We start from the raw sequence: 72089 nt of genomic DNA, 5'->3' as shown, positions 1-72089 counted from the left end.
AAATCACCCTTGCTATTTTATTCTTATGCATCCATGCATCATGATGACCCCTCTAGGGAATCCTCATCCCTAGGCCTATTATTATCATCATTGCTCTTGTGATTTTCTTGATCGCCTTGGAATTGTTATACTTGTGTTTTATTTACATTCTTGCATGTATTAGAGTAGTATACCATGCTTAAGTTGTAAGGTTAGAAAGTGAGTGATGGAGGAGTAATAGGAGCTCCTTAGCCCTGTGGAATATGATCCTTGGGCTTTTGCACAAGGTATTACTTGGCGACCCCGTACACTTGCAGGTGATCAATCATTTATGTTTATGCACATCTCTGCTTCTTCCTCGCTATCGACATGGATAATCAATTATAGTCAGTTACCGGACATTATCACAGTTCCCAGTCTGCGGTTGATTCCAATGTCAAAGCAGGATCAGATTTCACAAAGTTCAAGGGTTTATGAAAGATAACTTCTGCAAGGAAATCAAATACTATCATTTATCACAGACTATCCATCAAGATTCATTTCCCCGTGTTTCGGTATGGACGATGTTGACTTTAAACATGTTGCAAACACCCCTGTTTCCAAAGCTGTTTGTCGGAGTTCATCCAATCTTCAAACATATGATCGTTTATTGCTATTACCAGGTGAATCTTGCTATTATGGTGATCACCATTCTCAAACTTATGGTTTACAAAGTGTTTTTTTAAGCAAATATCTTAACAAGTGTTTATCAAACACTTAACTCTCCAAATTATGACTTTTTTTTGTAATTTCAAACATATATGATCAATCATAATTATTTCTATTCAATTTTTATTGTAGTATAAGTTGTTAAATGAGAATCAGCCATGTTATTTGGATTTAATTTAATGTAAAAACTTCAGGTTGATAAGATGAGAAATCTCAGAAAGACCTAATGATATTGTATCATATAAGATAAACATACTGATGCAAGCCTTTACTATATGAATTATTATCATAGCTAGTAGCAAAAGATAAATCAAAATTGTGTTTTTTTAGATAAAATGGTATATTATAAGTAATCATTTTGAAAATCAGTTTGAGAATAAAAAAAATTAACATGATCAAATTTTAATTTAATTTTGTCTTAAGTTTTAATTAAAAAAATGAAATACTTTTTCTTGTTATATTAGTGATTTATTTTATAAATAAAATTTTTGACATGTATCACCGTCAGTGGAGGTCAAGAGTTTGCCTATCTTGTAATGCGTGATTTCTAACAATAAAAGAGTGTATGGGGTGGTTTGGCAAGATTACCATATATATATATATATATATATAATTAGAAATTTGATGTTTATCCAAATGAATACATACAAAACAAAAATAATATCCACAAATCAATAAATTTAATTTAATTTGAGTTTTCTTGTTGGTATATGGGTGCAGTCTGTGGTTTCTGCACTCCAGCTTGGATGAATCCAAAAAGTTCTTTGATAAAGGTTTTTTTCTTAAGAGGATAAACTACACAACTCTCTCTCTCTCTCTCTCTCTCTCTCTCTCTCTCTCTCTTGTTTGGTAGGCACTTTCTTCAATGACCATCATTATCAACATACTTAATTTTCAATACCATTCTTGTCAACATTTCATCCCCAATCTTTAAAATCTACTCCTCTGTATTTTTCTCGTTTCTTTTTTGGTAATTTTTCATAATTATCATGAAAATATTTACATATTGACATATATATATATATACATATATGTAATTTATATTTTACTATAAGATCCAATCTTTCTCAAATACTCAAAGTACATTCTACAATTGCGATTTTTATAATAATTCGGCCACTCTATAAAGAGACAAGTATAACTTTACTCTTTCCAGATAAACACTTAGGTTTAAAAAGCATTAAAATCATCTATTCGATAGTATTACAGTTTCTTTACTTATATATTTTATGAATATCGAAAGGTCACACATATGGTAACAGATTAAAATTATTTTGAAAATTTTTTTTAATGATCTCCTGATGTCCTCTCTAGACTAATTAAGATATTTTATTATTTATGTATCAGAGCTGCCTATTTCCTTTGGATTGAAAATATCAAAAACAACACCCCCTAAATTCACCACGCATTTGAGCTGGGCACATACTCACATACTAACATTTACTCTTTTAATCCAAAGAGAGAAACATGGAGAAGAAGATGTGCAATTTGGCTTAAGGATGATGAGGAATAACCCTTACTAGATGTGAAGAACATGATGAAAACAGCATGGTCCTATGCCAAAGTTTGCCTTACAAGCAATAAGGACCCTCGTTTAAGGACACCAAGGTCATACACCTTCATTGTCAATGGTCCCTTTAGAGGAATGAATGCACTTGCAGGAGTTAGATGGCTTTGTATGGATTCTGATCACATGGTTTGTGAAGCTATTAGCCACCCAATAAGGTCATTTTCATCTTTAGAGACTGAACTCGTGGCTCTCTTTGTAGTTTTAAAAGATTTAAATAGTTATAATGCAGGAGGTCCTATTAGAATGTTGAGGGGTTGTGAACTTGATGTAAGCATACTTAAGGGAGTAACAAGACCACCCACAGAGTTTGTTCATATGGTTGGAAAAATAAGGTATAACTTTGTTGTAGTTCAGGTTGAGGTTGTGCATGTTTGTGAGAAGTTCACATCTGTTGTACATAGGCTTGCTAGTTTGGCTACTTTCATTAGGAATCTCAATAATGGAAGGATGCATTTCTTGATGGTCTTATTGACTCTATTGCTAACTATTTTTATTGATCATAAAACTTTTCCTCTACCTATCTAGTTGTGTATATGTAGTATTTGTGGAACTTTGGTTTTTAAAGTTTTTAAGACATAAATGTAAGTTTTTGATTTCTTATTTGGAAGTAGTCGGGCCCGGTAGAGATTTAGTGCTTATGAGCCAAAAGACAATTAACAAAATAATTATTTTTTAAAAAAATATTTATGAAAATTTATTGTTTGATACATTGATATTTTACTAATTGATTTGTGTACTTTTTAAATTTATTATATGGTTTCTTAATTTTTTATAAATTAAATATATAAAATATTTTCATCCATATCCGACATCTATCTATATATAATTCTTTCCAATAAATATTAGAAACAAATTGTAGCTCAAGTGGTTGGGTTTTTGCTATCCAAAATCAAGATCATGGGTTCAAATCCCATAACCAACAAGTACTTAGTATTAATAAAAAAAACAAACAAAAACATTAAACCGGGCTTGACCCGGCCCGCCGGGCCCAATCGGGTTTTGACCCGCCGGGTCACGGGTTGGGAAAACCCCAACCCGTAACCGGCCCGTCTACAGTACGGGCCGGTTACGGGTCAATGAACCGGCCCGCCGGGTCATTGAACCGGCGGGCCGGTTCCGGGCCGGGCCGGTTTTCCGGACGGCCCGTGCCCACCTCTATGTGTGTGTGTACAAACACCTATAAAAAAGCTCTGAAATATTTTCATCCTACTAAAATATTAAATATACCTAAAGATATTATTTTAATTTTAGAACTTCTATACAGAGTAGCAATTATTTTAATTTTAAATTGAAAAATAATTTCTTTCAGGATCTTGATAATTTTTCTTTTTGGCTTTTTTATTTTTCCAAATAAAAATATGTAAATTTTTATTTCCAAACTATTTCCAAACAACAAATTTGTTGATTTCACACATTGTCTTCATTGTAAGATTACATGGTATATGTTTGTATATAACTTTTGAGAAATAGTAATTAGATGGATAAATTCTGATAATATATTATTAATATAAATACCAAACAAATAAAGTAAATTTTATGCAACAAGAACATAATCATATATTTAATTAATTAATTAATTATTCATATATCTAGTTATTTGTTCTATGATTAATAAAAACTTATAAAGCATTTTGTAATTAATAAACTTATTGGTCACTCAAGGTAAGGGCAACCTCGCCCTAGGTACTTATGTCTTTTAAATAATATATCATGCCAAATAATGTTGCAAAAATCCATATTTACAAATCCAACTAATTAAACACAAAGTTCTATAATCCAACATTCCACATACATCCAACCAAGTACTAGATTTGACTTTCCTATATTTTCAAAAGCAGGATTAACAAATACACTTTAATTAGAAATTACTACATATTCACTTACATTTAACCAAACGCCACCTTTAGAAATATAATAATACATGATTCTACTTTGTACTGATTCTGTTAAATTCAAAGTATTATTAGTCTTGTGAATTCCATTGCTTTAGAAAATTCTGAGTTCTATATATATATATATATATATATATATATATATATATATATATATAGACATACTTGTTTCAGAAATTTATAATCTTACTTCAGCAATATATATGTTTCGTTATTCATGTATTTATTCACAAATATTTCTATATACTTCTATATATTTTTCAAGAATACTTGGATAATTACCTTATCATATGTATATCTATGTATTCAACCATTTACGTGAAGGTATTTAATTTGGATATTATCATGAAAATTCTGCATAATTTGTTCTAAAAGTTTAAATTATTAGATTGACATAATATTTTGTTAGAATGTATGTATCCTTGTAATTTTGGAATATTGCTATTATAATAGCTATCATCAACATAAGGAATTTTAGTTTTTATGCTCGAAGTATTCAGTAAAAATATTTTTTTATGAGAATTCCGCAAAGTGTGACTTGATCCTATTTGTAGTTGGGGAAGAATGGAATGTTGTTTGATTATTCTTATTTCTTGAAATTCTGAAAAAAAAAATTATTGAATGTATTTGTTTAATTGTTAGATATTAATTATTATATTTATTTTCTATAAAATGTTGTTTTGGCCTTCGTATATGTGAGTATTCTAATGTTTTACCAATGGAGAAGAACATTGGTTGTGTTAACACATATCTATCATTTTGACATAATTGCATATCTGGTTTTGTCCTATAGAATTTGTGATGGAAACTATGGGGTCCAATACCACCATCTCCACCCTAAACCATGGGATATTGAGATGCTAGAAACATTGGCCTCTGGCTTTAGGCACTAGTTAAAGATTAATGAGCACACCCTTAACTCCAACTGCAAAATTTGATCATTTGTATGTCTAGATTGATCTCACAAAACCTCTAAAATTGGTCTTTGGATGTTGTGAAAAGTGCATCAAGTCATATTTTCTTTCCTTGTGGTGTTGTCAAAATGGGCACATTGTAAACAACTACGATCATCATCTAACCATCTTGACTGTCACGATGGAAGGTGATGACCTTCTTTCTATTAACCGGGATTCTTGCTTGCAAGAAATTCCGGTGCAGCAAGAAGAAAAAGATGGGGACTCGAGTGTTGAACATGTGGAAGATAATTTAATGGAAGCTGGTTTGGTGACAACACCAAATGACAACTTTCGGTTTGGCCCGTCATCAATGTTCCGCCTTCACCTAGCTGTAGACATGGACGAGGATTACATCTTACTCCCTAGTGCTCCATTGATGCAGCTCTAGGCAACACATGACAACCTCTGGCCTAGAACTCCATTTATACTCTCGTGTGGAAAGTCAAGAATGCTCTTAACCCCCAACAATCCTTATGTTAAAGATATGAATGAAGATGATGGAAGTGGTTCAGACGAACCTAATGATGCTAATGATGAAAAACCTCTGGGTGAATACCAGAAGTAATTTCCTTTAATTCTATCTTTTTAGTTCACTAATAAAACTAACATATTATGCTAGAATTGCGAAGAGGTTTCTAAATCCATAGCTATGAACAAGATTTGAAACATGACAGTGGGGCTAAGCCATGTTATCTTCTATCTTGTAGAAATATAATGATTAAAGAGCTACTCATTTTTGTAGTAAATTTACTAAATACTGCGAGTGGGTTGCTATGAATACTACTAAATCATCTGGTGGTTTAATTATGCTTTAGACATTGGCATATTTCTAAAATAACTCTTCTTACTTCCACTAAATTTAGTTTGAATTTAATTATCTCCTCATACAAACCTAAGGAATAGATTTTATCTATGGTTTATAATCCTCAAAATATTTCTGCTCAAAAAGGTTTTTGGCATGATTTATCATGTTTAATTGCTTTAAATCTTTCTTGATTGCTACTTAGGGATTTTAATCCAAGGTAGTCCGACTCGGCCTGGGCGTTAACCCGGCCAAGCTTAGGGCTAGGGGTCGATGGGTTCAACTAGGTTGAACAGGGGGTTGAACCAATAATAAAATACTAAAAAATATTTTATAATAATTAATAATGATAAAAAATAATATAAATTACATTTTAACAATTAATAAACACAATTAATTAAATGTGATATTTAAAATTTTAATTTTATATTTTCTCTAATTTTTTAAAATATTTAAAATTGTACTTTTACATACTGTCATTAATTTTTTAAAAATATTAAATATTAAAAAAACTCAATAATTAAATTCTCTTCAATCCTCTCCTAACTCGGAACTCACAAAAGAAAAAAAAAACATATCACTTGCACCACACCATCTCTCTCTCTCTCTCTCTCTCTCTCTCTCTCTCTCTCTCGCTTCTATATTTTCCCTCACTTCTTTAGATCTTCTCATCTCGGTTGGTCATCTCTCTGGAGCTTCTCCAGCACTTCTTATCGCCACCGCTTGCAATCGCTTTCTTCTGGTTTTCCCTCACTTTCTTTGCCACTGGTTTTTTATTTTTTTTGAAAAAATTAATCTATTTAACCCCTTAGATCTAGCCAGGTCACCTAGTTTCTGGGTAACCTGCTGGGTCACCTGGTTTTCTACAGTGTTTTTTCAAAGCCAGGTCATGGGGTGTAGCCAGACCGGCCTCATAGCTGGTTCCTGATTTTTTTGATCAAATCGGCCGAGCGGGTATGTGTTTGATAACATTGTTTTAATCTATTCTTAATCATTGTGAGCATCGTGGTAGGAATTTCAATCATTATGCTGCTAAATCTATATGTTTTCAGGATTTTAACTCTACAATACATTTATGGTTTGTCAAGTGTACCTTCACTTGGTGTAATGGTCAAGATGATCTTGCTAGGAGATGGGATCAGTTTATACAAGTTTCTAGCTAATTGTTCCTGGATCTTTAACTTTGATGCTTACAATAACCATCATGTCCCTAGAACAGCATCTTATCATTCTCTTGTTTTGTTATCAGTTATCTCCCATGTTTATCATAAGAGTAATTTTTTTAAATTCAACAATTATTGGTCTAAGTATCAAGGATGCCATAATTTCGTTAATAAAGCATGGAATTTCAATCCTAATGCCTCTCCCATGGATGTGTTTTTTATATTTAATTGGTCATAGCAAAGACCATCTTGTTGAGTTGAGACTTTTAAGAATGAATTTTGTTGAGACTGATATCCAAAATATTTAAAGGATTTCAATATCCTAGAAGCTATTAAAGCTTCTAATCACTTTAATTCCTTTGGTAGTCTAACTCTAAGATCCCTCTATGATCGGCACTCTACTCTTCTAAGACAAAATGTCCCCAAATGGACCCAAAGGACCAAGCTTATGTTACTTAAAAATGGTGATTGCAACACTAGATACATTTCTAATAGAATCTCTACCTTGATAGATGATTTTGGTAACACTCATTATGATTTTAATAGTACTTGTAAATGCTTTAGTGAATATTTGGACTGCTTCACCTGATATTTATGTTAATGGCCTTAATGAGCTTCCATATGATTTGAACACCCTTAGTAAAGGAAAACCAGAAATATTTAATTAGGCCAATGAGTTTAGATGAGGTTTTTCTTACCCTAGAGGGAAAAAATGTTGGTCTTGATGGCTTGAACATTGAGTTTTATCTATTTTACTTGGCAATAATCATGGACCCTTTTCTCTTTAACACTATTACTTTTTTTTCCAAACTATATCTTTACCTAAATCATGGGGTAAAACCTATGTGGTGCTTATTCCTAAAAAGGATGGTCCGAAAAAGTAACTAATTTCATAACTATCTTATTATGCTACATTTGCTAGAAGATAATTTCTAAAACCCACTCAAATAGGCTAAAAATGTTATGCATAAATTGATGGGTACAAAATAGAATGGTTTCATAGATAGTAGATCTAGTCATGATAACATTATAACTGTCCAAAAAATTGTGCATTCCCTAGACTATGATACCAAGAATCTCCCTTGGATTCTTCTTAAGGTTGATATTGAGAAATCGTGTAATGCTTTAGAACATATGCCATTCTTGCTTCCCTAGCTCTTATGAAATTTCTCTCAACTTGGATTATCTCAATCAAATCATGCATCTCCTTTTCTATTTCTCCCTTCTCATCAATGGCCAACCTTCAACTTAGATTATTAGTCATAGGGGGCAGATAGGGAGACCCTATATCCGCTTTCTTGTTTTTATTAGTCACGCAAAACTTTCAACTAGAATTAATCATCATCTAAGGTTAAACTTGATTCTGGGTCTACATATTAGGTTATTTACTAATTTTAACCATTTAATATTCACTGATGACCTTGCAATTATTACTAGGCTTCTAAAGTAGCTACTAAAAGCTATAAGCTATGTTGGACATTTATAATAATTATACATGTCCAAAGGCCAACTTGACAAGTCCATATTTCATGTACCAAGTTGGTGTAATACTGAGCTTGCCTTAGCCTTGAATCACATCCTTATGATGAACTCATGTAGGTTTCATTTCAAATACTAAGGTGTCTTGATATTTCATAAGAGATTATCTAGAAATCAATGCCATTATCTAATAGATAGTGCTTCAAACTCCATTAATTCATGGAAAATGTCTTAAATGTCCACAATATGGAAAGATGTTCTTATCAATATTTCTATTTTTTCTATTGTTGCATGGCTACTATCTTGCTATCTCTAAACTTACATAGCAATAGAAGTGGGTTCCACTCCATTAATTGCAGTGATATTTCCTTGTCAAAGACTGGGGGGGGGAGGGGATGGTTGTTCTTAGGAATGCTACAGTAGTTTTGATTGTTAGAATCTTATCACTCTAACAAGGGAATTATCATGCGAAAACTACATGCCAAAACGCAGCAGATAACAAAAATTTTAAAGGCAAGTAAACATGATAAAACCCTAGCGCATGCTAGAACTAGGATTAAATTCTAGATAAATAGATAATTAAAAGTTATACCTTTCTTTTGATGACAATTCTCAACGCACCCTTGTTCCCCTGAAATTGAATGGGACTGCAAATCGCGACTCACCTCTACTATCAGGTACACACGAACGCCTTTGGGAATCAAGCAGTTATGCTAATACCTCAAGAAACAACACTTGTTTCTTGGTTCTAATAGCAAGCACCCAAGATTCAATTGTAGGTGCGGCAGCGGCGGGTTCCGGCGGTGGGATCCGACAGCGGCGGCCAAGGGAAAAGAGTGGGTGGCGGCTAGGGTTTCTTAAGAGACAATCTCTCAATCACTCTATCTTTTTTTCTCTCTTCTTTCTCAGTTCTCATATTAGGGTTAGACCATCTATTTATATTAGAAACCTAAAACCCTAATTTATGAAAAAACCCTTCACTCCTAATCAAATTAGGAATCTCTTCTTTACTTGATTAATTAAACCATTTTAATTAACCAAATCAATTAGATTGGATCAACAATTAATAAGACCCAACCCGAATAAGCTATTTGCTCCACCTAATTTAGGTTTTTCACCAAAACCCTAAATAGGTGGTCCAATAAGTAACAAATTCTGAACCTTGATCCCGGCATTCTGAGTGTACGATCCTGTAGGTCCATCTAACATTGGCAATGAGCTTAAACAATTTTAACACTCATAAATCATAATTATTCTCTAGCAAGATAATATGATTACCCAATATTAAATGAAGGTCAATTTCGAGAATTAACGGAACCTATCGCAACCTCATACAATCCTTTGCCACTGAATATCTTAATTAGCATAAGGCATGGAGCGAGTCACCCTTATTTTAATGCTAATTAATTTCTTCATCTCTTAGTGAACTGACTAGGTCAAGTAAATGATAACTCTTATCATTTCCCTTGGGCATGGCCACACACTACTCATTCTCACTAATCAAGTGGCAGGTGATATTCACTCTCTCTACAAAGAGGGACAATCCCTTCACTTCACTCATGTCTCTCAGCATGAATAGCGATATACCCAAACATACCCTTACTTGTCACTCAGTTACGAATAATGTTAGGCTTAAGTTAAAGCATGTAAGGATTCATCCGAGATCCATAGTGATTTCAGGTAGAAGGTTTAGAGTACAAGAATTGCTTGAGAAAAACATATGACTTTACAACCATGTGGCGTTCTCAAGAGCGGATCGATCTAGGTACACTGTTCCCTAACATGTATCTATGTCATTTGATTGATATCCCATATCCTGTGACCAGTAAAACAAGGTCATCTCAAGAAAGACATACTAGTCTTAATTTATTTTCATTCCCATGAAAATAATCGACTAGGGACATTTAGAATATTGTTCTAGTTTATGCTTCAAGGTTTTACTATCCAAATCGTGCATTTGATAACTTGAACAGAACCAATATTCAAGGATATTTTATCTTATTAACTATGCACAGAAATAATAATAGATAAAACGATGCCTCATAATAATTATCCAAATAATAAGAGTTCATACAATGTATTGGGACTAGGGCTTACACTAACATTGATGACCAAAAATAGCTTTACTATTATTAACACTAAGGACAAACAATGGGTTCATATTCTCAATTTTATGTATGGTAATTTTGATATGTGGGTCAGCTTCGCTCCAGCTAAAGCTTCTTGGTTTTATAAAATTCTTAGCAAAACCACTGAAAAGCTAAGATGTAACCTTTGTATTAATGTTTGTAACTTTTGATTATGTGATATTTGGATAGATCCTTAAACTTTTGATATCCTAATGCTCTTAAGCTTGCCTATACAAATATGGATTTTCCAATTAAATCATTACACACTCTCTAATTCTGTTCATGATCATTCCTTGAAGGGTAAGGAGCTTACAATCTTCCTGGGCAATCACTTGAATTGGTGTACAAAGATCTAACATAGAAATATCTATGTTAGATCTTTCTATGGTAATTTATTGAAATGTCTAAGCTAACATAGAAATATCTACTAATATTGTATCATATAAAATAAACATAATGTTGTAAACCTTTACTATATGAATTATTATCATCAATAGCGGAAACTATTAAATTAAAATGGGTGATTTCTAGGAGATAAAAGTGGTATATAAAAAAAATCATTTTGAAAATCAGCTTGAGAATTAAAAAAAAAAATTATACGATCAAACTTTGATTTAATTATGTCTTATGTTTTTAAAAAAGCAAAACTAAATACTTTTCTTCTTGTTATATTAGTGTTTTCTTTTATAAATAAAACATTTGACAAGTGCCATAGCCACATAGGAGATCTAGAGTTTGATTCTTTTGTAATGTGTGATTAAGACCTAATAATAAAAGGGTGTGTAGGGTAGTTTGGTCATATATATATATATATATATATATATATATTTAAAATTTTGATGTTTATCCAAATCAATACATACAAAAATAAAAATAAAAAATAAAAATAAAAATAAAAAATTAACAAATCAATAAATTTAATTTAATTTTTGTTTTTTTTGTTTGTCTATGGGTTGCAGCCGAAGGTTCTCTCTCTCTCTCTCTCTCTCTCTCTCTCTCTCTCTCTCTCTCTTGTTTGGTAGGCCCTCTCTTTAATGACCATCATCATCAACATATATAATTTTCAATACCATCCTTGTTAACATTTCATCCCCAATCTTTAAAAGAAAATGCATCTTCTTTCGATACTAGCATTTCTACAAATGGTTATATTTTTTTTAGGTAATTATTTCTTGATTTCTTTTCAATTTTCTTATAGTTTCTTCTCAATGATTTCTATTCCATCAATGTTTATTTATTTATTTGTGTTTTGGAAATTGTGGATAAGCTGTTGTGATATATACATGTTAGGAATACTCGATCTATGATTTCGAAGGGATGAATTATATTAATTCTCTGTGAAAATGATCAGTGTGATTATATTATTTTTAGAATTACTAAAATGTCACTTGTTCTCCAAATGAGCATAATAAATTTAGTAGATCTTGGTTTTTTCTTTCCTCAATTATTATCTTGACCAGATTGAATTAGATTGTGATCATCTTGATTATATTTTTTTAGTGATTTTCTATGATTTGCTATTTTGACTGCCATTTGTTTAAATTTTCTTAAAAAAGAGTTTATAATAATAATTTACAAACTTTTACACATTCTTTATATAACTATAACATGAAAATCAAAACAATTTTTTTTATTAAAATGTTTCAAATATGCTCCCTTGTATTTTTCTCTTTTTTATGGTAATTTTTTCATAATTATCATGATAATCTCTACATATTGACATATATATATCTATATATATAACTTATATTTTACTATAAGATCCAATGTTGCTCAAATACTCAAATTACATTCTGTAATTGCGATTTTATAATAATTTATTCACTCTACAAAGAGACAAATATAACTTTACTCTTCCCAGATAAACAGTAATGTCTGAGGCATGTTTATCTGGAAATCGCCTATATGCATTTCTGAATACAAAACCATTAAAATCAGTCATTCAATAGTGGCTTTATTGATATATCTTATGAATATCAAAAGGTCACACATATGGTAATAGATTAAAATTCATTTGAACAATTTTTTTAATCATGTCCTCTCTAGACTAATTTATATAGTTTATTATTTATGTATCAGAGCTGCATACTTCCTTTAGATCAAAAATATCAAAAACAACACCCTTTACATTTACCATGCACTTGAGCTTGGCACATACTCACCATACTAACATTTACTCTTTTTATTCAAAGAGAGAAACATGAAGAAGGTGTGCAATTTGGCTTAAGGATGATGAGAAAGAGCCCTTACTAGATGTGGAGAACATGATGAAAATAGTATGGTCCTATGCCAAAGATTGTCTTCCAAGCAATAAGGACCCTCATTTAAGGACAGAGGGTCCTACAAATTCATTGTCAATGGTGCCTTTAGAGGAATGAATGTACTTGCAAGAGTTGGGTGGCTTTGCATGGATTCTGATCACATGGTTTGTAAAGCTATAAGCCACCCAATAAGGTGGCCTTCATCTTTAGAGACTAAACTCATGACTCTCTTTGTCTTTGTAGTTCTACTGCTTTAAGCAGTTATAATGCAGGAGGTCCAACAAGAATATTGACTGTGAACTTGCTATAAGCATACTGAAGGGAGTAACAAGACCACCCTCATAGTTTGCTAATTTGGTTGGAGAAATAAGGTACAACTTTGCTGTAGTTAAGGTTGAGATTATGCATGTTTGTGAGAAGTTCACATCTGCTACACATAGGCTTACTTATTTGGCTGCTTTCATTGGGAATTCTCAATACTGGAAAGATATATTTCTGATGATCTTATTGACTTTGTTGCCAACTCTTTTGATTGATCATAAAACTTTTTCTCTGTTGTCAGCTCTTTTGATTCATCATAAAACTTTTTCTCTAGCTCTCTAATTGTGTGTATGTAGTGTTTATGGACCTTTTGTTTAATTGTTTTTTAAGACGTAAACGTAAGTTTTTTATTTCTTATTTGGAAGCAGTGGTTTTTTTTTTGTTGGGATAAAATGGATAAACCATGACACCATAACAAAAAAAAAGTATAGAAAAATGTATAAATGTTGCCATCAAAATAAAGTAAAGAAAATATATAAATAAAAGAGGAACAAATAATAAAATGTTGTTGATAGAATACGGAAAACAAAAGTTGCCTTATTTAGTAGAGAAAAGTCTAAATAATGTCCTCTAAATTGTTACAGAAATGATTGCTAAGAAGAGGATAGGAGTTAACTTAAGCAGACTCATTTTAACGTGGCCAATTAATTACTAGAAGTTTTACTTCTTCAATTCCAAAGCCTCAGTGTAAGAAGCTTAAATTTTATTAATATAAGAATTAAATTTAACGTTAAAAAGATTATGCTAATAAATAGGAGGTTTTGAATAGTGGTATGGTGCTTAGTGTGATTTATCTATTTGGAAGTTTAATTACAAGTGGGCCATATAAACAAGATTTAAGAGCAATCATTTGTACTTTGTACTTGATTCGAATTGAAGCAACACCCAATAAAAGGTCCCCATGGTTGATGTTGAATTAATTCTAAAATGTGATTGATAAAACATCTGCCATATGCTCCTACGTTGTTTTCACTTCATCCAAAATTATAAATTGAACTAGTATGAGAAACTGCATTGCATCATTCATTATTTAGCAAGTTGAAAGTAAAAGATTCATAAGACCCCAAAGTTTGCATCATGGGTTTGCTTTTGCGATAATCTCAAGGATCCTAATCCTTCATATTGACCAACCAACATCGGTTGCTATAACTTTCAAAGTCATTGCATATTCTCCACTTTTTGTGTTCACGAATAGAACATTTTGTTGCCTTGGTTCTTGGTTTCATACTTGTCCTGATGTTGCAGAAGATGCTCCGTGGTTATTCATTCAGCATTGTTCAGTGTTTAAATTTTTTAAAATGTTGATTGTTTGAAGAATATGTCATGCTTCTCTGGCATTCATTTATGAGGGTGAAGGTATTCTATAAGTTGGATAAATCTACCTTGGCAATTGCAATACAACTTTCAAAAGAATCTGGTGCCCTTACCTAAGTAATACTAGCCCTGGAGTCTGCAAGTAATCAGGAGAAGACAAAAGGAAAAGCTACTTACAGTTTCGCAATATTGTTAATCATATTTTTTTCTAATAACTTGACCGTCTTATTATCTTTTTTTCCTTGCTGGTGTATTTTTACGGAGGTCATGTGACATCGTGGAAGAATGATCTTGGAGAAGAGTTGCTTTTTTGTTAGCAATAAGGTACCGACCATTTTCTGGATATTTCTTTTTCTGCATGAAAATTAATTGATATGGGACTAAACCTTTATTCCTGATGAATACAGCCTTTTTCCTAGTCATGTTTAATTTTCATACTCCTACATTTTCATGTTTTCATGCCTATTTTTCTTCTCCAATCATACATGAACAAGATGGAGAAAAAAAAAGTTTAATTGAGATTAATTTGAAAGGCTTGGTTTTATTATTCTTCCAAAAGCATTTCATGTGTGTGACATTACCAATTTAAACAAACGCTATTTTAACCTCCTAAGATGGGAAACTAAATTTCATTTTGGTGCATTATCCATGGATAGAGGGAATTTGCTGGTTATAAAATTTGAATATCTCTATAATGCCCATATCAAATAATAAAATACTATAAAAAGGATGAATTGGTTATGGATAGCACATGCACTCCTCAGAGCATGATTGCTTTCTGTGCCCATCCTCTCCTTCCTATACCTGTTCAATGCATGCTCCCCCAAGAAACAACTGAAACCATGGTGTGCATTCAGGCAGTTGCATTGCTGCACAAGTCTTATCTTTAGTAGGCTAAATGCTCAAATGAAAGTATTTTGCTAGAAGATAGTTTTGAATCATGTCTTTATTAGGATCAACTTTCAAACTATAAGCTAATCAGATTGCTAGGGCATATACTCTGAGAAAAATTAGTTTCAGTTGATGAAGTGTTAAGGCTTGGTAGGTTGATGTTCTGGTTAGGACTGGGATTAGCATATAAATCCTTTTTAAGATAGAATTATTGATCTTTTGAAGTGTGTTTGCACTAGATTTGGGGGATTTCCTTAAATACAACTGTTTCTGAAATGGTCATAGAAAACATCATCTCACCTAAGATTTTCTGAACTATTATTACCATCTCTCTGTATGTCACTCTGTTCTTGGCATGTAGCTCATATATCTGCAGCATGGTTTTTATTTATTTTATTTTATTTTATTTTATTTTAATTTATTTATTTTTGATTTTTTATCAATCTGCTTCTGTTAAAATCTGACATGGCATAATATGATGTATTTTCTTTATCAATCTGCTTCTGTATTTTGTAATGGCACAACTGTTACAATCTAACTGCAGTTGTCAAACTTTGGACCTCTTGAACAACATGGCTTTGCAAGGATTGGGTTTTGGAGCATTGAGTCATTGACACTTAATCACCACCTTTTCCAACTAATAGCACCAGCAAAGCTTTTGCTGATTTGATCCTCAAGCCATCTGATGAAGATTCCAAGATCTGGCCTCATAGGAATGGTTTGTAAATGGATTTAATACTTATTCTTTTTATAACATTCAGTGAAAATTATATTAGCTTCCTAATTGTTTAATTTTATCCAGCAAGCATTTTTTTTTTTAAAAATCCATTTTTGTGGACCTAGTTAACTTAAAATCATAATATTCTCTAAAATTTTGATTAATAAATAATTTTTGTTATATTAATAACAAATTTTTCATGTAATTTACAAAAAAATTCTTTTAATCATATACTTTTAACCATCTTCACGTTAACAATATATTTTATCAAAAGAAGTCTCAATTAAAATAAAAATATTCACTATGAGATAATGTTAACATCTCATTAGAATAGAACCATTATTATTTTAAAATTTTTTTAGATTAATCATTTCTATATTTTTATGTTTTTTTATGGAAAAATAAATTTCTCATTTAAGATTGCTATAACTCTCACCGCCTAATGATCCCTTTCAGTCAAATGATTCTAAAAAGATTTATATTTAATCCCTCCTTAACTAATTTCTAGTTTTGAAATATTATAAAAGACATTCTGTAATAAGTATTTAAAAAAATAAATCGATAACTATAAATTTTTTAATTATTGCAATTTATATGATATTATCTTAAAGTATTTTTTAATATCTAAAATTATAATTTATTTTTGGGGAAAAATTAACAATGGTTTAACAAAATAGATTAATAAATGAAAGTTTTTAATTATAGCTATTTATTTTAAATTATCTTAAATATTTTTGAATTTTAAACATTATATTTGATTTTTGAAAAACAAATAATATGATGGCAAACAAGATTCAAACTCATGATTAATATTATTTCTTTATTAAAAGTAAAAACATTTAAAGGATAAGTAAGCTAAGCCTATTCAAATTTAACCTCACATCAGCTTACCAGGAAAAGAACATGACAACAACTTATAAAAAGCAATCATAGCGAAACTAATTTTTTGTTATTGTTTTTTAAATTTATATTATTTTTTTAAATTACATTTTATAATTTTCTTTTTTAAAAAAAAAATAAAACTCAGTGTGGCGGTTCATGAACTGATGGGTCATGCCCGATCCGCTGATTGGAGTGTGCCCTAGTCGGATCCGCTATGCCCCATTGTAGACCAGCCTAATTAAGATACCTGAATCCATCAAATCGGGTCTAATGGACTTGATTAATTGATCTGTACCCACCTCTTGTCCATATCTATGAAAAATAATAAATTTACTTGCAATTTTCATAAATATCTAATTTTGTAAAATAAAAAGTTTAATTTTATATACCACAAAGTAAACATTTCATAAACTTCAAAATTAAATGATCATATTCAATGATAGTTATAACAGAACCAACATGTGGTTGATTCTTATTTATGAATTATTTTAATTTAGTAACAACTTATTTTTAAAAATAATGTAATTTTTTATTTTAATTACAAAAATAGGTTTTTTTTAATTATTTATGGAATTTGTAAAACGGGATCAATAATGACCCCACATTTAAAACATTTAAATAAAAATTTTTATAAAAATTTTAAAAAATAATAAATAATAAAAGAATTGGAAAACGGGATCAATAATATTTTGCACTGAAAGCGGGGAACGGGTTCATTGATTTTTCCAAAAAGAACAAAAGTAAAAATTGTAATGATCCCGTTTTACCCACTTCCGTAAATAATTAAAAAAATAGATAACCTACTTCGTAAATAATTTAAACAAACCTGTTTTTATAATAAAAAAATTACATTATTAAAAAAAAAAGCCTTTAGTAACTCATAATGTTTTAAAATAATTACCAATTTTTTAGATATTTTTTCGTGCCGTGGTAGTTGCCATGTCCATTGTCCACTGAATTAGTTTTTCTAATTTAATTTTATGCCGGTGTTCTTGCCGAGCTCACTCATGATGGTTCTCTCTGCCCAATGATGTGGCAGGTACCAGTCCTCGGATTTGGAGGCGTGTCAGGCTGCGTGTTTCTTAGCCATGGTGGAGATGAACCTGCGGATTTCTGATGGCGCCGAGATGCGTCTTGTTGGAGCGCGGCAAATTGGACATTCCGCGTCGTCTCTCTCTCGAACTGCAGAGCATTTAGATTTGGAGAAGAACATGCTGCCCGCTGGTATTTCTCTTCTTCTTGTGTTTTTTTCTTCTCTACGGATTTTGATTTTTGTTGGTTATGTGGTTCAGGGATTTTTATATATATATATATATATATATTGTTTAAAATGGTTTGTTGGTGTAGAAATTTGGTGGAGTGGTACTTTTTCAGTGTTGTCATCTGCATTGATATGTCTAAAGTATCCATGAGATTAATTTTTGTTGTTGCTCAAGAGAAAATCTGTTGATAAGGACAGATTTACAACCCATCTTTGTGGAAAACTGTCACTAAAATTTAATAATCTGTGTTTTACAAGAGAATGGCTGGACCATAAAGAAAAAGGAAAAAATTGCATAAGTTCAGATGTTAAAAACTAGCTTAGTGTTGGCATGAATATTTGTATTATTGAGGTAAACAATCTATTGAGCATCTGACTTAGTAAAGCACCTTGGTATTTATTCATTTAATTTGATCAATTAGCTTTGCCAGAGAAAGTTCAGTAGAACTTAATGGTTACTGTGAGGAAAGTGAAAAAAATAAATTGCCAAATTGGTGCCAATATGTTAAATTTTGGTTTTGTCTTTTAACACATATGGTAGTTCTCCTACTAATCACTACCAGCATCTGGTTGGGATCTACTCTTCATGTCTCTAAAAATCGTATATGTGCATTTACATGCAATATTGCCTATTTGGTTTGATGAAAATAAAAAACTAGGATTTTTTGTTCTTCTCTTGGTTAGTCCATGTATTGCCAAGCAAATCAAAATGGTATTTGCTGTTATATTAATGTTAGGAGCATGCAGCCAAACCAAAAGCTGGCCCAAAAGCCACCTGTTCTGTTTTAACCATGTTCACATTTCGGTTCAATGTAAAATCTGCTTATCAAACAATAGTTTTGTTTGGTTATGTTTAGAGATTAAGAAAGCCATAAATAATGCCATCAAACCAAACCAGTTGATGATTTTTCAGATTTTATTTCTTTTGTAGATGCGTTACTTTTCCTTCTGTGGTGATTTTTCTATCAGTTAAATTATTCTTACTATCAAAGTGTGACTTTCCTTTACTGGTGAATTTAGATCGTTGTTTGTCTGTGTTTGTTTATTTGGTCTTGTGAGGTTCATTAACGAGTCAGATGATGATAAACTTTTCTTTTGGTATTCACTTCATTCTTTGTTTAAGACATTCAAAACATGCCTCATTTTGTGGAAGTACATTATAATATATCTTAAGTGGTTGCACTTTTTTGTTCTTTTGTGTTGCAAATTCTGCTTTTCTGTATCTCGATGATTTGACTTGTCCTTTTGGTAACATAGACCTGTGTGATGTGGACATTAGAGAGGAAGAAGCAAAAGATATTTCTGACACTGTATCAAACTCAAACTAAAGTTCTATATTTTAAAAAAGAAGGATAATATCTCAATGGAAAGGGCAATACTCTAACTAAAATAATATATGAGAAGAAGAAACAGAGATTGTTGACAAAGAGGAGCAGGCTCAAACTAAAATATCATTTACCAAGGAAGAACTATAGGATGTTGATAAAGGGAAACAAACTCAAACCAAAGTAACATACTCCGAGACTAGAGGATTAGGAGATCTGTGGTTCTTTGCCTATAGCGCTTGCTGCCTGTGGGCATTGTGTGATGGTTTTGTCTCCTACATACTTAAATAGAGCCCGGGATTGTCACTATGCTTCTGCAAAAGACCATAAGAAGCGCATAAATGTATCATGATTTGGAGGTGAACAAGAAGTTGCATTTTTCCTTGAGTGTAGAGCAAGCATTGATTGGGTGCTTAGTTTATTGATATTAAGTAATTAAAGACTTCTTTAATTCTATCATGTGTGTTATCTAGTACAATTGATATTGTGTGATTTTGTAATTATTTTTATTTGAGTACTAGTGAGTTAGCAGTTACTTGTGTTTGGATTAAGTAGAAATAGAGGAAAAAGAAAATGAAACTGTTTTCTTATGTTTGTTTGGCCTTTTTGCTGAACTAAGGTGATTGACTTTATTTTAAAAAACAATTGATGCACCTCCAGTTGTGAAGTTGGCACAAAAAACGCACGCCAGAAGCTTTGCCAATGATGGAACACAGGGGTTCCTAATAGGTGTTTGTAGACAGTAAAATGCACCGGAATTAGTTATAGTTTTGTTCTATTCAGATGTTTTAGTTTAGCTGGTTTTGCATTAATGACCAATTTGTAATTGCAATCCCTTCTTATATAAAACCAAGAAAGCATTTAACTGATCTTTACTTGGTCATTAGCCAAAATAGTCATAGTTTTCTTCTTCCGTTCTTTGTTTTGCTGCTCCTACTTACATGTTGCAGTTTCATTTTCTTTTATATTTATATTCTCAGGTTTATGTTGATCATCCTTCTTATCACAGACCTGGAAGTTTGTATGGTGATGAACATGGTACTTTTGGTGGCAATCAGGTACTCGTAGTATTAATGCTGAAGCTGGAACTATGTTGCACATACTGTGGCTCTTGTGTCAATTGCTTGTTTCATTTTGCAGTTTACATTGACATTACTCTGTCATGCAGCAAGTGAGGCTCCTTTAGCTTTTCCACTAGGGAGCTATACTTGGCAATAATTGTTTATTTATTGACAATGATTAACATGCAAGTCTTCTGCCAGTGAATGCTCTTAACCTTTCAATTTCTGATTTTTTTAATTCCATTTCTTAATTTTCTCATCTAATCCTCTTGCATCTGATTTTGTGCTTGCTGCAGTAATATAGCTTCATGCAAATTATTCAGCTTCTGAGGATATTAACTTTCAGTGACCCGCATTAAACTTCTATTTTGCCTGTGCAAATATTCCCTGAAAGCCTAAGAAATTCCACCCAAATTGATTAGAGGAGAAGAACAATAAAAAGAGTGTTTAAAAGATTGCATTTTTAGATGTTTATTTGGTAAGGTACAACATGGAAAAGTAATGGGTTTTCAGGATTTAAGAAACAATCTTGCATAAATTTGCCTTTTCATGTGTACATTTAATATATCTTAATCCGGGGGCATTATCCGATGGTCTATAATAAACGTATGAAGGCCTTTTCCTTTTATTCTTTTTCCTGAAGTTCAAGAAACATAAATCCAAAATCATCAATATATCTATCTTACGAATTTCTGAAGTCATATGAAGTAGTAACAAATGAACTGGCTAAAATGATAATCTTGGACAAGTATGATTTTTCTTGTGTGTATATTTTCTTTTTGTATCCATTACTGCATCTTGTTTATCTAATGGCAATAATAGCCTTTTCTTAGTTCCAAATTTTACAAAATTACTCTATAACTCTGTTGGAAACTCCTGTGTTTTTAAGCTATTGTTCTTGCAAATGCATGGCTTGCCATTTAGACTTTTGGGTGCAAAATATCATCCACATGGTGCTTACAAAGATGCTCGCAGCATTCTAGTTATTCATAAGCATATCAGGTATAAGGGGACTTGAAAGGTTCCTTTCTATTATTGTGTTCAGTAATACAGAAGTATGTTGCATGTTAATCTCAATTTTATTTCCATTTGTTTCTATATATGGATGGGTGTGGAGCCAGCAACAACATATTTTAACTTAGGATTGCCATCTCAGTGGTATGGGCCATTAGAATGGACCTTCCCCCACTTGGCCAAGGAAGCATGATCTTGACACGGGTGCAACTGTCAACATCTTGAAGGGTTCGATTGTCACAGCTGATCGTATACTAACTGTTGGCCAGGTCACAATTCTGCCATTTTGGTTTTTATTTCCTGAAAACCTTTTAAGGGAGGAAAAATGGGAAAACTCTGCATATCTATTTGGAAATCCATTTAGCAAAACATGACACGGTTATGCTTGAAAAATAACTACTGCCGAAGGTGAACAAGGACTTCGTGAATTATTAAGGAGTCGTGAGAGTGCATTGAATGGTATTTACGTTAATCACTATATCTTTATCTTTGTTCTTTTTTAGCAGATTGTTTTTGAGATAGAGGAGGATGTGAACTTAAAAGGTTTTTGTATTGGCAGGAATAACAAATGGCATGTTGCTGATGTATGGAATCCAGCAACCGATAAACACATCCCATTTAACTATTCTGTTGATCTCTCTAGGGAGGTGATTTGGATTCTTACATTTAAGCAACTTAATTGAATAATATTATTGGTTTTTTATGTTATATAAATATATCGTCACTAATTGGACATCTTTTTTCAAAATCCGGAGTCTTTGCAAAGCAGCATTGCAGAAGGAGCTTGGGCTTGCTGTCAGACTCAGGTCAGATTGTCCTTTGGGTAGAAATATACTTGTTTTTTCTCCTGTATTATTTCTCCTGCGTTTGTGTCAAATTGACTTTCAAATTTGTAATGGATTGCAGATAGTATTCATTGGAAGATTAGACTACCAAAAGAGCAAAGATGTAATTATCAACTATGCTGGAGCTATTGCAGGATGATGTCCAATTTGTAAGATAATCATTTCTTTTTAACTACTTTTAATAACAAATTATTATTGAACTCAATGTATTTTGTGATACTGAAATTAGCTTTATGGTCATCATCACTCCATTAAAAGGTCATTTGACACTTGTTCTCCCTGAAACTCTCACTATTTAAGGTCGCGGTTATCTGTTATTTAATATATGTGTTATCTATGTGCAGAGGGTGCCAGTTCATCTTGTTGTCAATAAGGTGTCTAGGAGGCTTCTTTCCTTTTATGTTCTACTGAATTTCCATTCTTCTCTTTTTGTTGTACTTAATAACTTTTCCATATGACATTGAGTGAGGAATGACGCCGTCATCCTTGTAACTTTGCTTGTGACAAGGAAAAAGAAACGGCCAATAGATGCAATCTATTTTTGAATGTCATTAGATGCTCAATATTAGGAAAAAAAAAAGTCATTATTTATTATTCTAACTTGAGAACTTTATGTTTTGTTAATCCTTCAATTTTCCACTTTACAAAGGATATCTGATTTTGTTTATTGTAAGAGAGTTAAATATTTCAAAGCTCCATGGCATAATGTGTGCATTTTGTTGGGAGTTTCTTATCCGAAGTATGAAGTTAATTTATTTTACTAGTTATCTTTTATTGTATAATTTTCTATTGTTAAATTGCCCTTTAAGTTCAATATATAATACATGGGAGCACTGTCTTTGAATATGAACCTCTCTTATTAATATTATTTAATTTTGCCACTGTCTTGCATGTTCATGTGTCAATTTATTACTTGCAGACTCATATGAAGTTTATTAGCATCTAATTTTTGCATCTCTTGGCATAGTATATATCATAAGTGATACTTCCTCGCCATTATAGATTATATGCTTTGATCCGGAGATCCAGGTACTGAGCAATGGATGAGATGGGCTGAGTCCTCCTACAAAGATAAATTCCTTGGTTGGGTTGGATTTAATGAACCCTTTTCCCACCATATAACTGCGGGGTAAAATGGATCTATTTTTGGTTGCATTATAATTTTTTTTTTCTTTCTTTGCATGCTTGTCTGCACAAGTTAGATAATTTAAGCTTTATGTTTTAGTGAAAAATTAGATTAGTTATGTTTTTATTGAGTATATATATTTTTTATATAGTTTAATGAGATTTATATAGCGATTGCTAGATTAAAGTTCACTGATAATGGCTGATTGAAAATTCTGACAGGTAGGTGTTTTCACCACTTTTGAAGGAGAGTGTGTTGGTGGTAAGCTTATAATCATATCCCATTGATTTTTTTTACACTTCATTGATTTGCATTATGCAACTAAATGCTGGCTTTTTCCTGCCGGTTGGTATTCAAATCTTTGTTGTTGGACCAAATTTTTTGCTTCAATTTCCTATTGTCATGACTTGCTGAATAAGTGAAAAATTCATGAATAATTCATAAAAAGAATTTGAATTGAATAACTAGCTGTAGGATCTAGTTTGTCATTTGCAGAGTTTTGGCAAATGTTGTTTCTATAAACCCTTACAGGTTCTTTATTACAAAACTTCACAGGCATTGTGGACAGCTATAAATACATAGGGAAGATACAAGTCTTCGTAGGAAGGACTGATGAAGCGAGGAATGTTGAAAGATTTTTCATGGGGCAGTGCTGCCACAAAGTACAAACAGATCATGGAGTGGGCCTTGATGGATCCACTATACATCAGATGAGATGCTCCTCTCTAATCTCCTGCATTGAGCTCGGTCACTCCTCAATCTCTCTCATTTCTTTGTTTCTTTATCTATTAATTTCATTTTTCGGTTGATAGATCTTTCCTCCATAAGGCACTAGAAGTCAATAGCTTATGTTGACACATTGTTTTCTATTGTTTTCTTTCTTCTTTCTGTATATGAGTAAATTAATGGCACACGCAGCATATATTTAGGTTGAACTAAGCAAGACAGTTTCCAACTTCTCATCAAGGTCTCAGTTGATTGAAGAATTGACAAAATATCCACACGTAAATGTTAGATTAGATACATAAATTATTCTTCATGTTATTGTGATTAGTATTTTCGATTAGCATCATTGCTACACATAAATGTTAGATTATATTCATATGGTGATTATTTAGAGAAGGATGAAATGGTTGGGATGCTGCAGTAATGAGAAAAGATTTTTCACTGAAATATTGTGTGAAATCTGGTGTTTAGTTAATGGTTAAATTTGATTAATGCTTTCATGTAGGGAATGTGAGTTAACGAATTTTCTGTTTGATGTTTATTAAATGTTCACCAGTTAAATCACAGGATGTTAAATATCAATAGTTAATGTCAGTTGCAAGTAGTATTATTAGTACCATTTTATTCAAATTTTCCAACCTAGGCATGATGATTCTCATCAGAGGAATCACAAGGTTCTGGTTTTCATAATTAGCTATTTAGTTTGGCTTAAAAAGTAGAAACCGATCAGTGGTTCAGTTCCGGGTTCAACTTGAGCTCTAACAAAATAAACCAAAACTGAATGATTTTGCAATGTATAAATTTCATTGTCCTATATAATTTTGCATGACTCACATAACAGGCTATATGATTGCCAACGATCTTCGGGTCTATTGGTACACGGATCGCCGATAGAGTTCTCACCGAGTGGTAAGAGTTCGATTCTACCGAAGACATTTCAGGAGTTGTGAATAGTGATTGCATGACGGGTGGTTCCCAGTACCACGTGAGTACCGCCTGTCCCCACTGTTTCACCGAGGCACTATGACGTCCCTGAGTCTCAGTGGGTTCACCCCGTTTCCTCTTCTCAAAAAACAAACAAAAAGCTATATGATTTTTGTTTTTTGGTTTTTCTTCTTTGTTTTTCATAAATAGAGAATTTACAATGCGGTTCCTATCACTTTCCATAAATATATGGTTTTTTTCTTTTATTAATTTAATATACGACCCCCTGATTTTTAAAAGAAATTAAATTAAAAAAATATTCCATGATGACCTTCATAAAAATCTGATCTCATTTTATGCTACATCCCTTCTTGCCTGCTCTTTCTGTAAAAACCAAAAAAACTTTATATATAAACAACTTCCAAATGCCTCAAGCAACAATATATAACTATCTAAGCAAAGTCCATTGGCAAATAATAATTTTTTATAATACTATTTTCTGTTTTTAAGTTTCTTGCAATTATTATCAAAAACTTTATAATAAAAATTATTTTGAAAAAAAAAAAGTTCTGTAGAGGCATGGTGGACCAAAACAAAACTTTTTTATATTCTCAGTTAACCTGAGATAATTAACAATATCTTAAAAACAATTTAAAATATTTTTTAAATATTAAAAAAATGAATTTATTTTAAATTTACCTTTGATATGAGATATATAACTTAAAAATCAACTAGAATATTTTCATAAATGCACAGATAAAATAAAAAAAATCTTTATTACGTTTAATTAACGAGAGAAAATTATCAATATTTTAAAAATTAATTTAAACTATTATTTAAAATATTTTAACAATGGATAATAATATTTTTCTAAATATCCGGACAATACAAAAACAGATATTATTAGAATCTAATACATATTAGAAGTAAATTTAAACTAAAAATTTAGAATTAGAGTTCTAATAGGAATAAAACAACACTACAAATAATAGAGCCAAGTTGTACAATTACTTGTTTTTGTCTAAAAAAACAAAAAGGTTGGAACTCTCAACCTTGAAAGCCCTCCTAGTCATGGCCCTTGTAGTTCCTCAACCAGTTCTCCCTTCATTAGATTTCAGACAAAACCAGCACAACCAATTGCATCATAATGACACAGTTGGTTTTTTGAGCTTGAATTTTCCTACCTTAAAGAAGCCTCTATTCATATCCTCTAATCAACAGATACTAGACGATTCTGATTCCTTGAGGGGCAACAAGACTTTAACTGGTTAGTATTTAATTGATTACTATATTATGTGTTAGAATTAAGTTTTTTGAATAATTTTTTTAAGAAAAAAAAAAAGTATAATATGTCATTACAGTAATAACTAATAACTGAGCGGTTAAGACAAAAATATATATAATTCAGAAAATATTTTTGATTGGAAATATTTTTATTTATTTATTTATTTATTTATTTATTTATTGTTGCGAGCATTATGCAATGGTTGACATCCTTTTGAAGTTGCATTATATTGCCAATACTGCATGGGCATGCTGCTCGTTAAGTTTTGATAATAAACCTGATTATGCTTAAGCGATCACTGTTTTTGTGATCTTTTTATAGGGGAAGGTTTTCAATCTGGTTATGCATTTGACTGATGGCTTTAACTGATTTGTATTTTATTAATGACTCAAACGAATTTCTTTGAATTTGGTATTGTTTTTATATTTTTGTATATTGATGATTTCTCTTTTTATACAGATAATGGTGATGAAAGGGATGGAACACTGACGAAAGTGCGATATAATGTTATTTTTGTAACTGCTGAAGCGACACCGTACTCGAAAACAGGAGGTTTAGGTGATGTTTGTGGTTCTTTGCCAATCGCGTTTGCCACACGTGGACATCGGGTGATGGTTGTATCTCCGCGATACTTGAATGGAAGTCAAGATGATAAATATGCATGTGCAAGTGATTTGGAGAAACACATAAACTTATCTTGCTTCCAAAGAGAACAAGAAGTGGTGTATTTTCATGAATATAGAGCAGGGGTTGATTGGGTAATCACCTATTTAATTTTTATCGTATCAAAAGCATTATGTGGTATATAAATAATAATATTTCTGTTATCGCATATTTGTGCAGGTTTTTGTTGACCATCCTTGTTATCACAGACCGGGAAGTTTGTATGGTGATGAGCATGGTGCTTTTGGTGACAATCAAGTACTTGTTATAATATTAATTTTTGAAAATTTGAATTTATGTTTCACATCTTTTACATATATTATGTGAGAAATTTGTTTCATTTTTGCAGTTCAGATTCACAGTACTTGCTCATGCAGCATGCGAGGCTCCTTTAGTTCTTCCACTAGGAGGTGTCACTTACGGCGAGAAATGTTTGTTCCTTGTTAATGATTGGCATGCAAGTCTTGTGCCACCGTATGCCCTTCAACTTTAAATTTCAATCTTAACCTTTTTCTTACTAATTTAAAAATTATCATGTTACTAAACTATCATTTGTTCCATGACATTCAAGGCTTTTATCTGCAAAATACCGTCCAAATGGTGTCTATAGAGATGCTCGCAGTATCCTTGTTATTCATAATCTAGCACATCAGGTATTACAAGTTATATAATTCCCTTCGAGTAATGCAAATGTGTTCTGTTTATTCTCTTGATATTCAATTCTGTTTGCTTTTTATTGATGAAAAGGGTGTGGAGCCAGCAACAACATATGAAAACTTAGGATTGCCACCTGAATGGTATGGAGCTATGGAATGGGTGTACCCAACGTGGGTGAGAAAACATCCCTTTGACACTGGAGCAACTGTTAATCTCTTAAAGGGTGCAATTGTCACTGCCGATCGTATATTGACTGTTAGTAAGGTAATAATTCTACCATCTTACTTTTATTTTTTTTCTTAAACACTGCACATCGGCTTTGAAATTCATTGTAGATATTAATATAACAGGGTTATGCTTGGGAAATAACTACCCCTGAAGGCGGAAAGGGTCTCGATGATCTATTAAGCAGTCGCAATTATGTTTTAGATGGTACTTTCTTCTGTCACTAATATTTTGCTTTATTTGAGATAGATTAGGATGCCAACTTGGGAGATTTTTTGTACTTCCATCCAGGAATAGCAAATGGAATTGATGTTGATATTTGGAACCCTGTATCAGATAAACTTATTCCGTTTAACTATTCGGTTGATGATTTATATGGAAAGGTACTTTAATTGAACAATTCTACAAGTTACGTCAAATTTTTTATGTTTTTATAATTATGTTGCCACTGACTAGATTCATCTTGTGTTGAAAATTCAGAGCCTTTGCAAAGAAGCATTACAAAAGAACCTTGGCCTTGCTGTCAGGCCTCAATGCCCATTGGTAAGAAATAACTTTTACCTTCCTCATTGATGAATTTTGTGTCCATTTTGACTTTGCTCTAAATGTTTTTGATGAATTACAGATTGCATTCGTTGGAAGACTAGACTACCAAAAGGGCACTGATCTAATTTTGTCAGCTATGCCTGAGATCTTGCAGGATGATGTCCAATTTGTAAGATAACTATACATTTTTTAAAGACTAATCTATGTAAATTCCTATAAAGTTAACTGGCACATAAAATTTCCATCTGAAGCTGATATTTCTTGTTGTTGATTTTAGGTTATGCTTGGATCAGGAGATCCAGTTACTGAGAGCTGGATGAGACAGACTGAGTCTTTGTACGGTGATGACTTCCGGGGGTGCGTTGGATACACTGAGCCTATGGCTCACCAAATTACTGCCGGGTAAAGTCGAACTCTTTTCCGTGGGATGGAAGTTTGTTTATTTTCTTATATATTAAGTGAAGATTATTGAACTTCTAAAATCAACAGGTGTGACATATTTTTGATGCCGTCAAGATTTGAACCATGTGGTTTGAACCAATTATATGCAATGAGATATGGAAGTGTTCCAGTTGTTCATCACACTGGTGGCCTTAGAGCAAGTTTTTCACTCATGAACTTCTTTCCACATACAACGCAACATTTAAATTGTCATCTTGATAATGCTTGTCAATTTGATCAACAGGATACTGTTGAAAGTTTTGATCATTTTACCGATGAAGATGAGCGCGGCACTGGTTGGCCATTTTCACCGTATTCAAAGGAGAGTATGTTGGCGGTAAGCTCATAGTAAATCAGAATTACATTGAATAGCTTGCTCTAATGAGTATTTCAACTTGTAAGCATTTATATTTTGAATATTTGTAGGCATTGAGGACAGCAATAAAAACATATAGAGAGCACAAGTCTACTTGGAAAGGACTGATGAAGAGAGGAATGTCAAAAGATTTTACATGGGATAGTGCTGCTGTTCAGTATGAGCAGATCATGGAATGGGCTTTTATTGATTTACCATATGCTGGATGAAATGCTGTTTTGTAAACTACCAACTTGAGCTCCCAATCATTCATTCATTCTTGTTTTTCCCCCCTTGATTTATTTTTCCAATTTTGTAATTTGCAACGGCATATATATTGTAAATAGTGAACAAGTTTTTTTTTTAAAAAACAATAAAGCATCACTTGAATGAAAAGATGTATTTGTCGGATGTATTTGTTGGGTAAATTTTTTGATAGGGCATCAAACTATGGTTATTTTTTATTTTGGGTCCAAACTTCATTTGGATCAAAATTATTACTCAATTTTAATTTTGTTTCACTATAGGTTTATCTAACCGTTTTCAGCCTATTTTTGATGATGTGATATCAGAAATTCTCTGTCAACACATAAGATAGAATTGTCAGCTTAGCAAATAGCATGTCATATATATAATAGCAAAGAATTCTCAGCATGTACATCATTAAAAATAGGTCGAAATCTCTCAGGTGACCACTCGGTGAAACAAAATTAAAGATAAGTAACTATTTTGATTCAAATTGAAATTTGAACCCAAAATAAAAAAGAATCTATAAACATTATAAAGAGATTGAAAGAGGTTTTTAAAACATGAATTAAGTGACAAGTATTCAAAAGCTGATGATCATTAATTTGGTCTTTTATTTGAGGCACCTAGAATGGTCAAATGAGCATTTATTCTTGGTTGCTTACATTGGATGAGGACTTGACTTTTTGCAAGCACCGAAAGTGCTATATCAGGATCACTCGTTTTCACAACCAGAAAACTAAGAGTGGTTTTATCACATTTGACTCAAATTTGCATTCACATGTTCACTGCTGTTCTGCAATCTGAATACTAAACCATGATAAAACTCGGAAATCAATTTTTATTTAATTAATATTTTATGATTATAGTTTTAATAATTAACGATGCCATTTGCGAAAATTTTTAATATTAATCATTAAAGAAAGCAGTACAATATAATATTACTCATTTCATGATTTAGGAATTAGTAAAGAGGTTTTCACTCTTATTCATACTAGAAAATGGCCAACAACAAAGGCCATTTTCACAAGATTTTTCACAAGATAAAAGCTTTGTTGATTCAAATATATACATCCTACACAACAAAGGCCATAGTTTATGTATCACACTGCTGCTTAAGTATCAACTGCTCCACAGGATCAGTTTATGTCTTCAAAGGACAATGAAAACTCACTAAAACAGTCTGGAAAATTTTTGTATCTGTGATTATGCTTTGGTATTATCTATTACACTCCAGTAGCAGTAATTCCTTTCTTCAAGCATTATGTTCAGCAAATTTGTCAAGGACATCCAGCGCCTGGAATGACAGAAAATGTATTGGTTAGTGTCTAGTCACCTATGTCGAAAACATGAAGCTCAGTTGCTGTTTTATCTATACCTCAGGAACACTCAGCTCCAGTCTGAACTTCGGACCATCATAATGGTGGAGGATAGGCCTGAAGGAGTCTTCCTCCAAGGGTTCACAATTCTTCCTGTTCATAACTCTCACCTGTAAACCAATTGATCAGGACATCAGCAATTATTTGAAGTAATCAAACCTTACGATTCACATCTAAGATGACAATAAAGTATAGCAGGCAGAAGTTGGTTAGAAGTCGTCTTCAAGAGAATTAATTGAATTTAATGGAATTGACCATTGGATAATTGCAGAATTCCTATGCATGAATTGGTAGTAGAAAAGGTCAGGGAGACGGATGGAAAGGATTGATCTTAAGATCGGGTAAAACATAAAACATTGGCTTCAATACATTTTGTTTAGTTTTTGTGATATACACACAAATGATCCAAGTTGAACATGCCAATTTTCAGTAAAGCTAAAAATAGTTGGAATAATTCATCCAAAGAACTGGTAGTAGTCATCATCTAAATTTAAGTATTCCTCAAGTATCAAAGTCAAATTATTTCAGTGAAAGCAAAGTAGAATTGGTTGAACCTACCATGCCTAACAATGATAGTGATATCAGCGTTTTACCTAATCAAAATTTCTTCACCAAAATCATAAAGGAAAACCAAATATATGTCATATATCACCTGCTTTGCATCCATACAAGACTAAGTGAACATATAAACATGGATTATGCAAGTGTACCTGAGCAGGAAATCGAGACTCTCCGGGTTTCTTTTTGTCTTCCCAGGCTGCTGGATCAATGTTAGTTCCACCAAAACTAGCAGCCTGCAATAATTGAAAACAAAAAATTAATAAAAATCACACTAAGTTGTTCTTCAACAGATCATCACAAGTTGTTAAACAAAATTTACAAGTTGATAGATTTAGGACCTCAAAAATGCCATGGAGTTGGTGGGTGGAGTAGTTGTATAGGAAAATTGGCAATCCTGGTGTTATTGCTCTAACAGAGTCTCTGTATCTCTGAGGTAGACCTGAAATTAAAACAAAATTTAAATATAATCCAAGTCATAAATTCCGAATTGAGATTTAACGCATGCTTCCATGCAAATACCAATTCTTACAAAAGAAAAAGTAAATCTATCAGAAAGTCAAATTTGATTTTCTCATAGACTCTGATGATAATAACTGCAGTTAGTGGAAGAAATCCCAAGCAGAAAAGCATCAAAGTATCAGAAACGAAAACAGAGTTTGATCAATTAGAAAGAAATGTTTGATTTCCTCACGAGCTGTGATGATAAATCATATAGAAACACATGCTTAGACAAAGCAGAATAACTATAAGTAATCAAGAAGGAAAAAAAGCATGGAAAACAGAAAGATACATACATATATATATATATAATATGTTCCAAAAAAAAAAAAATCTGAATCAAACTATGAACAATCAGAAAGAAAATTTTGATTTCTATAAATCATGCACAAGAGAAAGCTGAATGACCAGAAGCAATCAACAAGAAAAAACTTCAAAAACGCATGGAAAACTGCAAAGAAAATAATTACTTTTCCCCAAATAAATCCCAATTAAACTTTGATTTCCATAAATCACATAAAAACAATGGTTAGGAAAAAGCTGAATAAATACAAGTAAACAAAAAGAAGGAAAAAAAGGGCAAAAAAACAAAAGGAAGTTTCACAGTACAAAATCTCAATTAAACTTTGATCAACAGATTAAAAGAAAATTTTGGTTCCTCCCATAAATCAGACAAACACATACCAAAGATAAACAACTTCCAATTATCAACCCAGAAAAATTAAAAAATTAAAAAATTAAACTCACCAAACAGCTGCCTATGGAGATTCTCCTGCATGGTATCATTGTTGCAAACGAAAATATATCCCCCAATCGCTTCATTTCTCGGCAAAGACTCAGAAGGCGGCAGCGTCTTGAATCGTTTATCAACACCAGCTCCACCATTACCATCATTACCACTGTTCTTCTTACCCTTCCCACTATTCCCTCCTTTCTTACCACTCCCAACACCATGAATAGCAGCGTTATTGTTCACCGATTGCTGCTTACCACCACCGTTCAAATTCTTGAACGCATTCTTCCCAGTCGGAACACTGTTATTAAAGTAATTGAAGCTTTTCTCAGGAAAGATCGAGCCTTGATCGTTGTTGAATCTATTGGCTTTGTTATCAGCAAAGGCGAGCTTTTGCACAGGGCCGAAGCCAGACTTCCAGCTGGTTCCGGCAGCGAGATCGTTATTGATCGGTGTCGTCTTGGTGGTGAGGTAGGATTCGGACCAGATGGTGTCACCCAAGGAGAGGTTGGAGAGAGCGGTGGTGTGGAGACGGAGCTGGTCGCTGAAGTTGAGGAACTCCCGATCGGCATCCATTATTGGGGATTGAGATGAGAAAATTGCGAGAATTGGATTGAAAGATTGAGGGTTTGGTAGTGATGATGATGATGATGATGATGATGAGAAGAAGAAGAGAGATATTGAGATATAAATCGAGGAGGAGATGATGAAGGTTCGAGGAAGGAGGTCGAAGGGCAAGGTGGAGGGAGGGGACAGATGGCGTGTGATGGTGGAGAAAGGGTATTTAGGGACGCGGTTTGGGAATGAGAAAACTATTAACGGTGGAGATTATGTGCATCATCATTTTGGATTTTTTTGTAACTTATTTATTTATTTATTTTATTTGTAATTATTTTTTTATTATTATTTAAAATGTGTGAAATTAATTTTGGAATATCTGTGATTTGACTTAAACCTTTTCATCCAAACAATTGGTGTATTTAAATGTTTTATAACTTAGGACTAGTCTACAAGGGACATTTACATATAACAATTCTACGGATATCTCTATTAATTATTAAATTCTCAAATTATTTAAACAATGACATTAATAATAATCGTGAACACGGTGTTGAAATTAGTGCAGAGTGAGATGGGTTGAATTCTATCTCTGTTTTTTGTTTTTTTTTGTCTGCTTTTGCTTTTTCTCTAAATCTTCTACGTACATTTGCAAAGGGTGTGTTTATAATTTATATATACATAACATAATATTTTTTTTTATATATATATTTTCCTCACGCTTTTTTCAAAAGTCTGGAATCCAAATTAATTCCGATACAATACTAAAAATCTTATAATAAAAAAAAAATTAGTGAGTTCTTTTCTAACTCAAAACCACCTACTTAAGTGATACCCGTTTGCCCAAATTAAATGGCCCTTAAGATGATATATATAATTTAGATTCATTTGGATTGCCAAATCTTATATATTGTGTTTTTTTTAATTTCCTATATCAAAATTTTTATAACAAAAAAAATTCTATATATAATTTGATATATATCACCATGATAGATGGATATACCTAACAATCCTTAATCTATTAGCACTACATTTATTCTTGTTAAAATCTCAACTGATGAGAGAATAAATAAGTTAAGATATTAACTCATTATCAGTAAACATCTCCATTTTCCTAATATATATTTTGAAGAGATTATTATTTATTTATTTTGAAAACAAATGTTAAAAATAAAAATATTTAAAAAATATTAGGACTTTTTTAGGTAAAAATATTTCTAATTAATTATTTATTCTAAAGATATGGTAAACGATGCTATTTTTACCGAATAGATTTAGATTTTCCGAGAATGACGTGATGCCCAACTTGTCATCCGCATCATTATTTTTTTTATATAAACTTTAAATTTCAACCTTAAAAATTTTTAAATTCTTAAAATTAAAAAAAAATTATAAAACTATATATAAAATCATAAACCCAAATACTACAAAATCTATACCCTAAAAATCTAAGCCCTAAATAATAAACTTTAAACATTAAATCCTAAGCCCTAAACCCTAAACCCTATGCCCTAAACCCTAAACTAGAAATCACAAACCCCTGCGAGGGTTTGTGATTTCTAGTTTAGGGTTTAGAGAGGGGTTTTCAGTTTATCATTTATGTTTATCTTTTACGATTAAATATTTAAATTTAAGATTTAAATAATAAAAAAAAATTAATTTTTAAAAAATAAAAATAAAGAAAGAATGATGTGGATGTTGCCATATATGCCAACTTGGCATCCACATCATTTGGGGAAATATATTCGGTAAAATATCATTACTCTTATTTTTATATCATAGAAATTGAAAATTTGCCTTTTTTTTCACTTGACCTACTTAAATATTTTTATTACACAATGAACTTATTCGGTGGTGGTTACTTTTGCTAATTTGATATATTTATGAATTTTTAATTTTTAAAATGGTAAACTTATTTGTTGAGGTGTGTTATTAACGCAAATTTTGGAGTTGTCATCGCATATAAAACAATTGTATTAGGGTAGTTAAAAAAAACTTAAAACAAAATATGTGGGGTTAAATATGCCTATCTGATTAAATAAGGTGTCCCCACAAGATGATAATTGCCATCATTATTATGATATATTTAAAGATTTTATATTGATTTGATTTATTAGTCGATTATTATTTTAAATCCACATATAATTTATAAACATATTTATAAAATTTTATTTATTTAGAATAAAGTTTATTTTTGGTATTTTTAACCATATAAATCAAATAAAATAGAAAAAAAATCATATTTTAACAGTAAAAATTTAAACACACCTTAAAATAACACAAAATGAAGAACAAAAAGATTCTAAAAAATAAAGTTTCAAATTTGTTCATTATTAACTTTCCTGATTTTCTTTTGAATTTAGATTGAAAAAAAAAACTATTCTTAGACATTTTTAATTATTTATTTATTTATTTTTCCCTCGTTTTACATAAACCTTCTACACAATAGGAACTGAATTTTTATAAATATGATTTAAATAATACTTAGTTTATATAAAATATATGAGTCTGCGTTTTTTAGAAATGTCCTAAATAATATGTTTAGGATGTCCCCATGAGCTGTTGTTGGATGGCAATCCAGTGGTTCCCCTTCTACCCATGATTTAAAAAAATAATAATAAATAAATAAATAAATAAATAAATTTTGGGCCCACTTAACCTTCAGCTTTGTCTATCTCTTTTCTTCTATTTTTTTTATTTTTTATTTTTTATATTCTACTGATGTTCCATCTAAATGTGCAGATGGCTTTTTTTTCTTATTATATATATAATTAAAATGTGGCGCTGAATGAGTCATGACGAGGTAATAAAAAATAATAAAAAAAAGAGTTAAAATGGAGGGTGATAAAGACGAATGAAGTCAGTCCATGTTTTCTAGAAGGTGCTCAGTCTTGTTAGAATAGGACCCTCTTCTTTTGACTTTACTTGGTCGCTAAGCTTGTTGTCATTTATGGCCAGTGGGTTTCCTCTCTGCAGCCCCTTTCAAATTATTACTTTTTTTTTTAATAAAAATAATTATAATTATTATTAGTATCACCATTATAATTGATTGATTGATTAATTAACTAATTTTAATTTAATGGTTTGGTTGGGTGTGTGTACATGCTTGATGACCACTCCAATTTAATGAATTATTGTGATAGGTCAAACCTAATCTTCCTTAGTAGTGACTGGAAGTATTATTATATACTCAGAGAGCATAGTGTAGTTAGTTTTGATTTTGAGTATTAGTTGGAGCATTTATTATTATTAGGATTAGGATTAAACTAATACCACAAGAAATTAAGTAATATTATCTTGTTGGCGGGGTCTTTTAAGGGTATTTTAATCCCATGAGTAAAGAAGGTTTAAATAGTATGAGGATAACTTATCACTGGCCATTAACTTGAGAGCACTAAACCTTTTTTATATAATGGAAAAAGGTTTGGGCACTTGAATAACACTAAACATTGTAAGCAAGCTTTGTAAAAGCTTCCACACTGATTAAAGGTATGTTATGGTGTAATTTATACATCATACTTTGATGTTTATTGTTAAATACAAATTTGTTTGTAATTGGACTTTGTTAACTCGGATGTGAAAGTTCAAAGTTCAAGGATTCGGGAGTTTATAAAAAAAAAATAAAAATAAATAAATATAATAAAATTAATTTTTTTTTAAAAAAAAATTTGCCTGTTCCCACGTGTGAACGCACAAAAAGGCCAAAACATTATGGGAAAAAGATGGAGAGGTACTTGATAAATCTGAAAAATACCCTTATGTCTCAGCAGGATTCTAAAACCTGATAAATCTGATTTTTTTTTTTAAAATATTCCTCATTAATCCTTTTTTTTATTTTTATTTTATCATTTTATCCTTGTTTAAATATTGTTATTATTGCCAATGTTTTTTTTTTCATTAGCACTAAATATTGCCACAAAATCTTTTATATAGAATATCCAAATCAGTAGAGTAAGAGCACAGATCAATGGAGTAAGAATATAGATCAATTAAGGTATTAACTCCTAATATATAGACGTATTTGACGTGAATTGTCCACTTCATATATATCTATATACAAATGTTACTGCTACACGTGTGAGTTGACCTTAGTCAAGTCAGCCAAACATGACCTCGCCAAGCCTAAGCCTTAGCCCAACACCGATAAACCACGCATACATTTCCTAGGGCCAAAATGAGCTCTCATGAGACCAGATGAGAGCGACCAAACTCATTCAACAAGCTCTTGTGAAGCTAGTGTAGCTAACCCAAATGACCTCGCTGGGATCTGCTGGCCTTACACGAAATCACAAAACTAAGACAAATTCACTTTTTTTTTTCTTTTATTTGATAAAAAAATAACTACTCGATCCAAGTGACTTTGGCGATTGAGGCAAGCTTACTTTGACCATAGCAAATTGAGACACTCCTAGCCCGAGGTGAGCTCATATAAACCCTAAGTAATCTCGGTGGAAACAAGGTCAGCTCACTGATTAAGTAATAAAAATGTATTAACTACTAAGATAGGATTGTAATTTTATAAATAAAAATTAAATTTAAAAAATTACAAGGGGACTCTCAAGGTGTTTGCAAAGCTAAAAAGGATATTTTGGCCATATTGAAATTTGAGGACTTATGTGCCCTCTTTTCAATATACAAACCTAGCTTTCACCGGATTTAATAATATATATATTAATATGTTGAATAATTATTTTTGAAGCATCAATATTAATAAAGACTTACACTATTTTAAAAAATCTAATCTTAAAATATTTAATTTTTATTACTTTTAATTAAATCAAAATTTAATTAATTTGAATAAATATTCTCTCTTAACCACACATTCTTATTCTTTTACCAAATGTCTGCAAATATTCAAGTTATTGATTTTAATTTAAATTATATAATTATTATATTAGTTCATAATTCTCCAATCTCAAAATACACGCTTATATCCCCGTTTTAACATTTGTATAAAAAAATAAAAATAAAAACATTTGTTAAAAATTAACTCTTAAAAAAAATATTGAGAGAGCAATGTCCTCTTAGAATTTTTTTTTTGACCACTTAAACTAGCGGTGGCCACAAAGTCATTGCCAAATGCTTTAGCTTAATAAATAATTTAAAAAGTTAACTGATATTAAATAATGTTAAAATAAATTTAGTTATAGTAAAAGAAAACCCCCTAATAAAAATAAATTAACAATAACGACAACAAAACAGCCAGATGATAATTTTGAATACAAACATTACCTCTCTGGTTTTGAGAAAAATAAATAGATCTGATTCACTGGGAAAATTTACAAGAAAAATAATCAAATTTGGGCTATCTTAACATTACTACAGAGAAATCAAGATGAACCATCTTGTAGAAAGAACAGATCTACAGAGAGTTGATTGCTTTAGAAACAGACAGTAAAAACAAGATGAAAAGAACAAGAAAAGAATATTTCACAAAAATCAACATGATAGGAGACTAACCTGATTTGTCAGTTATCGTTCTCGTTGCACTGTAGGTGTAATAGTTTCCTGATTCACCATGGCTGGTTGAGTTTTACTTTCTTTCTGTTGTAAGATTAACATTTTCTGCAGCTGTTTCTGCAATAATGCCCTCAACTGGTAGTTTGAGGCCAAAGTCCTGTCCAACTTGTCTTTAATATCAAGAAGTTCCACTTTCCTTGCCTCTGCTGCAGTTACCTCAACATTTTCTGTAAATTTTGCATTGTTCTGACTATCTTTAAGGGTTGATTTGAGCTGCAATAGTGCATGTGTTCTGAACAAAATTATCACAAACAATATATCTACGTTGGATGCATTGAATTTACATGTGAAATGCACTACAAAGCAATAGTCAATGGTGAAGATGATGAATTATCAAATGAGTTTAATTGGAATGCATTTTCTTGGTTGTATTCTAGGATGAAAGAATAGCAAGAAGTCAAAAGATTACGTGTAAAAACAAAGGTGTGGTTACAAGTAAACGGTTTAAGAACTTAGCAAATTAAAATTACCAAATTTAGTATACCATCCAGTAGTAATCCATGCAAAGGCCTTTTTTGAAGCTTGGATCTTGTGTCCTCCTTAAAAGAACCGAGTATTGTTTCTTACCCAATAACTCATGTAACACACTGGAAAAGAAAGAAGAACTAGGGACATCATTTCTAACTGTCTTAGCAAAACTGATGACCCAGACTTGCAGCAAAATGCAGATTTTTTCACTTGCCTTGCATTAAAAGTTAAAAACATAGAAGTATGACAGCATAATTCATACTGTCCAAAGTGTCATCAGAGAAAATTGCTTATAAACCTGGAAAAGTAGATATTTACTTTTATATGTTTCATAAAATGCTAGTTGCTCATATAACCTCACAACTCTCATTTTTGTTGATATATTGTACATCAGAGGCACAAACTTAGCATTAATTGTGCATTTCTATAATTCAAATAATTCTTCGGTTCTCCCTGTGATTTAAATAAAGAAGAATATAAAAAATTGAAGAAACTTAGCAAATTGAAAGTGAACTTATCAAATAGCAGACTTGCAATTTAATCTCATGCCGAGCAATAAAAATTGACAAAGTTTGAATTCCAAAATAAAAAAACCAAATCTCAACCCAATTGGGATGAAGATCCCTTGACCATTCATTAGAGCTTCTTCAATTGCCTGTAAAAAAATCACAAAAACCATTAAAAATTTCATTATACTGCTAAAACTTTTAAAAAGATTAAAAATTTAAAAAATGAAAGAACCCCCACCTCTGTCGCTCCGTCCCTTATAGGTTTCATTAGAAGACGAGAATACCAAAAATTGGGAAAGAACCCTCGTGGTGACATGTTTTTTTTTTTCTTTTTTTTTAAAAAAGGATGACATGGTTTTCCCTGCATGGTTTCACATCAAGATTTATGAGACGTTGGAAGTGATGTTATTCATCCTTCAATATCCAATTATCAAAAATATATATTATATTAGAAAAAGAGAAAAGACAGCGAGATGACAAAGCGATTGATATTGGTAAAATGTCTAAAATGAATACTAAACCTAAATATTTCAAATTTTTAAAAAATATTTTTTTTAAGGGAAAGACGCATTTTTTATATTGTGTTTCTTCAAGAAAAATAAAAAACCTATTAGATTAATATTTTTAATGATTTAAAAATACAAATAGATTATTTTTTTATTTCTTTAACAATATTGTTCATTTTATCTTAGGTTTTTTATTGCATCTTTAAACAATAATGAATTTTAATTTAATTTCATTAAATTTAATTTTGTGAATAGTAATTAAATTGTTTATGTTCATTAAAATAGGACTTTAGAAGAATTTCAATTGATTTTAGATTTTGAAAGTTTTTTAACTTGAATTAATTGGAATTCTTCGAAAGTCCTATTCTAATGAACATAAACAACCTTTCAAATACCATTCACAAAATTAAATTTAATGAAATTAAATTAATTTTTATTAATATTTAATGATGCAATAAAAAATCTGAGATAAAATGACCAATATTGTTAAAAAAAATAAAAAAGCTAATCCATTTGTATTTTTAAATCATTAAAAATGTTAATCTAATAATTTTTTATTATTATTGTTAAAGAAACACAATATAAAAAATGCTCCTTTTCCTCTCCCTTAAAAAAATATTTTTCAAAAATTTAAAATATTTAGATTTAGTGTACATTTTAGACATTTTAGCAACATCAAGCGCTCTGCCATCTAGCTCCGTCTTCTCGGTTTGTCTAATATAATATACATTTTTGATAATTGGATATTATAGGATGAATAACACCATTTATAGCGTCTCATAAATTTTGATATGAAACCATCTAGAAAAAACCATGTTATCCTTTTAAAAAAAAAAAATATCACTATAAGGATTCTTTTCTGACATTTGGCATTCTCGTCTTGAAATTAAACCTACAAGGGACGGAGCGACAGAGGTGAGGGTTCTTTCAAAAAAAATTTAAAAATTTTTAATCTTTTCAAAAGTTTTAACAGTATAATGAAATTTTAATGGTTTCTTTCTTGTGATTTTTACAGCCAACTGGATCTTCATCCCAATCTTGGTTTTTTTTTTATTTTGGAATTCAAACTTTATAAATTTTCATTGTTCAACATGAGATTAAATTACAAGTCTGCTATTTGATAATTTCACTTCTTAAATTTTTTATATTCCTCTTTATTTAAATCACAGAGAGAACCAAAGAATTACCACGTCATCATCCACCATTACACACAGTAAATAACTGCTGTTAGGATGTCAGCCATAATTGAAATCTAAAAATAACTTGCAGACAAAACAAAGATACCATTGAAAAACAGAATTTTCAGGAAAATATCAGCATAAAAAAAAAAAATTAAAAGGCATATTAGCAGTCATTTCTCATCTTCTCATATCACCAAAGGTACGTTAACCACAAGGATAAACTGTTTGTGATAAGTTTGTTCAGAATTGCTGATTTTTGCAGCGGTATATACGCAATCAAGAAAATTAAATCGTATGTTTGAGCAAACAATAAAAAATACCACTTCAAAAGGGCAATTTTCAAGATAGCACAGCAAAAGCAATTTACGAAAGGTATATTAGCAACTAATTTAATCATTATGTTGAGTACTTGCGCTTGATTTGTGTCCAGAATGGGTTAGGACAAGTTGTTGGCCTAACCGTTTGGATCCAAATAACTTAAAAGCCTTAAGTCTAACACCTAGAATAGCTTATGAAACATCCCTATCATCTCTAGAACTATCTTTCTATTTTACTAGAGCAATTGAGATAACCATCTAAATAACATCTATGGGTACTTCTAGCTTCTCAGTTAAGAAGTTCTTCCCCAAAAAACATCTGTGGGTACTAGAGGTGTTCTTAGAGATGGTGTAATTAGTCATGTGTATCAAATCCAGTTATACTTTAGGCCCCATCCCAATGCTGAAACGGCCTGCATGCCGGCCCAGCAGGCCATTGACCAGCACAAGGGTGGCATAATATGTCTGTTTCTTCTTTGTAACTTTATTAAAATATGATTTTTGTTTATCTACACATACTTGTGTATTAAACCTAAAAGATATTATAATTTCTGTATAACTCTAAAACTCTCAAAAATTATCAAAAACAAATCTACAAAATAAAATTTCCTCATGTAATAGAATTATTTCCTCATGTAATAGAATTATTTACTCAATTTCCGACCAAGAATGTACTAATACAACACATTTTTTTTTCCCTTCTTAAAACCTTTATAATGCACAAGAAATATATAAGCAGTCGCTTGCTTTTAACCATTTTCTAATTTTAAATTTGCAAGGAAAATGTATTTCAATACACGTTGACAAAGATTCTGATTTTTTTTTCATAATATTTTCTTTTTTTTTAACATATTTTTATATTTTTAAATATTTTTTCAAAAAATTAAATAGCCACAGTGATCTCTATTCATCAATAACAACAATATGATTACTGAGAATAAAAAAACTTGCAAATTGGAAGCCAAGAAGAAATTGAATACCTTGTTTTTTTCTTAAAATTTCAAAATTATAGTCTTACCTCAGCGATGGAATTCCGCAAATCCTGCACCTTTTGCTGAGTTTCCATGAGATATTTCCTAGCACAATCCTCGAAATCCCTAATTTCGACGAGTTTAATCTCGTAAAACCGATCATTTTCCTTTTCCCGCATCTCCAACTCATCAATCTCAAGGTTCAAAACCCTAATCCATTAGAAACAAAATTCACAAACCTAAAAGCAATTAAACCAAACGCAAGTGGAAATTGACACAAAATTTTACCTAAATTGATGAACAGCATCATGGTATCGAGCATCTAGGGCATCGATCTCGGATTTCCTGGCCAGGATCTGGAATCCTAGCTCGGCGTTCTGCTTCTCCAGGAGTAGGCAACGCTGCTCTATCCGGCGGATTTTGGCCAGCGTCTGAGATAGAATGTAGGATTTCTTGGCCTGGAGCTCCTTCTCAAACTGGTGATCAGATTTAGGAGATTCAATCAATGGATGGAGAGAGAGAGAGAGAGAGAGAGAGAGAGAGAGAGACCTGAAGGAGAAGGAGACGTCGGTTCTTGGTCTCTTCCATTTGATGGAGCCTCTCTTGGAAGGTGGAAGGTAGCGCCATGGCCGATGGTGAGGCAGATCGAAGAGGATTGTTTGATGCCCCGTGTGAATTTTGGGAATGATATTCGCGGGAACTTGGTCCGCGTTTTTTAATGATATATATGCATAGTAATTTTATTATTTTTTTTTTATTATTTTTTAGCGCAGGGCACGAACTGGGTAATCAGGCCTAGCAGGCCCAATCCAATGGGTCTGGTCTGGGTCGGCCTCGTAACCGGTTAGCAGTGCTGAACCGGAGGGTTGAGTTTAGGGTTGGCAAAAATTCGGGTCCTGACAAAACAGGATCCGGACAACTACTAATATAAATAAAAAAACTTGTGTCCGGACCCGACCCGGTTTTAAATCAGGACAAACTTGGCATGTCCAAACCCGGTTTATTTTAAAACCGAGTTGTCCGGATGTCTAAATTTGTCCGAATTCTATAAAGTTTATTTTTTTAAGTTCGCTCAAATATTAAATTATACAAAAAATAATTTAATTCACATTAAATGCAAAAAAACATCAATAATCCAAAAACTCAACTCAAATTATAGAAAAAAATCTAAGTCTTAATAGAAAAAAACAATATATGTTTAAAGTTTTTTTAGAAGAATGAGCTTAAAAACAAATGGGCCTAAGGTTGTGGGCTTTTTAAAATTTTAGGGGTTAAAAGGGCTCGGTTGTCCGAATTTCTATGTCCGAACCCGACCCGGATTTAAATTGGACAACCAAGCTCATGTCTCGGACCCGACCCGCATTTGCAAACCTTATGTCAAAACCCTTTTTATTCCGGTCGGACAAAAACCCGGGGCCGTGGTCCGGACAGATTATTGTCACCCCTAGCTGAGTTAGCCTGGAAGACCCAGCGGATTAGCGGTGACCCGGTCTAAGCCGAAAAAGTTGGCGGGCCGTGCTAAAACCTACCGGTTCACGAACAGGCCCGCTGATTTTTTTAAATTAAACCATAAATTTTTAAAAATAGCAACTTATAAATATATATAAAAAAATTAAAGCAAAACTTAAAAAATTAAAACAAAATTTAAGCATAGGGAAATTACTGAAAAAAATTACTTATAAAATTAACAAACAAAACCAAGAGAAAATTTCACAAAATCTCTAAAAATCATATAATAAAATGAAATAACTGGAAAAAAAAGAAGGATGGTAAAAAAAACATTGATGAAGAGTTTCACTTCACGATTTATCTTTTTTTAAAAAGAGAGAGAGTTTGGTAAGCTTTAGCTTTGGTATCTTCTCTTTGTTGTTGATCTCATCTATGCTCATTATTTATACCCCCAGTCCCACCCATATAAAGGAAATAAAATGGAAAAGTACAAACTAACTCGTGCCCAAAATATACCCCACAAAGACATAAAAATTATTAAAAAAAACTAAAATAATCATTAGAGGGAAAATCACACATGAAAAGAGAAAGCAAAATAGAAAAGCAAAAAAGAAAAGAAAAAAAAAAAAGAAGAAAAGAAAAGAGAACTTCATGAGTTTTGGCTCTTATATCTTCACTTTTTCCACCCATGTCATCACGCCTTGTTCATCTGGGAGAAAGTGATCTGAAGTGGAGAAGTGGGGAAAGTACCACTTCGCTAAAGTGGGAGGAAGTGATATCACTTCCAGCACTTCTGGTATTCATTTGTTAGAAAATGAGAATATAAATGGAGAATTTAGGTGTTATGTGAAGTTCTATGAGTTCAAAAAAGACTTTGGAAGTAAGAGGAAGTAAATTTTTATAGATTTGCTCACTTCCGCCCACTCCAATAAAAAAACTGTCTAAGTGGGTTTAGTTCAAAATTCATTTCAGACGAAAGTGGGGGAAGTGCCACTTCCCCTACTTCATGACAAATGAACACATGAAATAGGGAAAATCAGCCCATTTCTCTTACTTCTCTAGCACTTCCCCTAAGGGGTTGTTCATTTGCCCGTAAGTGGGCTGAAGTGGGGGAAGTGGGGAAAGTGTCACTTCCCTGAAGTGGTGGAAGTGATATGACTTCCACCACTTCCTGTGTTCATTTTGCAGAAAGTGTCACTTCCATGAAGTGTCAAGTTTCTCACTTCCTGTGTTCATTTCGGTGTAAGTGATGTCACTTCCCAGTGACTTCCACAACATGTTCATTTCAACGAAAGTGGGAGAAGTGTATAAAAATAAAAATAAAAGTATAATAAATTTATAATTAAAATCACCAAAACTTTATATTTTTACAAAATCAAATATTTTTAAATTTAAATGAATTTTTATGTTTTATATTTTATTTTAATTTTTAAACCCATAGTTTAAATAATTATATACGTCCATATATTTTGATGTTAAACATTATTTATTAAATTTTAATAATGCTCTCTCTCACGTAAATATTTATAATTTTATTTACTTTGATATGAATTTTTTTTTTAAATAATCATTGTTTCCCCAAACATGGCTATATCCTTCAAGAGTAGACAATGATCACAATCCCCATTCTTTTGTTGCCTACATATACCATATCACAAATAATAATTTATAATGCTTAACTAAGTAATGAAATTCTCAAACATAAAAATAATGATAATGGAGAAAACAATCCTGAAACAACTCATGAAATTTGACAACCAAACAAAAAACAAATATAATCCAAACCCATACAATAAAAAAACATGCAACCAACAACGCATGAAATATTTTGAGCTCACAAATACATAATCCAAATCCATACAAAAAATAAAAAATAAAAATAACAATGCATGTCAAACATAAAATCCATACAACATTCTTACAAATATAAATCAAAATAGTAATTGTCTCATTCAAGATTCACTTCCTTCAACAAAACAATTTGTCATCCACCACTTCAAAGAACAACTTATGCCATCCACCACTCCAAAGAACAACCTATGTATTCACGACAAAGACAATGAAGAACTCATAAAGTATTTAGGTTTTAAATAAAACAATTTTTGTTGTATGACTAGAAACCAAAAATACATACCTAGTGTGATGACCTATTTAAGGGCTAGAGTTTCTCATGGAAGCAATAAAAGTATCTATCCATCTTTTCCAGAGAGATGACTTTCTCAAGTAGAAGTTCTCGGCCTCTTTTTTGTTGTCAATTAACTTATTGTACACCATTTCCATGTCATCATCACTATAATCTTCTATGTCCCACAACACATCGGTAAGTTTTTCTTTCCATGTCTTTTTTCGAGTCCTATCTATTGATGCCGCCAACTCACCTATCTTTTCTCCAATATTTTCTCCTGAACCATTTTCACCATTGGTCCTTGTTCTACGGGGAGCCCTAGCAGTGGTCTGATAAGGTCCCCTTGCGTATATCCCGCAAGTGCACGGGTTTGTCGAAGTAATAATCCCGGATGAGCGGGTATCGAATCCACAGGGAGTAGGGAATAAAACACTTAATCCGCTTCTTAGCTATGTGAAAGATCAATAGTGATAAGTGTGACAATGATTCAATTCTCAAAAGTAAAATCAACAAGTAAGAGAGCACGAGTAAAGAAAGGGGTAAGGCAATCGATAAAGATGGGGTACCCGGATAATGCTCCACCTAGGATAATTGTTTCAAGTGCAAGAACCCTCTATTATGCTTCCTAATCAATGCAATAGTGAGTCGTGGAAATCCTTCATTACATAGTCCCAAATCTAAGGTCAACTATGCTTAACTCCATACATGTCCCGGAGGAGAAATCGAACAATCTCAACACCTCGCACTCGCATAGAGTTGCAATGAGCTCTAGGGATTCCAAGTGATAAATCTCTTCCTAATTATAGACCTAACCCTTTGGTCCAGGTGGAAGGTCCCTAACCACAATAAACCCTAGATACTAAGATCACCTCAACGCTTCACTCCGTTGCACTCGCAACTAAGCCCCAGCGGAGGGTCATCCCTTAGACCATTCACTCTATTATGGCCGCAAAGAACTCGAGGAACGGAGGTAGAATCTATCACGTCGGAGGGGAAAGGGGATGCTCCTGTACCTCTTGACTCATCCTCTCAACCCTCTGCAACCTAGCTTTGTCTAACACTCGTGGTGTGTCACTCACTCACAAGGTTACCAACAAGAACTCTCAACCCTAGTGTCACTCTAGGGGAAATGTTCATACAATCAAGCATTCAAGGTTGGAACTCACAATAAACATCAATTAATTGAAAGCATAATAAAGATATTCAATGAAACGAATACATCCTAGGGTTCACAAATACCCAAGTACCCACTAGGGGTTTAGCTTTCCATGGAGCTAAGTACAATCAAAGAAATAGAATATTAAAGCAATGAATCCATAGAAAAACCCCCTCGATGGTCGTGTCGATGGTCTTGTGGAGAGTCCTCTGCTCGTCGTCCAAGGATTCCCTCGTCCGGTATAGGATACGCCTCGACGGAAGCTCCCCTACCAACCTTCTTCCTATGGAATGACGATGTCAGAGCCATAGAACCTCTCCAAAACCCTAGCCAATACCCCTCAAAACCCTAGCCGAAGCCCTCTCTCAAGTTGGGGAAAAGATGGAGAAGAGAATACTGAAATCGGGGCTGAATCGGCTTTAAATAGGGCTGGAGTCGGGCGACTACACGGGCCTGTGGATTTTTCACACGCCCATGTGGAAATTTCCACACGCCCGTGTGGATTCTCTGAATTCCTGTTTTCTCGGGAAGTTGTGAACAGTGCTGCTACAGTGCTTTTCTACAGTATCTGGCCTAAAATAGCTTCTCGAATCCATACTTTCATCGGGGTAACGCAAACGGGCACACGTTCTCGTCGTGGATCACTTGCTTCTTCAATGATAGACAAGTTGGTGGAGCTCTTGTTCTATGTGCATAAGTCAGAATGCTCGAGTGTGACTGCCCTTGTGCCCCTCTAAATGGATGTGCCAACTAGAATACGAGGAGGTTGGCACACACTCTAGCATCTCACACCCGACCTATGTCTTCGCGTTTGAACCTTAGCAAGATTTCCTCCAAAATCAATGCATTGTGCTCCACATTGGCTTCTTTCCTTCATAATCGGCCTCACAACTCCAACTGCACGAAAGTAACATAAAAACACACATATTAGTGTAAAAACCCGAGAAAAGTAATGCTCAACATAAGGTATGAACGCTTCGCATTTATATCGCACAAGCACTTATCATGGTCCTATTCGTAGAAGACCTTAGTGTTTCATGTCTTTGATTTACTGTATCCATAGGTTCACCGTCTAATGGTGTATTAGGTGGAGGTGCAATCTCATCCTCACCTGTCATGCCACCAAATTGGTCAAAGATGGTCCGTGCATAATCACCAGTAGCGTGATCATCTCCAGCAACCGAACGTAGCTCATCAAAAAAGGGTATAGGCTTGTTTAAATACTCCTTGGCTTTTGGTTGTCCCTGTGTAAAATGAAAGATAATGATGTAAATAATAATATTAATGATCATGTCAGACATAATAAATAAACAAAATAGGTATACCTCCACGTATGTATGATAGGTCTCATCTTCTAACACCAACTTCTTCTCTGTGTCATTCCATCCAACACCACTGAGATTCATAAGTTTTTTAATGTCTTGATATTTTTGTTTTAAAGTGCGCATGTGATTCTCCACATTATCGGCATCCATGCAAGCGGAAGGGAACCTACTATTCACGACATTAGCTGCTTCGACAAATGCTTGGTGTTTGAAGGATTTGTCAACTTTTAAACCACTTGTTGGCATGTCTGCAAGTAATAGTATCAAGACATGATCCATTTCTTTTGTCCATCTTTTGTTTGGCGTTCCTTTTCGCTTCTCACCTTGTGCACCTTCAGTATTGTTCATCCTACAATAATAACGAAAATTGACATTATTACCAAATTATGACAAAAACAAAACAAATGTAAAAAAATTACCCACGAAGTAATGAGTAAACAAACCATTTAATACAAACATGAAGTTCACTATCCCAAAAATTTACTACAACCCGAAACAAACCAAATGTTAAAAATACATCCACCAAGTAATGAGTAAACAAACCATTTAACACATACATGAAATTTCACTATCCCAAAACAAATGTAAAAGATACATCCAAATAAGAGTTTTCATAATGATGCCTTGAAAGCAAGACCACTTGACACATAGGCATGCCACATGTCATCTTTAATTTTCTCACGAAGTTCCATCCATTGAGCTTGTGGCTCACGTCGTTCTCCTAATACGTTAGGTCTTTCGTGTGTGAGTATTTCATCTTCATCTCGAATTTGTTCTTGCGCGTTAATGTCATCCGAATCAACCTCCCTTACAAAATTATGTAGCACACAACAACCAAGAACAATATCTACTTGTGTTTTGAAAGGATAGAATGGCCTTGAGTCTAAAATCCTAAATCGATTCTTTAAAATCCCGAATGCTCTTTCTATTCTTGTTCTAAGTTGAGAATGACGAAGATTGAATAACTCTTTTGCATTTTGGGGTCTGCGTCCTGCTTGTTCTCGTAAATGATATCTAACTTTTCGGTACAGAGATATGAAACCATGTGTTGTTGTATACCCGGCATCAACAAGGTAGTATTTTTCTAGCATTAAATATTAAAGATATTGAGTTCACTTTAAAAAAAAATAGATGCAAAAAATATAATATGTGTTATATCATTAAACCTGGAGGTATATGCAATCCATATGGTGGTGGTCGTGACAATGCATCTTTCAAAACTAAGTAGTCATTTGCCGAACCTTCTCAGCCAGCAAGAACGTATGTAAATTTTAGATCAAAATCACATGCGGCAAGAATATTTTGTGTGATGCCCTTGCGGCCCCGAAATTTACTCATTAGATCTGCACTTACCCTTGCGTCTATATGAGTGCCATCAACAAATCCAATGCAATCCTGGGAGCTAAAACTTTATTAGGTTGATAGTTTAAAATACTTACTAACTTGAATTTGATGGAATAGAAATGCATCACACCTTGAAAAAAAGATAAAAATTTGGGTTGAATTCTATATCAGGATGTATTGATGTGCCCGGTTGTTTCACAAACAAATGTCGGATGCTACAGATGGCTTGGAGGATGTTGCACAACCGCAAGCGCACGGTTTTGCCAAGTAGTAAATAAGTATCAATCCCACAAGGACCAAGTATTGATTACCAATCTATTGCAACAAGAGATTATCTAGACAATTAAAAAGGTAGGATTTAGGAATAACAAGAAGCAGGGAATAAAACACAATCAAGGCTGAAGGAACACAGGGTTGTGGATCTTTCTTCAGATTAAAATAGACTTAGGTTTGGGAACTCACCACAAGGTATAACATGAATGATGTCGTCGGATCTAAACTAGATTTGGGCGGATCTCTTGAAGGGCATTAATCCTAAGCTACTTGTCACTCTCTTTCAAGAGATAACAAGTTAGGGCTTGATCAAGGTTACCTCCTACTTTCGTGGTAGATAAACCCTTCTCAAAAACCCCGAATAAAAAGCAAAGTGATTAAGCAATGAGCCCTCAAGAGCGCCTTTCAGCGAGTTCGGGATGATTAATGAGGTTACAAGACCCAGGTTATCCTTTCAGTTAACCTAGATCTCTAAGATAGCAAGCAATGCTTTCACAATCACAAGCTTTGACACAAATCAGAAATCAACTCAAGAAATCTACCATTAAGCATAAAAGATCCATACAAAATGTATCAACACATCAAACACATAACACCTTGGGCTAATCCCAAACCTAAGAAAAGTTCTATTCACACACCATCTCAGTTACAAAGAAAAAGATAGGAAGAGAAGAAAGTCTATAGAAAGCAGCACAACAAGCTGAGAGGACTCCCTATGATGTCTACAAGGTTTGATCTTCAATTTCCAGCTCTCCTCCCTTCTTCAACTCTCTCCAGGTCTTCAGATATTCCTTTTTCCCTTTCCAGCCGCCAACCCTTTTCTCCCAGCCTTCCTTTTCTTGCCCTGAAGTCACATTCTGATCCTTTTATATCCAAAAGATAGAAGCTGGGCCCCAGCCACTTTACAGTCCACAGGTACTTCTCGTAGTACACAGGCAGGTTGTGGATTTCCCCAGTCTCCAGTTTCAATTCCTGTTTCCTACAATTAAAACAACTAGAAATAGTAGTTTGTACAAAAAGAAGGGGAAAATAATAATAAAGACTAGGAAAAATGCATGAATACTATCTAAATGCATGATGTTAATAATGCAATTTATATGTGTAACAAAGGACATCATTAAAATATCTGCTCACCGTTGCACCAGATCTAACAAAATCAATTTTCATTGCCCTGTTCTTTGCATGGTGCCCCACTATGTGTAAGAACATTGCCACTTGTTCCTCTACCGCAACATGGATGGTATCCCTCAAGTGACCGCGCTCCCTTAATATAGTGCAAAGTCTGAGGAAAGTATCCTTGGACATCCGTATGTATTCGACACAATTATGAACGCCTCCATCTAATATTCGGGTCATGTGTGCATTTCAATGAATATCTCTAATGAATGAAGGTTCTCGAGGTAGCACCTGTTGTTTTTGTTGGTTGTACATTGCTAAAATGACCGCCATGGTTACTAACACATGAGCGTCGATGTAGATTAATTCGGTAAGATTGTTATTGGCCATTATAAACCTATATTGTCATAGATTATTTTTTTTGGATATTATCATAATATTATGTGAAATAAAAATGATTTCATATTAATTGTAAACATAGACATACCTTATATACCACCAGAAAACAAATAAATCTAATCTTGAACCATATTGGAAGGATCAAGTTAACTAAAATGAGCCTTAGAAACAAGACACCTAATCTCACTATCTTCAATATCATTTAAACTATATTCAATTCCCAAACAAAATCTCATGTAGAAATATATATATATATATAACCATCTGGTGAGGAATGCCCAACAACAGTCCAATAAACTTGCCAAGGGGCATGAGCATATATAATTAATTATAGCACAATAATGGCATGCTAAAAAATGTCCTATTTTGGAATCTGTTTGTGTTTGCAACGAAGTGTATGTTTCAATTTTATAAAATCTAGGTTTGGCCCAGCTTTAGACAATGACGCATGCGGCCTAGCTTTAGACAATTACAAAGTGGAGAAGTAAAGGTATTGGACCAAAAAAATAAGCAAGGGAAAAAGTGCAAAGAAAACAACGAACCAGATCCCTTTGCCTAGCCATTAGATATGAGATATGGCTATAAGGTTACTCCTGTTTGTTTGTAAGTTTCTCTCATCCCATCAAGAAGTTTGCCATGACATGAACACTTTCATTGTTTTTTTCTTGTGTGTGTTCTTGCAGAAAACTACTTAGTTGCATGTATATGAATTAGGGTGTAAACTTATCTAAACAATATCTTGCTTGTTGGTTTTCCTGCTAATATTCAATAACACAAAACATGTTCTATATATATATAACTTTTCAAAATTTTTTACTTGATCATTAGACCGAACATCATAGACCTACAAGATAAATCTAGGAATATGGTAAAAAAAATAATAAAAAGTGCATGCACACCTTTCTCTCTCTCTCTCTCTCTATATATATATATATATATATATATATATATATCTTGTAAGCTAAGTGAGTTGAATTTGCCTCATAGATGATATTTATAATAAACTCAGATAAAGTAATTGCTTTAGTAAAGATAAAATCCAGATCACCAGTAGAAATTGGTACCGGAATCCTTTGATCATCACTTATTCAATAGATTTCCGGTATAAGTGATAGACTAGTTAAAATTCTTATAATCTCAAGTCAATTGATTAAATTAACCGATATTATTTATACAAATTAAATTTTTATAAATGAATCATTATGACATCTCAATAAAAGATAATCAGTCAGTAAATCAAACTGGAAATTAAGTATAGTTTGTACAACTAGTCTTAAACTCGAATCATGATCAAGTTCTCACAAACAAGTTCATTAAACAGGACACATGCACATTCTATTCCAACAACAACGAATAACATTCTCCTATATGGATATATAAGCATACACAAGTATGCTTATATATATATATCATACAGATAAGTCTAATTAATATGTAAAGCTCTATATATATATATCATACAGATAAGTCTAATTAATATGTAAAGCTCTAATAAAAAACTTTCACAAACAAAAGAGTTGAATACAGAATAAAAATGGCTGATGGAACAACCAACAATTCACAGCGTTTCGTTGAAGACCCACGGAGTGAATGGGTTCATAAGGAGAAGGGTGACATTCTCATCATTGAAAATAGTAAAGAGAGAAAAAGCTCTGATTTTCCTTCAAGAAATTTTGAAGAAGAAGAAGAAAAGCACCTTGCCGGAGGGAAGATCCAGCCATTGTCGGAGGGGAGATCCGGCCGCTGCCGTGCGAGAGATCCACCTGCTACCAGACTGAAGATCTAAACTCTATCTGAGGAGAGATCGAGCAGCCAGCGGATGAAAAGAGGATCTAGAAGCTGCCGGAGAACAGATCCTGGTGCTGCCGAAGAGGAGATCCGGCCGTTGCCGAGGGGGGAGGAGGGAAGATCCAGCCACTGCCGGAGGTGAGATCTGGTCACTTTTGGAGGAGAGATCCGACCAAAAAAGCAGCGCTCGGCCTCGCGAAGGGGAGATGGGGAGATGGCCCAATTTCACTTCCATGACTTTAAAAGATATTTTGGAAGTGGGTGGAAGTGAGCTTTTATATGGGGCTCACTTCTTCCACTTTAGTGTAAAAAAAAGGGAAGTGAGTTTTAACTAAAATCCACTTCAGAGGAAAAGAACATTAGAAGTGGGGGAAGTCAGTCCACTTCCTCCCACTTCAGCGCACTTCAGAGGAAATGAATGCCCCTAAATGAATAGGCCTAACCCCCACGCACGCCTACACCTATCCAAAGAAAGCAAATAGAAAAAATAATTCATGACCAAAGCCATGAAGAAAGAAGAGCATGAGAAATATGGGAGAAAAGAAATCTCATTCTTTCTGAGAAACATGAGCTACAACCTACATTTCTATATTTATTAAAACAAAATATGATAGAAATGGGATAGATGAGCGGCATGGGCCAGATGGCAAAACCAAAAAAGTAAAAAGCTTTCATCTTAGACTCTGTTCCTTTTTTTTATATATAAAAATAAAATCAAATATAATAATATATATCAAGAACATAATATTTTGCATATATTATATTTAAGTCTAATGTATTGTCAAGTCATCTTGATCTAGTGTTGTCCACTACCACATTCTAGCCCCTCATTTTTTTTTAAATTTTATGCTTTTTCAATTAATGAACTTCCATGAATTAAAAAAATAAAATGAATACATATACCCATATGATTATAACAAAGTAAATTTTTTGAGAGGTTACTCAACTTTACATTTGTCTTATTTAGGCAACTGGACTTTAATTTGTTTTTAAAAGGTTACCTGAGATTGACTCGAATGCACCGGCAGGTCACTCTAGCAATTCTGAGCATTGGAGGCTGATGTGGAGTTGCAGAATACACGGTCAGCTCTAGGGGTCACCAAACTTATGCCACGTCGGAGTGCCCACGTTGCAAACACCTTCCTCGTTAGCCAAGGTAGATTGGTCACGTAAGCACAAAGGTCTTCTTCCTTTCTCGCATGTTCGGCATTTTGTCCGACAATCCTAGGGCAAAGAAGGATGGCGACCAACACAGGGAGGAGGACAAATAGCCTGGCTAAGAATGAGCGCATGCAATCAAAGAATGGTCGTGGAAGTCACTGGTGAGGATTTGCTGGCAAGGGAGTCAGGGGGTGATATTTTGTTGGGGTTGTGTTTGTGCTTGTGATGGAGATTGAAACTTTGATGTTGTGTGGGTTTTGTGATTGATGAAATTAATGAATGAATGAACAAGAATGTGGGGTTTGTGTATTTTTCTTGATAAAATGGAATTACTGCACATTGATCTTGCCATGCTTGATGAGATGAAAACATTTAGATAGGAACACAGGATTTTGAAAAAAAAGTAGAGTTAAAAATTTTGATCAAACACAATCTAAAATTTGATTCACCATAGATGAAGGTACGAGTTCTCACTCTTCTTTATTTACATTTTCTTAACCAAGATATTGGGATAAAATCATGGAGACAATTTCTGTGGAGTACTTGCCATTCAACTTTATCGAGTGATGTCTAGTGCAAAAATGCATCAATGAGACATTACAACTGACATGCAAAAAGGTTTCAAGGAGGACTATTGAAAGAACAATTTTCAAACATTACAAACACAGTAAAGAACAACTCTGTGAGTATTTTCATCCTTGTACTTCTTATATTTATTTATGTTATGATATATGGACTGATGTATTCCATAAAAATTATTTTATGGGTATTACGGCACATTGGATTGATGACTCATGGAATATCCAAAAGCGAGTCATTGCTTTTAGAGTATTCAATGAAGCCTATACTGCTGATAATATTTATAGAATGATCCGTGGAATCATCGAAGAATATGGCTTGACTTTTAAGATTTTTTCAAACTCGTTTGATAATGCTTCCACTAATACTACCTCAATTACATCTTTAGAAGAATATTTGAGACCTTCATGTGGGGGCAAATACTTTCATATTAGACGTGCTTGTCATGTATTGAACCTATGTGTGCAAATCAGGCTAGAGACCCTAAAACAATTTGTAGGACTAATTAGGGATGTGGTATCATATATAGGAAGGAACATGGCCCTCATGAAACAATGGTCTCGTTATTGTAGAGCAAATAACATGAGAGCCAAAAAGTTTCCGAAAGATGTTAAGACTAAATGGAACTGTACCTATCGACTTCTTAATGTGACATTTCTTTATAAGACATTGTTGACTGCTTTTGTTAATGAAGCTTTGCCTGGTTTTAATTTATTTGAATATCAACGGAATATTGTTATTAGAATTATGGATTTACTTTTTGTGTTTAACACATGTACAAATTTATTTTCGTAAGTTTATTTTCTCACTACACATTTATTCTTATATGGCGAACACATTTGAAATTCTTAACTCTACTTTTTATTGTCTAATTTAAACATGATTTAGAAAAGTTGTATTTGAAAGGAGATCCATTTCTTATTATATATATATATATATATATATATATATATTCCATATCCTATAACTAAGTTTCTATAGCCCAATGGATAGGCTCTTTCTTGTTTGATAACAAGTCTTGGGCACAGGTTATTTAACCTATGACCTGTAACCAGCCCGTACAACCCGCCGAGCCATGGGTTATTAACCCGACGGGTTTAACCGGGTCAAATTTTTTGCCGGTCCTGGCCAAAAAAAGGGCATGTGCCCCCTTCTAACTAAATTATGACTATTTTTCATTTTGGTGTCCAAACTTCAATTTGAATCAAAATGGTTATCCATCTTCAATTTGTTTCGCCGAGTGCTCACCTGAGAGATTCTGACATATTTTTAATGATGTACATACTGGAAATTCTCTGTGATCGTACATATGACACAATGTCTGCTTAATTGAAAATTATATCTCATGTGATGATAGAGATTTTCTGACATCACATCATAAAAAATAGACTGGAATCGATTGGATATTCCTCTGGTGAAACAAAATTAAAATTGGGTAATAATTTTGATTCAAATTGAAGTTTGAACCTCAAAATGAAAAAATGAACATAGTTTGATGCCCTATTAAAAAATTTACCCGATATATATATACCATTGTAAGTATGTTACTCTCTTGTTTTCTTTTTACTTATTCATTTTTAATTAATTAATTAATTAATTAATTAAAAGATAATTATATTAGCTTTTTAAAATTACTATTATTTAAAATATAATTTACTAAAATATGTAATTGAATAATTGAATATGATTTATTGAAAGTTGTAAAAGTATATTAAATATAAAAAGATAATTTAAAAAAAAACTATTTAATGCTCCTAAATTTTTTTAAATTGACAACTAAAAAACAAAAATAAAATCCTTAAAATCGAACAAGTAAAATCGACGGAGGGAGTAATATACTTTGCTTTTCTTCAATAAAACTTGGAAGAGAACAACTAATAACCATCACCATAATAGAAGAATAGTGATGTTATAAACTCCCATATAGAAATCAAGATAAAAAAAAGAGAGTTCGAAAATATTTTGGGAATATTCTTGCAACATTGTCAGTTTATAAACATATATATATATATATATATATACATATTACTCTCTCCATTTTGATATACAAGTCATTTTGAGAAAAAAATTTTCTAAGATAGTTGATGTTTTATAATATCAAAGCAATATTTATTTATTTATTTCTAATTTTGCTTTTTTCAATTTTCTAAATTAAATAAATGAAGAGAGTGATATTCAAGGGTAAGGTTCCATGTAAAGGGCAATTTAGGGGTCGTTTGGCATTGTCGTCAAATTTTTTTTTTTTTTTACCAATTCCAAATTTTGGAAACAAAATAAGAAAAACATGTTTGGTATGCTATTTTTGTTTTAAAAAATTATGGAAACAACACTCATGGTTTAATAAAAAAGTGGATTTTTTATTTTTTTCAACTTTTTTAAAAATATTTCCAAAACATTATTTCTTTACTTTTAACCTAATCCATTAAAGACTTCAACCACTATCTCTTTCTCATAGACAACAATGGTGTAGAGCTTGCATTGTCACATGTTTGCCAATCTTTCAAGAAGTGGGATCTCCTTTTCTCTAAGTTTTTTCTCCCATCTCTTTTCTTGAGTTTTGGCTTGAAATCATTAGGGTGTTAGAGTTTTGTTTGTAATATATTTGAAGATAGTTAGGCAATTTGAGATGAAGATCGTTAGAAACTTGTTGTTGGATTTTGAGATTTTTCTTGTGAAATCTCAGGCTATTCTTCATTTCTTTTTCTTTTTAAATCTCTTCTAATCATCATATCTTTATTGTGAATATATGAGTATCTTGTTCGACATCTAGATATATTTTTCAAAATCTATACTCTAATATATTCTCCAAAAACAAAAAAAACACAAAAAAATCTATATCTAATGTGTTGTTTTTTTGTTAATAATACAATTTTTATAAAAAAATTAACATCTCATTATTTCTATATTTTTTTATAAAAAAATATCAAAAAAACTTTGTTTACTAATACAATTTAATTTGTTTACTAATATAAAAAAATTATAAATATAAAAAATATAAATTGAAAAATATAATTAAAAAATTGTACAATATCCTCTTTTTTTTTTGTTTGAAACATACAACAACGTTTGTATCCAAATTTTTCAAAAATTGGTAACAAAACAAACAAAAAAAAAACAAAAAACAAAAATCATAAAAATAAAAACAATGCCAAACAACCACTATGCAATTCAATTTTTTCGATCGCAAAAGTAACAATGAAAACAAAAGATAAGATACCACTTTAAACATATTTCATAGCATTATTTCTTAAAGCATTGCAGTCACAAAATAGCAGCAAAGATAGATTTTATTTCTAAGAGTCCAAAATCACAAAATGAATGTTGCTACATGATCTCCAATACTTTATGTAGAGGTTCCAAACCATTTGATAAATAGTCCTAATGCAAAAGGTACTATGCAATTAGGTAAATTCCCAATCAATACATAAAGCATTTTTAGATTAATACTAAAAACACCATTATCTTCAAGCATTCTTGTTAAGCTTATATGAGCTTGAAGATTCAACCCCCTAATTTGATGAAAAGTCCTATATAGAACTTATGTTAAATTAAAAATTGAACCTACAGTGCAACAATAATAACAAAAAATTACAAAAAAATCACACTAATAAAATTAAAGAAAATGGCAACTCAATCATGTAATGGTAGAAAAGTGCTCTACTTCTTTGAAAGTATTTATAGACTAGCTATTAACTTTTAGAAAAGTTGCCTTTTCTTTACTAAATTTTCTCATCTTCTTGTAAGGGGCCTAGCTCAAACCCCTAATTTCTCCACTAGGTTAAATTATGGTGATCATTATAATTTGTTCTTAAATCTCTTCATAAAAGTCTAGATTCCTTTTATGGAGAAGCTTAGTTCCTCGTTGGTCCTAACTTACTTGATGTTAACAGTTAACATTCAAATAACTCTCCCAACTAACCTCGAGATTGACATGATCCATTGGGGCTTTATTGGGAAAGGACATGATCTTTGTCTTGTGGATTTTTAGTTAGCAGGTAACCCATAAACAAACAAGTTAGGGAATCCTTAATCTTTAAGTTCTTAATAACACACTCCTAAGTAAATAATAGTGGAAAATATGCAATATAATATTAGTGTTAGTCATTGGTAATTTAGTTAAACTACTATCATAACATCCTATCCATTTTTTTTTTTTGGCTGATATCTTGCAAGCTTTCCCAAGTTTTTCTTCTACATTCGGTACTTCCACTTCTTTGGAAAGAAAGTGAATGATAAAGTACCTTAGGACATTTATTTTTTATATTTCATAGGCTAATTTGTTTTGCATACTTTAAATCAAAAAAGTTTTTCTTATTCTATATTTTCCTTCTTTCTTTTTATAGATTAGTCTTATTGTGCTTGTCAAGCTCTATAATAATCACCTCACTCTAATCCATTAAGGGGAACTAAAACCTAGAGCCTATAATTGAATTAAATTTTCTCTATTAGATTCTTCTACCATCTTCTCTCGAGGTCATAGAGATCCCTTTCATCGCATAATTTTAGAAAAGTGTTTATCATTGTAAAATTCTTTAACTAGTTGGACTAGGACAATAAAATCTTGACCATAAATATATATATATATATATTGTCACACCCATCCCTTATACCTAGGTAAATGTGACATCTATCAGTTAAAACCCCATTTTAACTGGAAAATTGACACCCTTATAAAACAAAATTAGACTTACAAAACACAACTAACAATTTTTACACCAACTACAAGTTTAAATACATGTATACAACAAACATAATTACTCTAATATGTGGATACAGCCGCTACAAGGTTACGACACAAACAAATAGAAAGGAAAGGGACCCACTACAACCCTGGACTCAACCCTAACTGATACTATACTCGCATAGGCGATCTAGTAGGGTCCTGCTCCTGCAATTATAACATATTTCAGTTGATTGATAGTAGCTCAATAATTTCAAATATATATAATATAAAATATATAAAGATCAATTGCTCAAATAAAATTTCCAACTCTCACAAATATCAAAATTTGGCATAATACGAGTTATAAAAGCATTAAAACACAAAACTCGTTGCGAGTTATCATTAAATCAATTTTTTTTCAAGGAATATAATTTTTGTGAGAAACTGCCTTTCTTAGAGCGACAGTTGGGCCTCGCCCCCTCATCACTATCCAAAATATCATGTTTTACATGACTGAACTATAAAACAGTTCTCAAATCAATGACCTAAAACACTCTCCAATTTAGCTGCTGTGGCAACTAGGTTGAGAGTTGTCAAGGTCTTCATAACCTTGACATCAGCCCACTAAGAATAGTGCGGTGACTCCAGATTTTCGATATGTATCCAATCAGGGCTCTACACTCCCATTTGAACTGGACTAATAACTCAGCCAGTCTATTCCCCACCTCAACAAGCTGGCCGTGAAGACCGCCTACTACAATAAGGAAGGGCTTCGCCTGGTTACCATCAAAACCTGTGGAAGCTCAGTAGTACAATACATGCATAATACTCGTAAATTCTAGATCCAGGACACCATCCCTATATTAGGAATGAAAACCTATTTCACAAGCATTGATGGTAAAAGCATAACAATAAGCACACACGGTTTCACAAATCATTTCAAAGTCAAGGCATACATAACCATTAAAATAAATACCTGAAATGAATAATTAAAACATATATATATAGGTATTTGCCATAATTGAAACTACGTATAATTATACAATATAATAGTACGATTATTATAGCATATCAAACTGCAAATAAATATTCAGTTAAATCCGAGAATTCCTTTACCATTCAAGCAAATCCGAGAAGCAACCAGAATTAGGGTATGTCTAGAAATGAATGCGTGAGAAGCTACCGTATTCTAATATTCAGGGCTCATCCCTTATTGAGTTAAGAATGAAGTTGTTGAAAAGACAATAGTATGTCATTCAAGAGATATTGGGCCCAAATGCAAGTGGATTTGGTTAGATTTTTTTGTCATACATGTCTTGTCTATGTTTAAAATTTATTTATTTGGTTTTTTCAGAGTTACCTGGTGGTGTTGGACTAAAGAACAAGCTTTTTTCCTTCCTAGAGTTAAGCTAAGTATTTTGGAAAGATCGCACCACTGAGGACGGTGCTGATGCTCCACCCGATGTTATTGGCAATATTGCAAATGAGGAAGCTGCAAGCCTGCAACAACTGTGGAGCTTTCAATTGGAGAAGCTTTTGTTAACTTAGAACATGAAATTAATACAGTGGTTGGGGAAGAAAATGTAAGTGTCCCTTCAAGCCCAACTAATGTCATTGCCACCTCACAACCAGGTCCATTGTCAGATGTACCTATAAAGAAAATTAGGCACAAATGTTCCTTGGGTCAAGATGTTGGCATTGATGAGTTCACAAGCACCATTAGCTTTATTAGGACTTGGATTGATAATTGTGGAGAGTACATTTTAAGGCTTGCTAATTGCTTACAAATCTTAGTTGATGAGGCAAAGGTAAAGATAAGGTTTATATTAAGTTGCTCAAGGTTGAAGGCTTGCCCCCAATAGGAACCAGTGGGAAAGGATCATAGCTGGTGGGCTAATTGTATGTGTGTAAATTTACGCGGACTACTTATTATGTATGGTTTATGTTGTAAGGTGTGAGTGTATTTTATGTCGGTTGCTTAAACATTTTGTATGCTTTTTGTTGAGTAAAAAAAAAAAAAAACTATTTAACATGGAGATTTTGTGTAAAATTGTATGAATTTACAATAGAATGTAGTTACAATTTTTCTAGGGTTATATATGTAATTATGAAGAATTAGAAGGGTATATATATGCAAAAACAAGGCTGATAACATTGGATTTGATCGAATACTTGTTTATAAAAAAATAATTTTGGATGACATTATTTTGGGAATATCTTTAATTTTTTATATTATAATTAATTATTTTTCTGCAAAAATTTTATTTTAGTTAACTTTAAATTTGCTCAAAATTTTAGATGCAAGGGTATTTTTTGAAAAATGTGCCAAAAATTAATTTTTGATATTATAATTTAATTTTTTATCTATAAATTATTTTCTGATAATGAACAAAAAGTCTCTCTCAATTTAGGTTATTCAAAAAAAATCCCCGTAAGTTTCAATATCTATTAGAAGTCCCTTTTTTTATGACATTCTTTTTAAATCCATTAGTCAGCCAACACCATTTGTTTCAATGTGTTTTGACAAAAATAGCCCTACTAATGGACACGTTGTTATAGGTACTTTGCCCACAAATTTTGACTTTGGCGCCACGTGAACTATGGAAACACGGAGTTTGGTGATTACTAATCCCGAGGAAGTGCATAACATCATTTTTTGTGCTCATTTCTCATACTCTTCACCACTTTACTTTCTCATAGAAACAGTGCAAGGTGTTTTCATTTATTGACATTTGTTTAAATGTGTTTGAAAATTGTGTAATATGTTGCTCTTGTTGTAGATCACAAAAATATGACCACCAACCTTATCAACAAAAAGTGCTACTTGTACAAATTCCATATATTGATATATATATATATATATATATATATATATATATATATATATATATATATATATATATATATATATATATCCTTCTGCTTATTAAGCTTTGTTTATGTTTATTATCTCATGTTTTTACTTATTCAAGAGCGTGCACTACTAATCGTCCGAGAGTTGTATATAATGCGAACGTTAACAAGATGGTAATAACTGTTATATATAATTTACATTTTACTTTTTTAATAGAAACATAATATAATAAGCAAGAACGAGAAAATATAAGCAATAAGATATATAATTAAATGAAAACCCGATATAATAAGTGTAAACCAATTAGATTACGTGAAAACCCATACTTTTAAGTGGAAAGCTGATAGAGTAAGTGGATAAAATACAAAGCTGATAGAGTAAGTGCAAGAAATATTAAAGTAGAACGTGTTATTTTAAACGAAAACGCCAAAAATTAAACGGAAAGTAATAATATTAAGCAAAAACGAAATATATTTCGAAAAATATGTTAGAATAAACAATAACGGTCTATAATAAATAGTATGTACATATAATAAATACCAAATAGATTAAGTGAGCGGAATCATGTGTAGCTTATCGAGTCTACTATGTTTGTTACAAGGAGATGCGTGCCTCTTTTATCCAAGCATTAAACAACTATAACACATTGGAGTGCATCTCTCCCCCTTTCTCACCTTTGAACATATAGTTTGCCTGATGCGCCAGATTAGTTTTCTAAAGCAACCAACGATGTGCATCCCCCGATGCCAGGACATGCCAATGTAGTCACCACATTGTGCGTGTGATACATTGTCTTGATCCTAAATGTCCCGTGGTTGCCTTCCTTGGATGAGTGGACACACCACTAACATCCTTCAACAGCACATATCATAGTCACCCTCTGCTTGTCATTCTTAATGAATGTAAGTTAAAATTTCATTTGATAATAAAATTCCTAAGTGCAACCATAAATCGTTCACTATCACAAAATCGAGCATCGACTTCCATTGAAACAATTTCAAGCTATTCCGACAAAGGCCGAATGGATAGGACCCCCGTAGTTTGTTGGTGGGGTGAAAATGTGCCCTTGCTGATTGATATACTTTCCAAAAATGAGTAGTCATTGTTTGTAGTGTACACCATAAGCAAGATTAGAACAATAATTTATAATCAGAAAACTATAATGTTACACGGTAACTTCATAAACTAAGCGAAAATGGATAATTTAAGTGGAATCTTGTAACATTAAGTGGAATTTGACAACTTTAAGCGGAAAGTGATAATGTTAAACAAAAACTGGTAATACTAAATGATAACGCCAGAAATTAAACGAAAAGCACATATGATAAATAATAACCCTATATCCTAAATGGAAAATATCAGTTTTAAATGAGGACATTTGTAGCGTACTGATCCGTTGGTTAATGCATTCAAGGGGAAGACAAAAATAAAATGACTGCATATAAAACAAACAAATGTTATGTATGACGGGAGTGAAGAACATGAGTACGTAACCACTACATTTGGATATGTATCAAGAATAAGGTCAACGGTAGCGCTATTTAGCATATGATATATATATATATATATATATATATATATAGCTCATACAATGAAAGTCAATCTCAGAATCAATGAGACAAATCTTTCGGTGTGCATCGAGTGCGACAAACTTGATTTTGACATCGGAAACATCAATGCCCCATCTCTGACATATCTCTTCTAGTACTGAATCCCAAGGAGACAACACTATGAAATGGAGGACTTCATCCTCCCCCTTATACCTGGCAACTACACAAAAGGTATCCATTGACAATGTTTATGAAGAAAACATGGTCAATAATTGCATGGCCATAAAACACTTCACCACAAGACCGGACAAAAACTCATATTGATTATCTCCTAATCGAAGAAAATGGTTACAACCAGCGTGCAAGAAAAACGAACTCTATCCTATGTATATGGAGATCAAAAACCAACACAAAGGATGATGGAAGAAGAAGAAAGCCAGCTTGGCTTAAAAATGCATAGAAAGTAGATAATTTAAGTTACAATATGGCTCAAAGTTGAAATATATACTATTTCTCAAAATGTAGACATGACATGGCGCCATTTTCCCCCAAAAAGTAGGGTAATGTTGGAATTTTACATAAAGTTAACTGACAGAATTATAACCAAGGACTAAATCGTAAGCAAAATAAAAAAGAAGGGGTTGTCTGTCAAATTCAAATGTCAGAGGGATTGTCCGGGATGTTTTAAAACTTTTAAGGACTAAAAAGTAATTTTCCCTTTATTTTACTTTAAATTTTAATTTTATTCAAAATTTTAGCTTGAAGGGTATTTTAGAAAATTTCAAATATTACCAAGTTTATTACTTTGGGCATCCAAACATTATAATGAAAGATTACTAGTAACAACAATATGTGTGTCCCAGCTAAATATGATTATCATAAATTACCGTAATATTTTGAGGTTTATAGTATTCTCAATCTCATTACTACAGTAATATACTACAAACCAAATGGCTCTTTAGGATCTCAAAGGATGAGACTTGATGCGTGCTTATTGATGTTGCCAAAGCTTAATTGATCCTCTCTAGAGATTGTTTCTTGGTGTCTTTCTCTCTGTTGTTTTTTTACTTTTAATTATCCATGTTCGTTTGTTGTGTATATGTATGATAAGTGCTTGTGCGATACGAATGCGAAGCGTTTATTCCTTATGTTGAGCATTACTTTTCTCGGGTTTTTACACTAATATGTGTGTTTTTATGTTACTTTTATGCAGGTAGGGTTGTGAGGCTGAGTATGAAGGAAATATGCCAATGTGGATCATAATGCACCAATTTTGGAGGAAATCTTGCTAAGGTTCAAATGCGAAGACATAGGTCAGGTGTGAGATGCTAGAGTGTGTGCCAACCTCCTCGTATTCGAGTGGGCACATCCATTTGGAGGGGCACAAAAGCAGTCATATTCGAGCATTCCGACTTATGCACATAGAACAAGAGCTCCACCAACGTGTACACCATTGAAGAAGCAAGTGATCCACGACGTGAACGTGTGCCCATTTGTGTTACCCCGATGAAAGTATGGAATTGGGAAGCTATTCAGGTCGAATACTGCAGCAGAGCACTGTAGCAACATTGTAGTATATACTGTAGCAGCACTGCTCACAGCCGGTCGAGAAACCAGAGAAACAGAGAATCCACACGGGCGTGTGGAAATTATTCACGCCCGTGTGGAAATTCCGCACGGGAGCGTGGAGCATCCACGCCCGTGTAGTCACCCGATTCCAGCCCTATTTAAAGCCGATTTAGCCCCGATTTTGGTATTCTTTTCTCCATCTTTTCCCCAACTTGAGAGAAGGCTTCGGCTAGGGTTTCAAGGGGTATTGGCCAAGGTTTTGGAGAGGTTCTACGGCTCCGACATCGTCATTCCTTAGGAAGAAGGTTGGTAGGGGAGCTTCCGTCGAGGCGTATCCTATACCGGACGAGGGAATCCTTGGACGACGAGTAGAGGACTTTCCACAAGACCATCGACACGACTATCGAGGGGGTTTCTTTATGGATTCATTGCTTTTACATTCTATTTCTTTGATTGTACTTAGCTCCATGGAAAGCTAAACCCCTAGTGGGTACTCGGGTATTGTGAATCCTAGGATGTATTTGTTTCTTTGAACCTCTTTATTATGCTTTCAATAAATTGATGTTTATTGTGAGTTCCAACCTTGAATGCTTGATTGTATGAACATTTCCCCTAGAGTGACACTAGGGTTGAGAGTTCTTGTTGGTAACCTTGTGAGTGAGTGACACACCACGAGCGCTAGACAAAAGCTAGGTTGGAGAGGGTTGAGAGGGTGAGTCGAGAGGTGCGGGGAGTGTCCCCTTCCTCCCGGGCGTGATAGATTCTACCTCCGCTCTCGAGTTCTTTCTGCGCCATAATATAGTGAATGGTCTAAGGGATGAACTTCCACTGGGGCTTAGTCTGCGTGCAACGGAGTGAAGCGCTGAGGTGATCTTAGTATCTAGGGTTTATTGTGGTTAGGGACCTTCCACCCGGACCAAAAGGGTTAGGTCTATAATTAGGAAGAGATTTATCACTTGAATCCCTAGAGCTCATTGCAACTCTCATGCGAGTCGAGGTGTTGAGATTGTTCGATTTCTCCTCCCGGGACATGTATAGAGTTAGGCATAGTTGACCTTAGATTTGGGACTATGTAATTAAGGATTTGCACGACTCATCATTGCATTGATTAGGAAGCATAATAGAGGGTTCTTGCACTTGAAACAATTATCCTAGGTGGAGCATTATCCGGGTACCCCATCTTTATCGATTGCCTTACCCCTTTCTTTACTCGTGCTCTCTTGCTTGTTGATTTTACTTTTGAGAATTGAATCATTGTCACACTTATCACTATTGATCTTTCACATAGCTAAGAAGCGGATTAAGTGTTTTATTCCCTACTTCCTGTGGATTCGATACCCGCTCACCCGGGATTATTACTTCGACAAACCCGTGCACTTGCGGGATATACGCAAGGGGATCTTGTCAATGTACATTTTTTTTCTTTTTCTTTTTGAACATTTGAATTACTCATTTGTAATTTTTTTTCCTTTAATGTTGTCCATCCATTTTTTTCAAAAACAGAAAAATAAAAAAATAAAAAATCATAAGCTAAATTCTAAGATATAATGTACGGGTGAAATTTTTATCTTTATTTGGTTATCATGTATTGATTTCTTTTCAGCAATGGTCACTCGTGGATTTCTGAACAATTTTAACTGACATGATTGCTAGAGATGCCATATCACATTATATTAAAAAAATTTCACAGGCCAGTTGGACTGGACACGTCAGCTTTGTGACACATCAGTCTTTTTTTCTTTGAGATGAAAGTTTTTTATATTGATGATGAGATAGTTAAAGGAAAGTGACATGGCAAAGACTGACGTGTCCAGTCCAACTAGATTGTTAAAACCCTTTAATATAGTTTGACATGGTATCTGCGGTTTACACGTTAATTAAAATTGGCCAGAAATCCATGAGTGACCACCCTTTGAAAAAAAAAAAATCAATACATGATAAAAAAAAGTACAAATTAGAACATAGTGATAAAAAAAAATACTTATAACACAATGACCTTCTCAACAATTTACCCTATAATACACGTGCACCAATGCACAACCAAAGAAAGGTATCATATAAAACCATTCAAAGTCAAACAATTATCAGGTACCATCTTCGTCAAATGTGGTATTTGTATAATATTAAAATTATCTAAAAAAACAACAATAACAGTATTTTACGATTTTGAATTCATTAGTATGGTTTTAACAAATTTTAATAATAAAATACAATTATTTTATTTTTTTTAATTAATTTCTATTAAATTATCCAAATAGAGGATTACATGAATAATTGAGCTGTCGTAAGTTCCAGAGCATTATAATATTTTCAAACTCATGCAAAAACTATTTTCAGAGTTAAAAAGAGGCTGCACACAACTTCAATCTCATGTCATCTGCTGAAATAATTTTAAAAAAATCTCCAAAATCGGTCACATTGGAGTTCCTATTGAAGTTTATTTATTTATTTTTTATATAAATTCAATATATATACAGTAAAATCAAAAGTGTATGCACGGATCTAAAATTATATATTTAACATGTGTGTTCTAACCCAATAATATAAAATTTAGACTATAACACAACAGAGAAACTATTATCACCACTTCTTCTTACCCAACTAAAATTTAAAGCTTTTACTCCCACCGTTTTTTTATCTGTTGTGATTAACCGAATCTCATGTACTAAAAAACTTAGTTATTTCACAAAATTTTATAAAAAATTAGTTATTTTTCTAAAATTATCCATAATTTATATTTTTATATTTCTCTCTCATATTTAATTTTAAAAAAAAAATTAAATAAAATGTTAAAAGTAATTTTATAAAAAAAATAATAAATATTTTTTAATATTAAAAAATGACAAATAAAAAACAATCTTTCATTTATGGCGGATAAATAGAACGAAAGGAGTAAATCTTAACACTAACAATTTTTTTACAGTGGGTCCATACTATTAGGTCATTAACTCAGTTGAATGAAGAATTAATGTGGCACACCAAACCAAATGTATATATATATATATATTTTTTTTTTTCCAAAAGCAAAAGAAAAAGTTTGAACTTATTAAATAAGGCCATCCTGGGTAATAAGATAAAGAAACCATCCTTTTACGTACAATAAGAACCAACCCAAACAGCGTGCCCTTTCCATAAAAAGAAAGCGGCATCCCTGATCCTAAAGGTCCTAATCACACCAAAACGCCTACAGCTGTGGGGCACCTTAAACAAGACCCCTTCACCGTTCTTTCTGCTTTAAGATGGAAAATCCCAATCTCGAGGCAAAATAAACGGTGAGGATCGGTTGCTTTCCAGCAAAGGTTCTATTGCCTTTTTTGCCGGTTCGGAACGACACGTAGGCTCTCACACTCTCATCATCAACCCGTATATATGCACCAGTGTTTCGTCTTGTTTAGTTCCCAGTTGTTCTCTTGGTTGTTCTTTGGGTTTTAAGGATTGCAGCTCTCGTTCGACGGATTTGGTCCTCAAAACCCTAGGTCTCCGTGTTGTGAGTATGTTGCTCGTTTGCATTTTCTGTTGTTAATATGCATTTCTTGAGGCTTTTTTTGAGATGGGTTTGATTGTGTGGGGTTTTTTTTTTGGATTTCTTAGGTGGAGTTGTTTTGGAATTTTGGTTTTTGGTTTTTTTTTCATAGGATTTTGTTGGTTTTCTTTGGGAATGTGAAGGTTTGAGAATGGTTTCTGGTTCTTGGAAGAAGGTATTTAGCTGTTTAATTTTTTCTTGGTGTGGTTTTTGGGTGATTTGAGGGTTTCGTTGAAGTGTTGAGATGGTTTTGAATGGAGATTTTGATTTGAGTTCTTGGACTTTTGAGTTATTGCGTGGTTGATTTCTTCTTGATGGAGTTGGGGAGTGGTTGGAATAAATTAAGATGTTGGGGAGGTATTCCGTGTGAAGTGTTAAAGATTTGCAAGACAGAATTTAGGAGCTTTTCTGGTTGTATTGTTTCCATGGAGCTGAATTTATATCGTTTTCACAAACAAGAATGTGGTCTATTTTCTTGGGCATTTTGCATTTCATTTGGTCCTTCACATACCAGATAGTGACCTTTATATTTATATTTTAAGTTCCGTGGTGGTCGTTTCTCATCTAGTTCCAAGGCTACATGTATTTATATAAGTAATAAGATCATGTATGCATCAGGAGGTTCTTTTGTGTTATGTTGACTTTGTATAGACATCTAATTACCCTTAGAAGCCAAATAATCTTAAGAAATACACTCTTTTAAGAGATACATCTTCAATTTTGTGTCAAAGCAAATTGCAACCATCTTTATATTTACATCTTGAACACATTTCTTGTGATCAAGTGAAATGTTGCGTATCTTGAAGGCAAATTTTCCCCCTTTTTTCCTGTTAATAGTTTCTGACAAGTGCAATTCTACATCAACCTAACTACCCTAAAATGGATTCCATTGGGTGTAAGAAACTGTAGGTTGAGTATCTATGTGTTCAAATTATTCTTAGCTTTATGATCCTTCTCCCATGTTATAATCCCATTCTACCTGTTAAATTGATACTGTTTGATTCGTAAGGATTATTTAATCAGCAGCTACGTTGTGCATAGATTGAGTCTGGCCATATATTCATTGAACAATCTGTCTTATTACTTTCCTGTTAGATTGAGTTGATTCATCATTGTCTTAATTAGTGAAATCTAGAATTTTTTCTGAGCCTTCTGAGACTTTAGATTAGAGAGTTGTGAGGTGGTAGTGAGGGTTAACCAAGGAAGGTGAGGCAAATGTACGTTATTTATCAACTTCACTCAGATGAGGGTCCATGTTTAATGTGAACTAGAGTGGGATTATGATTTTCTTATTGTGTTGCAGTTTGGTGGGTGAGATCTTAGACAATCATGTCAAGATATTTGAAGTTACTTGGATGATCCAAATGTGATTCTTCTGCAAAAAGTAACTATATTTATGCAATTCAATAGTTATCTCAGAGTACAAGTGATGCTACTCATATGGTTTTATGAACATGCAGCTGATAGAAAAGCAGGTGCAGTGCGGCAACAATATGTTCAAATGAATTGTTATCTTGGCTTTTGTATAATATCAACTTTATTTGCAGCAATTTAATCATGAAAATTTAATCAAGCCAGTCACAACTTTCTTAAGCTTATTGGATATCAAAATTTAATCGAACTAAAAATTTGATCAGCTGCTAGCTGTTTAACTACAGTGACCTAACCGCTTGCTATTCATGTGATGCGATATTTTTTAATTTTGAGGGTTACTTATGAAATTCTGAATCTAAATTAGTGTTGGTTCAAGTTCTGTGAGGTTATGTAAGCAAGATTGATGTAGTCTTTTTCACCTATACTTCATACTTCTAACATTCAGCTACATATTTTGCTGCTAACTGAGATCTAAGTTGAGGAATCAAGTGCATAGAAATAATATTATGAACCATGTGCAACTTAACCATTAATTAAACTATGTTGCAATGATTTTGTTAGTGGTGAAGATGTGACAAGGTCTGGACTAAATCTTCAAACATTGTCAAATAGTCTGGACCTGTGCCAGAGGGGATAGTGGACCAGTTATTGCAGTTGAATGGCTAAAAGGAACAATATGTGTATATATATATGTTGTGTGTGTGTTTTTTAAATTTAGGTGCCAAAACAAACAATGACCAAACTTTGGGAAGGCCACTAGTGGGTTAACTAAAATTAGTATCGCAAGGTTCCTCGCAAGGTTCCTGTTGATGCTATTAGCTATGTATTTGTGTTATTCCTCTTAAATAATTGCCATAGAGAGATTTTATAAAATC

The 72089-nt window shown here is 32.7% G+C and overlaps 4 protein-coding genes across 20 annotated transcripts in view; 2 read left to right on the top strand and 2 right to left on the bottom strand.

Moving 5' to 3' along the window:
- The first annotated feature begins 18005 nt into the window (after positions 1-18005).
- On the top strand, positions 18006-29817 carry LOC120280345 (soluble starch synthase 1, chloroplastic/amyloplastic-like). 15 transcript variants are annotated; one of them, XM_039287152.1, is made up of 21 exons: positions 18006-18289; positions 20632-20709; positions 21637-21714; positions 21834-22185; positions 22286-22532; positions 22633-22720; positions 23919-23958; positions 24253-24444; positions 27092-27390; positions 27476-27553; positions 27645-27769; positions 27867-27948; positions 28043-28216; positions 28303-28384; positions 28469-28560; positions 28658-28720; positions 28803-28892; positions 29001-29125; positions 29213-29321; positions 29409-29501; positions 29591-29817. In XM_039287152.1, exons 6-21 carry the CDS (start codon positions 22688-22690, stop codon positions 29747-29749), a joined length of 1836 nt encoding a protein of 611 aa, XP_039143086.1. In that variant the 5' UTR covers positions 18006-18289; positions 20632-20709; positions 21637-21714; positions 21834-22185; positions 22286-22532; positions 22633-22687; the 3' UTR covers positions 29750-29817. The 15 variants fall into 15 exon arrangements, 14 of the variants coding, with proteins under 14 accessions (XP_039143086.1, XP_039143089.1, XP_039143088.1 ...); XM_039287155.1 differs by lacking the exon at positions 21637-21714 and having other exon boundaries at positions 20661-20709; positions 21869-22185; XM_039287154.1 differs by lacking the exon at positions 21637-21714 and having other exon boundaries at positions 21869-22185.
- An 877-nt stretch (positions 29818-30694) lies between these two features.
- LOC120280603 (B2 protein-like) lies at positions 30695-33697 on the bottom strand. Its single transcript, XM_039287480.1, has 5 exons — positions 32951-33697; positions 32044-32144; positions 31855-31938; positions 31144-31254; positions 30695-31062 (listed from the first exon to the last, which is right to left on the bottom strand). The coding sequence occupies exons 1-5, from the start codon at positions 33510-33512 to the stop codon at positions 31021-31023; spliced, it is 900 nt and encodes a 299-aa protein (XP_039143414.1). The 5' UTR covers positions 33513-33697; the 3' UTR covers positions 30695-31020.
- Positions 33698-38935: 5238 nt separating this feature from the next.
- On the bottom strand, positions 38936-43651 carry LOC120280074. 3 transcript variants are annotated; one of them, XM_039286803.1, is made up of 5 exons: positions 43516-43651; positions 43255-43442; positions 43014-43176; positions 40230-40352; positions 39997-40137 (listed from the first exon to the last, which is right to left on the bottom strand). In XM_039286803.1, the coding sequence occupies exons 1-5, from the start codon at positions 43591-43593 to the stop codon at positions 40000-40002; spliced, it is 690 nt and encodes a 229-aa protein (XP_039142737.1). In that variant the 5' UTR covers positions 43594-43651; the 3' UTR covers positions 39997-39999. The 3 variants fall into 3 exon arrangements, with proteins under 3 accessions (XP_039142736.1, XP_039142737.1, XP_039142738.1); XM_039286802.1 differs by lacking the exons at positions 39997-40137; positions 40230-40352 and adding an exon at positions 38936-39227; XM_039286804.1 differs by lacking the exon at positions 40230-40352.
- Positions 43652-69730: 26079 nt separating this feature from the next.
- LOC120281399 overlaps positions 69731-72089 on the top strand; it is a 24844-nt gene continuing 22485 nt past the window's right edge. The window contains exon 1 of the mRNA XM_039288242.1: positions 69731-69808. The gene's annotated coding sequence lies outside the window, so the exon portion shown is untranslated. The remainder of the gene's footprint in view (positions 69809-72089) is intronic.

Source organism: Dioscorea cayenensis, chromosome 17 (genome assembly GCF_009730915.1).
Source record: "Dioscorea cayenensis subsp. rotundata cultivar TDr96_F1 chromosome 17, TDr96_F1_v2_PseudoChromosome.rev07_lg8_w22 25.fasta, whole genome shotgun sequence".
In the NCBI taxonomy this organism is placed as follows: domain Eukaryota; kingdom Viridiplantae; phylum Streptophyta; class Magnoliopsida; order Dioscoreales; family Dioscoreaceae; genus Dioscorea; species Dioscorea cayenensis.
Note: the sequence above shows the minus strand (reverse complement) of the source record. Positions and strands in the feature narration are given on the sequence as shown.

Bases quoted from the DNA above. Each gene is read 5' to 3' on its own strand.
- LOC120280345 (XM_039287155.1), top strand. From the start codon at position 22,688: ATGCTGGAGCTATTGCAGGATGATGTCCAATTT. The intron at 28,893-29,000 runs GTAAGATAACTA...TGTTGATTTTAG, and splicing joins TGCAGGATGATGTCCAATTT to GTTATGCTTGGATCAGGAGA. The intron at 29,502-29,590 runs GTAAGCTCATAG...GAATATTTGTAG, and splicing joins CAAAGGAGAGTATGTTGGCG to GCATTGAGGACAGCAATAAA.
- LOC120280603 (XM_039287480.1), bottom strand. From the start codon at position 33,512: ATGGATGCCGATCGGGAGTTCCTCAACTTCAGCGACCAGCTCCGTCTC. The intron at 32,145-32,950 runs GTGAGTTTAATT...TTTTAATTTCAG, and splicing joins TCTCCATAGGCAGCTGTTTG to GTCTACCTCAGAGATACAGA. The intron at 31,063-31,143 runs GTATAGATAAAA...CTGTCATTCCAG, and splicing joins TGGAGCTGAGTGTTCCTGAG to GCGCTGGATGTCCTTGACAA.
- LOC120280074 (XM_039286802.1), bottom strand. From the start codon at position 43,593: ATGGCGCTACCTTCCACCTTCCAAGAGAGGCTCCATCAAATGGAAGAG. The intron at 43,443-43,515 runs GTCTCTCTCTCT...TCTGATCACCAG, and splicing joins GACGTCTCCTTCTCCTTCAG to TTTGAGAAGGAGCTCCAGGC. The intron at 39,228-43,013 runs GTAAGACTATAA...GCACTATTGCAG, and splicing joins TGCGGAATTCCATCGCTGAG to CTCAAATCAACCCTTAAAGA.